Here is a 72089-nt window from a genome sequence, read left to right as displayed (position 1 = left end):
CAAGTTAGATCCCACATCCTCCTATGTAAATGCAGACACTAGAAGCACCTCACCAGAGTTGCTAACAACATGTACAGGAACCTGCAGAGACAAAGAAAGACCTCCAGGGGGCAGAAAATGGTGAGGGCGATGCCTCGCCTAGTCAAAGTGCCATCAGTGAGTGTAGTAGAGTCTGCACAAATACCTGCAGGCAGGAATGTCCCAGAGGACAAAGGGGAGATTAGCAAAGAATCCTCACCCACAGTCAGAAAAAAACAGAACCACCCATCCCCTGAAGTCAAAAGCCTTTGAATGAATCAACAAAGCATTGAAAGAGAGTTCAGCAGAGACCACCCCCCTGCCTCCCACTACTGACTCTCCTGAGGACAAAAATTCCAACTTCGGGCTAATTAAAACCAACCCTCCCCCTTTGCCGACTTCAACAGGAACAAAGGCCAAAAAAAGGGCAGTTTAAAGCAAGACAGCGACCAAGAAAAGACAGGCTGTAATAAGTCTTCGGATTTATGAATGGATGTGAATGACTGAGAGAGAAAATAGCTTTTCCTGTATCTTATATTTTCTCTGTTGACCCTTTTTAATGAAATGCGCATTTCTCAAATCGCATTTCATTCCACTAGGTGTGGTGGTGTCATGCAGGCCCCCAGCTGCCAATAATGAGGCATATTAATTTTGCCATATGAACATTGATCTTAAACTGTTACTGGAGTGAAGAAAGGACTTGTTAAAAAAAATCACCAGACACTAGGCTGGAAAAACATTTTTGCATACGAATAGATAGAGCTGGGAGGGACAAAGGGGCTATTCCCTGCTCCAATTTAACCCACAATGGACTTTGAGCACCAGGTATTGTGTGTAAGAAGAGACATTCCAGGGTCGGCTAAGACAAGAGAATCCACAGACAAAGTCAGACCAGCTAATCACATGACTAACCTGCTTGGTAACCTGGGTTTTTCTGAATAGTGCAAAGAGTTTGAACTGAAAAAATAGATAGTTTGCTCTGGGAATGAGAAGACCTCTCCTGTCTGGTCCCATCTCTTTCTCATCAGCCTCTGGACCCACTGAGGACACATGAACTTCAAGAGAGAAAGGTCTCCTACATCGAGCAAGGTTTAAGAAGAATACTGGGTCCCAGCAAAAAGCAAGACCTACCTACTATCAAGGCCTTTACAGCAAGCTCGAAGAACAGTAACCAAAACCATCATCAGATATTGCCTCAAACTTTTCCACTTTATTTATTCTGCTCTTTTCTGTCTCTATCTGCATGTGTGTATCAAGTATGCATGCTAGTGTGGGCACGTTACATATCCGTAGGCGTTAACCGAATTAGAGTTTAAACCTAAGAAAACCTGTTTGACTAGTTTCTTTGCCTTATAATTTGAACAAGGATTCACCAAGGGGGAGCTAAAAAATGGTGTGTTTAAAATTAAACCCTGTTACGGTAAGACCAGGTGAAGGCTGAAGGGAACCCTAGACCCCTTTCTCACCTGGTCGTAACAGGACGTACTCAAGGTAGTGTACCCACTGAATGTTATGTCGATAATCATTTATCGTGTCATCATGTATACTCTGCAAAGTGTGAGGGAGAAAAGGTTAAGGATTCACCTTGCTGGCTTGAAATAAATGCTGGAGAAAATCTCTAAAATTAAATGGGTGGATGCAAGACACCAACTGTCTGTTTACAAAAAGCAATGCCTATATGTAGAAATTTGTTAGGAGTCCTAGAGAAGGGGTATCTCGCAATGTAATGTTTAGTCCAGAATATGGAGGTTTTTGATTTAATCTGTTTTGAAATTTTGTTTGTACATATAAACTCTGATTTTTATTTAGCGAGCAAGAGGGGGGAATATGTTAATTCTATAATAATTGTGTTTAATTGTACGCAGGTGGGGGCATTAACTTGGGATTCACTTGAGCCCCTATAAATAGTCACCAACTGAAACTGTGGTTGTTGGGTTAGGAAGTGTATGCTTGTAATGTTTAACTCTATAAATAAATACTTGCAAAAGTGTAAAGATTGGCCCTAGTCCTATTGTTCACCAACTGGTTTTCTGGATTATAACACACTGTCTCCACAATAATTACTGAACTTATTTGTGTCTGTGTGGATACTTGTACAGTACTAACAACTTGCCTTTAATTGAGAAAAGCATCCCAAGGCACTTGAAATTGGGGGTCAGAAACAAAATATGAATAGTTGGGGGGCAGGTGGTGGGGGTGGGGGTGGGGGGTTCGTGCCAAAGAAGAAGGGTTAATAAAATTTTTTGAAGATTGGGAGATCTATCAAGAACTCTATCTCAACTCTAACAAAATCTCCTCAGTAATTTGCTGAATTAGTAACCCTACAACCATCATAATAATCATTCACTGTAATAAACATAGCAGTGCAAAAGTTTGGGGCGAGATGGATGAAGGCTCTCCCATTGATGATACAGTGGGATAAGTACCTATTGCAATGGAGGGTGTCGACAAGGATGTAGGGCTAGAAATTGCAATGGTGGAGGAGATGGGACAGGCTACTAAGAATTTTGAAGGTGAGAATTTTGAAGTCAATACACTGAGGAACAGGAAGCCAACAGAGGTTAGCAAGGACAGGGGTGATAGGTGAGCTGGGCTTTGTCTGGAATAGGATATGAGAGGAGAAGTTCCAGATGAGTTAGGGTTATGTTGCTGTGGAAGCCAATAAAGAGAATATTGGAGGAGTCGAGGCTGAAAGTGGCAGAGGCATTACTGTGGGATTCAGTGGCAGTGGGGTGGAGTTAGGGGCGGAATCAGGCAGTGTTTTGGTGGTAGAGGGTCATAGAAGAATATAAATGTTGGTGTATGTACGTATGTAAGTGCACCCAGATTCCAACTGGTATGATTGTCCCAACACCCCATTCTTTTCTGAATGCTCCCTTATCCCAGTATCCTATCCAAGTGCCCTCAAAGCCAAGACCCAAAGTTTCTTCCAGACACCTCCCCACCAACTGAGTGCTCACAAAGTCAAGCTTGCAACATTAACCCCAGTATTCTCTTCCTTGTTATCTACCCCAGTGTCCCATAAGTCAGCCCCTCCTGAGTGCTGTCAAACACCTCAACTGAGGTCTCTAGACCATCCACCATGAGTACTTCCAGGTCACAACCAACTTCAACTTCATCCCAAGGCTCATCACTTCTGCCCCTTGGCTCTAATTTGCAAACCTCAGGCTTTCTTCCATGTCTTCCTAGTGGCATCGCCAGCCCCAGCATCCCCACTTCATCTATAACCCATATGCATTCCAGCATCCCCGACTCATCAAGGCACCTTCGACAGCACCTTCCAAACCTGTGACCTCTACCACCTAAAAGAACAAGGGCAGCAGATGCATGGGAACACCACCACCTGCAGTTTCCCCTCCATGCCATGCACCATCCTGACTTGGAACTATATCGCCATTCCTTCACTGTCGTTGGGTCAAAATTCTGGAATTCCCTCACTAACAGCACTGTCGGTGTACCAACTGCACATGGACTGCAGCAGTTCAAGAAGGCAACTCACCACCACCTTCTCAAGGGCAATTAGGGATGGGCAATAAATGCTGGCATAGCCAGCAACACGCACATCCCATGAAAGAATAAAAAAATTACAGTAGCACCATGGTGAATGCCTGAGCACTTCAATCAGCTAAGAAATAGATACTGAAAGATATGAAGGATGAGTGGAATCAGTGTGGTCAAAGGCCAAAGTGGCTAGGAAGCTGTCTGGACCTCCGCAGTGAGAGATCCAGTGGATTTTAACACTTGTAAGTCCCAGGCAGCTTGCTGCTTTCATTTAAACGAGCTACAATATTGGGTGTGCCTCAGGCCTACCCTTTCCAGAGAAGGGATTGCCCCCTGTGTCCAGTTCGTGCCAGGCAGAGCAATTTCTCGGCGTCCATCTACAAGTGGATCCTTTACTGGAAACAATACCTATTCAGGGATTTGTTTAATTTTCTACAGATATTAGGTCAGTAAAGGCATTATACAGAGATCTTAAAATCTCTACAAGTTAACAATACATCTAGGCTTATTCTATAATTTTATTTCTTGAAACAGTGAACTATGGGTGATTTATCAATCTAACTACCATTAGTCAGAAACTTCCATAACTGACTTGAAGATTACACAGTAGATTTATTTGAACCGAAACTGCCTTTGATGAACCTAATCACATGGCTTCCCACATAGAAATGCATTTCTATCATAGTAGCTATGGAAATAAGGATCCAGTCCTTGAAGTTACCAGTTATTCCACAAAAAGTTGTCTTATTAAGGGCATATGATAGTTCCTAGTGTATCGCAAAAGAGCTGGGTCTTATTTATAAAACTAAATGTAATCTGTAAAGACTGCCAGTTAACAATTCTGTATAACACAATAGTTCAGATTCTAAATACTATAGGACAACAAAATAACCACAACAATTTGTATTTATATAGCCCCTTTAATGTAGCAAAATGTCCCTACATGCTCACAGGAGCGTTATCGAACAAAATTTGACACCAAGCCACTTAAGGCTTGGCCAAAGAGGTAGGTTTTAAGGAGCATCTTAAAAGAGGAAAGAGAAGGAGACAGGTGGAAAGGTTTCGGAGTGGAATTCCAGAGCTTAGGCCTTGGCAGCTCGGGGCATGTCTCCCAATGGTGCAACAATTAAAACTGGGAATGTGCAAGAGGCAAGAATCGGAGGAGCACAGATATCTTCGAGGGTTGTGGCGCTGGAATAGATTACAGTAAGGGGGCGAGACCTGGAGGGCTTTGAAAACAAGAATGTGTATTTTAAAATTGAGATGTTGTTTAACTTAGGAGCATGGGGTATGTGTCAGAATAGTCAAATCTAGAGATTACAAAGGCATGGATGAGAGTTTCAGCAACAGATGAGCTGAGGCAGGGGTGGAGTTGGGCAATGTTACTGAGATGGCACAGGTGATCTTAGCGATGACACGGATAATGTGATCAGAAGCTCATCTTGGAGTCAAATATGAGACCAAGGTTGTGAACAGTCTGGTTCAGCCTCAGACAGTCGCCAGGGAGCAGAATGGAGTCGGTAACCATGGAATAGAGTTTGTGGAGGGTACAAAATATAATAGCTGTAGTCTTCATAATATTTAATAGGACTGTTTTCACTGGAATGACGGAGGTGGAGGGGCAGCATGATAGAGGTTTACAAAGTTATGAGTGGCATGGACAGAGTGGATAGTCAGAAGCTTTTTCCCAGGGTGGAAGAGTCAGTTACTAGGGGACATAGGTTTAAGGTGCGAGGGGCAAAGTTTAGAGGGGATGTGCGAGGCATGTTTTTTACACAGAGGGTGGTGAGGGCCTGGAACTTGCTGCCGGGGGAGGTGGTGGAAGCAGGTACGATAGCGATGTTTAAGAGGCATCTTGACAAATAAGATGGGAATAGAGGGATACGGACCCTGGAAGTGCAGAAGGTTTTAGTTTAGGCAGGCATCAAGATCGGTGCAGGCTTGGAGGGCTGAATGGCCTGTTCCTGTGCTGTATTGTTCTTTGTTCTTTTTTCTTTGTTCTTTGAAATGCCTGCTCATCCAGTACTGGGGGCAATTGGGGAGTGAGCCAGGGTGTCACAAGAACGGTCCCTTTGAAAGGGGAGGGGAAGGGAAGATCTGTTTGGTCATGGCATCATGCTGTAGATTGCAGAAATGATGGAGGATGATCTGTTGAATGTGGAAGTTGGTGGGGTGGAAGGCGAAGACAGGTTCTGGGAGGGAGGGCTGTGAGAATCTTCCAGTACTGGATGTCAGGCAACCAGTCTGACATTTAGAGATAGTGGGGAGATTGAGAAAGCAGGTGGTGATGTGGGTGTCATCAGCATACATGTCAAACTGATACTGCATTTTTGGTGATGTCACCTAGGGGAAACATGTAGATGAGAAATAGGACAGGGGCAAGGATAAAACCTTTGGAGCACCAGAGATAATATTGTGTGAGTGGAAAGAGGAATCATTGCAGGTGATTCTCTGGCTATGATTAGAAAGATAAGAATGGAATGAGGCAAATGCAGTTCCACCAAGCTGGATGACGGTGGAGAGGCTTTGGAGCAGGATGGTATGATCAATTGTTGCAAAGGCTGCTGACAGGTCGAGAAAGATGGGTAGGGATTGTTCATCTTTTTCACAGTCATATAGGGTGCCAACGAAAGATCCTTGGAGGACATCTGCCTGCCTGGTCGGGATTGGGTGAACAGTTGAATGTTGTATGTTTGGTTAGGCTAGCTAGGAGAGATTACTGAGTCTTCCGTAAGTTTTAACAATAACTAGTTTATTACATATTAAAGAACTATATACAGCTTGACTGAAGTATGTTGAATTCCACTGATGCTGCTTCTCCTTCTTCAAGTCTCTCTGTCATGTGATCTCTTATCTCATCATAGTGGGAGTTGTTACTCACACTGGCCCAGACATTAACCCCATCAAACCCTTGTACTACATCTCTCCCAAAGTTTTTGTCCATATTTTTGGTTTTTACATTCATTTTACTTTTACATACTATCCCATCTCCCCCTAAGTCTCTGGCATCAGATTCAATCTGTCAGGAGGCTTCACAACTCTCCCTGATCATGTTGATGTCAGACTCGGAAGATCAGTAATCTTTCTCTGAACTCTTGTTTCTTGTCTTGGATGGCCTTCATTGAGGTTCGTAGTATCCAGTGCTTTATAATTTCAACATCTGGTTCATCCAAATGTATGACTGATAGACATCTTTGATACATAGAAAGAAGATTTCTCCTGTTTCTCCTTATAGAACCTTCTGAAGAATGTACTAAATAAGATCTCTGATTCTCATCTCTCTGGACGATTACTCCTTCTCTGCCTTGGTCTCATATCCATACCTTTTCTCTTTCCATCAACTTGGTAGGTTCCTGGTACGATATCTCCTGTTATAGGTATAAGCTTGTTGTTTTCAATAAGACTTTTCTCTGCCTTGAACTCTCTGATAATCCTGGACTTCTAGCCTTGAAAGTAATTTTTTGGGTAGGATGGGAAGTTGTGTTTTGAGCTTCCGTCCCATCAACAATTCTGATGGTGCTAATCCACAATGCAGTAGATCTGTAGTTCAGGAATGCTGTTTAAAAATCTTCATTCTTATTTAACAGTGCTTTGATAGTTCTGACTCCTCTTTCAGCTTCACCATTGGATTGAGGATATCTAGAGGAACATGTAAGATGTACAAATCCACAGTTTTCCACAAAGTGTGTGAAGTAGTCTTTTGCAAATTGTGGACCGTTATCGGAAACAGCCTGGTCAGGAATGCCATGTGTTGCAAAGATCTTCGTTAAAGCTTGAATGAAAGTCTCAGTAGTTGTTGTGTACAAACGTTTGACTTCGATCCACCTGGAAAAATAATCAATGACAATCAGGTAGGATTTTCCATTAAATACGAATAGATCAATCCCCAGACATTGCCACGGTTTGGTTGGAAATTGAGTCGAGATAAAGGGTTCCCTCTGGTCTAGTGTGTGCACTGCGCATACCCGGCAATTAGAAATCATTTCTTTTATATCTCTTGATATTCCTGGCCACCACATGGACGACTGAGCCCGTACTTCACATTTCTTGATACCGATGTGGCCCTGGTGTACTTTCTCCAAGACGGCTGTCCAGTGTGAGACTGGAATCATCAGCCTCTCGTCATATGCCAGCAAATCATCCACAACAGTAAAGTGCTTTCTGTACTCAAAGAAGATTTTCATCACTGTATCACTGGAACACTGCTTGGCCAACTGTGCGTGCAATATTGGTGGCAACGGATGCATTCCTCATCTTGCATCTGAGCATGATGAATTTCTTGGAGCTTTTTTGAGCTTTCCAGCCATTGTGATGTAGTGAACTGAGAATATGACTCAATCTCATCAATGAAGTTAACATCCTTTTGTATAGGATGGTCAACAGTAGCTGTGGACAATGGATCTGCTTCCACTTTCCTGATAAGATTAAGCTCTTCTACTTAAAAGAGAAAATTCATGATTCTGTAGAACATACAGTGTTTCCAATATCTGCTTTCCCGTGTCCTGGCTTGTTGCCTGTAGCTTTCCCTTGATTTCCAGTTCAATCCCTCCTGGACCGTGTAACTGTGTTTCTGTTGGTTGCAGGCAATGCATTGATAACCACAGTTCGTTGTCTGTTACACTTGCTCCAGTGTCTAGTTTACTGCTGGTGATATATCCATTGACATATATATCTGCAGTCCAGAATGCATGATTAGGGTCATTGATCTCACCAAGGAAGTTTTTTGATTTCTCTTCTAATGGAGGTTGTTCAACTTCATTAATAGCTCTATGCGTGAAGACATTTTCTTTAGAACCTGCAAAAGTCGAGGTTTTAATTTGGCACATCTTCCCAAAATGACCAACTTTCTTGCAGTGAAAGCATTCTGCTTTGTTTGCAGGACACTGTTCGCGCATGTGGGTCTTCTTGGCACCACAGTGCTGGCAGGGTTTCATGGTGTCTTGCACTTTCCCTCCCAAGTGTACCTTCTTTTCTGGTGCTTCTTTTACAGTCCTGTGTTTAAGGAACTGTATGGTCATTGGAGGTTTCTTGAACCAAGGTTTCTCTTCACCTCTCAGAATTGCTCTGCTCTGTTATGGATCTCTGCTTGTCTCGCCAGCTGTATTGCTTTTTCTAGGGTGAGGTCTTTCTTGGACTGCAATAAATCTGATAGGGATTCATCATCCTGGGGGTTACCATTGACCAGAAACTGAACTGGACCAGCCACATAAATATTGTGGCTACAGGAACAGGTCAGAGGCTGGGAATTTTGTGGCGAGTAGCTCACCTCCTGACTCCCCAATGCCTGTCCACTATATATAACGCACAGGTCAGGAGTGTAATGGAATATTCTCCACTTGCCTGGATGGGTGCAGCTCCAACAACACTCAAGAAGCTCGATACCATCCAGGACAAAGCAGCCCACCACCTTCAACATTCACTCCCTTCATCACTGGCGCACTGTGGCAGCAGTGTGTACCATCTACAATATGCACTGCAACAACTCACCAAGGCTCCTTCGACAGCACCTTCCAAACCTGCGATCTCAACTACCTAGAAGGACAAGGGCCAGCAGATGCATTGGAACACCACCACTTGCAAGTTTCCCTTCAAATCACACACCATCCTGACTTGGAACTATATCGCCATTCCTTCACTGTTGCTGGGTCAAAATCCTGGCACTCCCTTCCTAATAGCACTGTAGGTGTACCTATAACCCAGGACTGTAGCGATTCAAGAAGGCAGTTCATCACCACATTCTCAAGGACAATTAGGGATGGACACTAAATGCTGGCCTAGCCAGCAATGTCCACATCCCATGAATGAATTAAAAAAAAATCATCAGTGTCATATTATTTCTGATTTTAGGTCTCCATATTTGCATCCTTCAAATAGCCTGGAAAGGTAATTAATAAAAGCATCTGCTGGTTCATCTGGTTTCTGGATCCTCTGTTGAATTTGGCCCTTTCTAGAATCTTGTTGCTACTCAGGTTGAAATAATTATCAAAGGCTTTTAATACTTCTACAAATTTATTTGATAGCCCAGTAATGCCTTGTCTTGCAATAACATTGCCTGCCATTGCTACCATGGAATAAAGTAATGGGTTGACTTGTTCTGCTTCAGACTTACTGCCTAATTTTGAAGCAATTCTGTACCTCAAAAATCTTTTTCTCTAAAGTGACCAGTTTTGAGTTTGGTTTGGTCCTTCCATGTGTCCAAACCTCTCTGGTAGTGTAAATTTAAGATCCATGGCTTTTCTAAGCTTTCGAGGTAGTTCACTTACTGTTTTAAATTTGCTTTCCAGTATTGGAAGTTTTCGCACGCTGCTCAACTTCACACTGACTCCCGCTGCGGTTACTATCTTTCCCTGGGAAATCTCTCTGCTGGACTAGGTATTTATTTCTTGAACGCAGCTTTTCAGCATTATTGCAACAATCTCTTCACTCCTTTCCACTGGAGTATCGAGTATTTGTAGGTGCTTTTTTTTCTAGTGCTGCCTCACGGTTGCCATGTGTAATGGCGCTGACCTCAGATCCACACTTGCTAGGAATTTGATTTTCCTGGTGCTGCCTGCCCAGTGCACCGTTAAGAACAATTTTCTACCTTTTTTAAGGGTTGCTCACCAGATCCCCGACCGTTGCTTGGTTCTCTGACTCAAAGACTGCGATCGCTGAACTGGGATTTTTTTTCCCCACAGACCACCACACCACTGTGGTGCAGCCTGAATGCCTCTGCAAGCCGACACCTCACCTCTCTGTGCCTCCACTTCACCCATGGTGCAGCTCTGGAGCTCCTCACAGCCTCTTGTCGAATTCAGCTGTTTTGGTGCCACTTTTTTCAGGTGTGACTTTCCAACCTGCTTTAAAGTTAAATTTTCTGGGTGTTGTGTGACAAAACCCACCACTATTCATCATGTTGTATGTTTTGTTAGTCTAGCTAGGAGAGTTCAATTCGGTAAGTTGTACCAATAACTAGTTTATTACATAGTAAAGAACTATGTGTAGCTTTACTGAAGTCTGTTGATCTCTACTGATGCCATGCTGCTCCTCCTTCTTCAAGCCTCTCTCTCATGTGATCTCTTACATCATCATAGTGGGAGCTGTTACTCACATTGTCCCAGACATGAACCCTTTCAAACCCTTAGATTACATTGATTACAATGGTGGTGGGGCGATTCTCACTGCATTCCTGATGCATTCATACCCGTTGCTCATTTTAACTACTGGGTTTTGGACTGCATGGGGTGCCTGCTGCAGGAAGGTTGAAGTCTCAAATATTTTACATGTTGAGGTCTGAAGACATAATTCAGACCCCAACCCAATTTTAATTGCCAATTGCAATGGTTATGCTCAGTGCTGGACCTTCCAGGGAAACCCGGTGGAAAGCAAGATTGTGACCAGCAGAGTCCCAAGCAAGTTTACATTTTTATTTTTATTACAGTTTCTTTGTGGACCAGGAGTTCTTCCGCATAACACTTAGGTCACACTGGGGATCATTTGCTTCAGTCCCCAGTGTGACCACCTGCCATTTTTAATACTGTTCCTGCCATCTGGCCACCTCATCATTCTCAGCAGGCTTGGGCCTCATATTGGCACTCTCATGCGTAGTTCCCACCGACTCCAGTTTCCACAAAACACACTCACGCTCAGAGTAGGGCTTCTATAGTTTGCATAAAGGATGATTTTCCTTCTGGCTTTTACAATGATCCAATTCTTGTTATATTTTCTGGTGAAGGAGACATGATGACCTTAGATTACAGGCTAAATTTTTAGCTCTCGAAGGGGGTGGACATGGAGGCGGGCAAGCTTGGAATATCGCGCTGCTAGTTTGTGTGCCAGTTCCCCAGCTCCATCCTGCCCCAAGGCCATTTTGCTAGAGGTAGGATGGGGGTGGGGGGTGTGGGTGTGGCAGGGCTACCTGCCTGCAAGTGGAGAGTAGCCAATTAAGGTGAGTAAAGGCCGACCGTCGGAAGTCAACTGGGATTTTCCAGTCAACCTCCAGGTTCCCATAGGCCAAGGGGAATAGTGCAGCTACCTGGAGGCAGCCTCCAAGTGGCAGGTTGGGGAATCAGCACTCCAGGCAGGCTTGGAAGCTCTCCCTTCCTGCCTGACTTCAGCTGCAGCCGCTGGCAGCGCTGTGGAGGGGAAACTGCGCACCCTCCTCCCTCCCCCAACAATGGTGGCCTGGCTGCAAAGGTCTTTTTTATTTTAGTATTTTAGATTTAAAAAGGTTGAAGAGAGGGCACATCCATTTTGGGGCACTTTCTCCCTCACTTTTGTAAGGGCATCCCCCTGCTGCTTCCAAGCTGAAGGGTTTCCTATGACCCTCCAGCTTCGAGAGCCTGCCTGCCATCCTTAATTGGATGGGGAGCCTGCCCTTTAGTCACTAATTGGCCAATTCAGAGAAAATCACAGGTGAAAGACTGTTCTCCACACAATGCAAGCTTCTGACCCTCATTTGAGCCTGATGCTGTGGTCCTGAAGACTGAAGGGAAAATCATGTCCTATGTCTTCACAATTATTACTTTCATTATGTGACTCATAACACTGGAAACTACATAGAATCGAAGTGACTATCGCCCTGAATAACAAAGTAAAACTGCTCTTAGAGCTGCGTCTCAGCATTTCACAGTTGGTGACCTAGTTTTGTTCTATTTTTGATAGCATTTTGCTTAACTGTGCCAACTTCCAATCCAAGTAATGATCATACTTAATGCACAGATATATGACACATTTGATAAAAGTTAATATTTACAGATATGAAGAGTTTACATTTTAAATGCAATCCATAGAATGTCACTGTCATAATCCAAAAATTCAACTTAAAATCCTCTATTCTCCATCTCCTCTCTGTACCCTGTTGCAGCCTTACCCATTTTGAAAAGGAATCATCGACATACATTTCTATAGTATTATAGAAGCTTTCAGTAACCAGTAAAGAAGATAACAAACTTAAGCCCAATATTTTTGCACAGCAGCAAGAAATGGAGAAACTAGACAAAGCCATTAAAAAGGCATATATTTCTTTGCTGAATGCACTAGCTCTATGGCTTTCTGAGCACATGGATTATAAAGAATTAAAACCCTTCCCTGCCCCTCAGTATCTGGTAGAAAGTCTGAATGGGCATCAGTGCCTCAGAATGTGTTAAGCCATTCAGTTCAATTTTAAACTAATGTATTTGAACGACTGTCCTTTTGCTGCAATTGCTGTGGCTGCAGCAATATTTCCCCAGGCCTACCTCTGTGTAACCTGTGTGGCCTTGAGTCACACAGTAGGCCCATTTAAAATACTAATCAGGATCCCCTGATTGCAAGTTTTGGACTGAGTTAGATGGAAATTAGGCATCCCCCTAGAATCTATCTTCCTCTGTCCCTGATGTTGTGGCAGCTTAGTGAGAAACAGGGGTGTGCCAGAACACCCATACAAATGGGACTTGGTCTTCAGAATGGAGAAGACCTCTGGGTGCTCCACTGGCCAGCTACCTCGATTCCACTCAGGGATAAAATCCATCCCAATGAATGCAAACCAAAGGTACTTTCCATTTATGCAACAAGTGTGTGACACAAACTGTAGCCTGAAAACGTTTCCATAAACAAACAAAAACAGCTTAATAGGATGCTAAAAGGTTCATAGCATTTGCTATTTCCAAATTTTTACATGAACATATTTACAACAAAACCTCACAAATAGTTTTACATATCATTTACAGCAGAGAAATAGGCCATTCAGCCCAATAAGACCATGCCAGTGATAATGCTCCACACAAACTGTCTCTCACCAACATGCCCTCTAATTTTTTTTGGCGTGTACAGGTAGTTTATTTAAGTGCCCAGCCCCTTTAAACTTTTTGTCTGTCTGTGCACACATGTTAATTTGAAGGGACAGACTTGTGCACGGCCTGCGTGGGACTTTCAGGTTGCTGCATGGCCACATGGCTTACTGGGGAAATTGCCTCCCACCCCACTTCATCTAACCCCATCAACAAGTCCTTCCATTCCTTTCCTTCATATGTTTTTCCTCTAAGTGATTCTATGCTATTCACCTCAACTATTCCTTTAGATAGAGATTCCACATTCTAACCACTCTCTGAATAAACAGACAGCAAGAGATGCAGGGGGCTGTTGTGAGACGACCTCAAGAGCAGACTGCCTTAAGAAGCTGTAAGTGAAAGCCATTGGAGGAAGTAATGTCGTGCCACACATGACCAGAGAGTTGTGGACGTAACCGGGGCGGCACAGTGGCACAGTGGTTAGCACCGCAGCCTCACAGCTCCAGCGACCCGGGTTCAATTCTGGGTACTGCCTGTGTGGAGTTTGCAAGGTCTGCGTGGGTTTCCTTTGGGTGCTCTGGTTTCCTCCCACATGCCAAAGACTTGCAGGTTAATTGGCCATTATAAATTGCCCCTAGTGTAGGTATGTGGGGATGTGTTAGGAATATGGAATTAGTTTATGGTTAGTAAAAATGGGTGGTTGATGATCGGCACAGACTTGGTGGGCCGAAGGGCCTGTTTCAGTGCTGTTTCTGAACCCGAGACACCACACTTGTAGTGTCTCCCACCCGCCCTCCTCCTCTAACCAAAAAAAAAGGACTCGGTGGGGTGTTTATAAGGTAAGGCTTTTTCGATTTCTCTGGTTATATTGTGATTGGTAAAAACTTTTCATTCCTTTTTCATTTAACTAAGTTTAAACTTAAGATTAAAAATGGCAGGAGATCTCAGACCCGTATCATGCTCCTCTTGCTCAATGTGGGAGCTCAGGGACATGGCTGATGACCCTGACTCCTTCACGTGCAGGAAGTGTGTCCAGCTGCAGCTCTTGTTAGACCGCATGACGGCTCTCGAGCTGCGGATGGACTCACTTTGGAGCATGCGCGATGCTGAGGAGGTCGTGGATAGCACGTTTAGTGAATTGGTCACACCGCAGATTAGGATTGCTGAGGGAGAAAGGGAATGGGTGACCAAAAGGCAGAGAAAGAGCAGGAAGGCAGCGCAGGAGTCCCCTGCGGTCATCTCCCTCCAAAACAAGTATACCGTTTTGGATACTGTTGAGGGAGATGGCTCACCAGGGGAAGGCAGCAGTAGCCAGGTCCATGGCACCGTGGCTGGCTCTGCTGTTCAGAAGGGCGGGAAAAAGAGTGGAAGGGCTATAGTCGTAGGGGATTCGATTGTAAGGGGAGTAGATAGGCGGTTCTGTGGTCGAAAACGAGGCTCCCGAATGGTATGTTGCCTCCCAGGTGCACGGGTCAGGGACGTCTCAGATCGGCTGCAGAAAATTCTAAAGGGGGAGGGTGAACAGCCAGTTGTCATTGTGCACATAGGCACTAATGATATAGGTAAAAAACGGGATGAGGTCCTACAAGCAGAGTTTAGGGAGTTAGGAGCCAAGTTAAAAAGTAGGACCTCAGAGGTAGTAATCTCAGGATTACTACCAGTGCCACGTGATAGTCAGAGTAAAAATGAAAGAATAGTCAGGATGAATGCGTGGCTTGAGAGATGGTGCAGGAAGGAGGGGTTCAGATTTTTGGGACATTGGGACCGGTTCTGTGGGAGGTGGGACTATTACAAATTGGACGGTCTACACCTGGGCCGGACTGGAACCAATGTCCTTGGAGGTGCTTTTGCTAACGCTGTTGGGGAGGGTTTAAACTAATGTGGCAGGGGGATGGGAACAAAATGAGGTCAGTGGAGTGTAAGGAGGTAGTAACAAAAGCCTGTAAGGAACTAGATAATGAAGTCAGTGTGACTAAGGGGAAGAGCAGGCAGGGAGCAGATGATGAATATAAAGGGACTGGTGGTCTGAGGTGCATTTGTTTTAATGCAAGAAGTGTAGTAGGTAAGGCAGATGAACTTAGGGCTTGGATTAGTACCTGGGAGTATGATGTTATTGCTATTACTGAGACTTGGTTGAGGGAAGGGCATGATTGGCAACTAAATATCCCAGGATATCGATGCTTCAGGCGGGATAGAGAGGGAGGTAAAAGGGGTGGAGGAGTTGCATTACTGGTCAAAGAGGATATCACAGCTGTGCTGAAGGAGGGCACTATGGAGGACTCGAGCAGTGAGGCAATATGGACAGAACTCAGAAATAGGAAGGGTGCGGTAACAATGTTGGGGCTGTACTACAGGCCTCCCAACAGCGAGCGTGAGATAGAGGTACAAATATGTAAACAGATTATGGAAAGATGTAGGAGCAACAGGGTGGTGGTGATAGGAGATTTTAATTTTCCCAACATTGACTGGGATTCGCTTAGTGTTAGAGGTCCAGATGGAACAGAATTTGTAAGGAGCATCCAGGAGGGTTTTCTAGAGCAGTATGTAAATAGTCCAACTCGGGAAGGGGCCATACTGGACCTGGTGTTGGGGAATGAGCCCGGCCAGGTTGTTGAAGTTTCAGTAGGGGACTACTTTGGGAATAGTGATCACAATTCCGTAAGCTTTAAAATACTCATGGACAAAGACGAGAGTGGTCCTAAAGGAAGAGTGCTAAATTGGGGGAAGGCCAACTATACCAAAATTCGGCAGGAGCTGGGAAATGTAGATTGGGAGCAGCTGTTTGAAGGTAAATCCACATGTGATATGTGGGAGGCTTTTAAAGAGAGGTTGATTAGCGCGCAGGAGAGACATGTTCCTGTGAAAATGAGGGATAGAAATGGCAAGATTAGGGAACCATGGATGACAGGTGAAATTGTGAGACTAGCTAAGAGGAAAAAGGAAGCATACATAAGGTCTAGGCGGCTGATGAAAGACGAAGCTTATCGGGAATGTAGGACCAATCTGAAACGAGGAATTAAGAGGGCTAAAAGGGGTCATGAAATATCTTTAGCAAACAGGGTTAAGGAAAATCCCAAAGCCTTTTATTCATATATAAGGAGAAAGAGGGTAACTAGAGAAAGGATTGGCCCACTCAAGGACAAAGGAGGAAAGTTATGCGTGGAGTCAGAGAAAATGGGTGAGATTCTAAACGAGTACTTTGCATCGGTATTCACCGAGGAGAGGGACATGACGGATGTTGAGGTTAGGAACAGATGTTTGATTACTCTTGGTCAAGTCGGCATAAGGAGGGAGGAAGTGTTGGGTATTCTAAAGGGCATTAAGGTGGACAAGTCCCCAGGTCCGGATGGGATCTATCCCAGGTTACTGAGGGAAGCGAGAGAGGAAATAGCTGGGGCCTTAACAGATATCTTTGCAGCATCCTTAAACACGGGTGAGGTCCCGGAGGACTGGAGAATTGCTAATGTTGTCCCCTTGTTTAAGAAGGGTAGCAGGGATAATCCAGGTAATTATAGACCGGTGAGCCTGACGTCAGTGGTAGGGAAGCTGCTGGAGAAGATACTGAGGGATAGGATCTATTCCCATTTGGAAGAAAATGGGCTCATCAGTGATAGGCAACATGGTTTTGTGCAGGGAAGGTCATGTCTTACCAACTTAATAGAATTCTTTGAGGAAGTGACAAAGTTGATTGATGAGGGAAGGGCTGCAGATGTCATATACATGGACTTCAGTAAGGCGTTTGATAAGGTTCCCCATGGCAGGCTGATGGAGAAAGTGAAGGCGCTTGGGGTCCAAGGTGTACTAGCTAGATGGATAAAGAACTGGCTGGGCAACAGGAGACAGAGAGTAGCAGTAGAAGGGAGTTTCTCAAAATGGAGACGTGTGACCAGTGGTGTTCCACAGGGATCCGTGCTGGGACCACTGTTGTTTGTGATATACATTAATGATTTGGAGGAAAGTATAGGTGGACTGATTAGCAAGTTTGCAGACGACACTAAGATTGGTGGAGTAGCAGATAGTGAAGGGGACTGTCAGAGAATACAGCAGAATATAGATAGATTGGAGAGTTGGGCAGAGAAATGGCAGATGGAGTTCAATCAGGGCAAATGCGAGGTGATGCATTTTGGAAGATCCAATTCAAGAGTGAACTATACAGTAAATGGAAAAGTCCTGGGGAAAATTGATGTCCAGAGAGATTTGGGTGTTCAGGTCCACTGTTCCCTGAAGGTGGCAACGCAGGTAAATAGAGTGGTCAAGAAGGCATACGGCATGCTTTCCTTCATCGGACGGGGTATTGAGTACAAGGGTTGGCAGGTCATGTTACAGTTGTATAGGACTTTGGTTCGGCCACATTTGGAATACTGCGTACAGTTCTGGTCGCCACATTATCAAAAGGATGTGGATGCTTTGGAAAGGGTGCAGAGGAGGTTCACCAGGATGTTGCCTGGTATGGAGGGTGCTAGCTATGAAGAGAGGTTGAGCAGATTAGGATTATTTTCATTAGAAAGACGGAGGTTGAGGGGGGACCTGATTGAGGTGTACAAAATCATGAGAGGTATAGACAGGGTGGATAGCAAGAGGCTTTTTCCCAGAGTGGGGGTTTCAATTACTAGAGGACACGAGTTCAAAGTGAAAGGGGAAAAGTTTAGGGGGGATATGCGTGGAAAGTTCTTTACGCAGAGGGTGGTGGGCACCTGGAACGCATTGCCAGCGGAGGTGGTAGATGCGGGCACGATGGAGTCTTTTAAGATGTATCTAGACAGATACATGAATGGGCAGGAAGAAAAGAGATACAGAACCTTAGAAAATAGGCGACATGTTTAGAGAGGGGATCTGGATCGGCGCAGGCTTGGAGGGCCGAAGGGCCTGTTCCTGTGCTGTAATTATCTTTGTTCTTTGTTCTTTGTTCTAAACTAAACTAAACCTGACAGAGTGAGATGTGCTTAGATCTGGCTTGTGCTGCAACTGTTTGTATATATATGTTCTAGATAAAGTATAATAAAAACCCACATTTTCTTTGGATATTGCTTGTAGTCCTGTGAGTCTTACAATAGTTCACATATCAAAGGAATGAGTATTATTACAGGGGAATGTGAGAAAGAACATTTTTACGCAGCGAGTAGTAATGACCTGGAACTCGCTGCCCATGAGGGTGGTGGGAGTGGTGACAATCAAAGATTTCAAAAGGAAATTGGATGGGTACTTGAAGGAAATAGACTTGAATGGCTACGGGGATCGAGCAGGGGAGTGGGACTGACTGGAAAGCTCTGCAGAGAGCCAGCATGGACTTGATGGGACAAATGACCTTCTTCCATGTCATAAATCACTCTATGACTATGACTAAAGAGGTTTCTCCTGAATTCCCTATTGTATTTACTAGTCACTACATTATATTTATCACACCTAGATCTGGTGTCACCTGCAAGTGGAAACAACATCTCTACATATAACCGATCAAATCCTTTCATATCAGGTCACCCCTCAGCCTTCCCATTTCTAGAAAAAGGAGCCCCAGTCTGTTCAATTTTTCCTGATAGGTATAATCTCTCAATTCTGGAACCAGCCTAGTAATTTTTTTTGCACATTCTCCAGTGCCTCTATGTCCTTTTTATAATATGGGGACCAGAATTGTTCTCAATACTCCAAGTGTGATCTAACCACGGTTATATACAAGTTTATCACAATTTCGCTGCTTTTCAGTTCTATCCCTCTTGAAATGAATCCGAATGCTTTTTTTTTATGGCGTATTAACTTATGTTGCTATTTTGATTTGTGAATCTATACCCTCAGACTCCAATGCTTCTCTAACCTTCTTCAGAGAAAATCACTGTTGCATGTGTATTAAATTTTGCAAACTGCATATGATCAGAATGCATGGATAATATTGGTAATTCCTTTCAACTGTTCTGAGACAGGGATATCCAAATTAAAGCTAGGGCTTTTAAGATAGTCTTGAAGTAAAAACTGCAATGCGGTATCGTGAAAATTTGCTTTAATTGGCAAATTTTATCATATTTTTATGAAATGTGCAGTTATTTGATGTTTTTATTTTGGTTAAAACTTATTCTGGATACTAGAAATTTCAGTTAGAAAAAATAGCAGCAGATTTTTTTTTTCAATAAGCATTTTGAGCAATTTGTATGATTTGTTTCTTTTATGATTAACTATTTTCATAAGTTCTTAGTACTTTCTGATTGAGAGTTCCTAGCCACTTTGGTCATTTTTCATTCATACATTCCCTATTTCTTCAGCTTTGATTTGCTACCATTTTACTTTAAGTCAATCAATAAAATGAAGGCAAAAGTGTGACTGTAATAGAATGTGATCGCCACATGAAGTAAATGTTACACAGCTGGAAGTTGGTGCAGATGATTTTAATATTTAATAGATTTACATTGTTTTTTATTTGTTCAGACAGAGACTGCTATGTTGTTGGAATCTAAAGGAATCAAAAGATATGGGAAAATAAAAGCAAAATACTGCGGATGCTGGAAATCTGAAATAAAAACAAGAAATGCTGGAAATACTCAGCAGGTCTGGCAGCATCTGTGGAAAAAGAAGCAGAGTTAACGTTTTGGGTCAGTGTTCCGAAGAAGGGTCACTGACCCGAAACGTTAACTCTGCTTCTCTTTCCACAGATGCTGCCAGACCTGCTGAGTATTTCCAGCATTTCTTGTTTTTATTACAAAAGATATGGGAATTGGGCAGGGAAGTGGAGTTGAGGTTAATGATCAGCCATGATTTTATTGAATGGTGGAGCAGGCTCAAGGGGTCATGCAGCCTACTCCTGCTCCTATATTTCATGTTCTTATGCCCTACTATAGACTGGCATGGGCTGCCTTATTATTGGGCGAATCATAAATGGAATTGAACCCTGTAGCATCATCAGCAAACAGCTTACTCTTGACATTATGACAGAGGGAAGGTCATTTGATAAAAGTTGTAGCATTGGGGCGGCACAGTAGCGCAGTGGTTAGCACCGCAGCCTCACAGCTCCAGACACCCGGGTTCGATTCTGGGTACTGCCTTTGCGGAGTTTGCAAGTTCTCCCTGGGACCGCGTGGGTTTTCGCCAGGTGCTCTGGTTTCCTGCCAAAGACTTGCAGGTGATAGGTAAATTGGCTTTGTAAATTGCCCCTAGTGTAGGTAGGTGGTAGGGAATATGGGATTACTGTAGGGTTAGTATAAATGGGTGGTTGTTGGTCGGCACAGACTTGGTGGGCCGAAGGACCTGTTTCAGTGCTGTATCTCTAAAAGAAAAAAAAAATATTTATATTGCTTACAATACCAAGGGATCATGAATGCATGCACATGTTGTCAATAGATAACACTGTGTGTAAACAAAAAGGAGGGATGATATGTAATTGCATGACTTATATGCCTCATCAATGTGAATTGGCAAATCTTGAGAGGGGAGGAAGATCATTTTTCACTGTACACATCTGCACAAATTACATTATCATTACACCTAACTGCAAAGATACAAAGACACTCAACTAATGAGAACTGAATCAGCACACAAGGCCTGCTACCTTCAAAGATTTATGAATATGTACCCCCGGTCCCTCTATTCTTGCACCCCCCTCAAAAAGTACCACTAGATTATACTGTCATTCCATATTGTTTATCCCAAAGTGCATCACTTCACACTTCTCTGCATTAAGTTGGATCTGCTGTGTGTCTGCCCTTTTCATCAGAATGTTGCAGTCTTCCTGAAGTCTATTACTCTCATGCTCACTATTTGCTACATTGCCAAATTTTATATCATTCCCATTAGGTCACAGATCAATCATGATGTCATTGAATGGTGGAACAGGTTCTAGGGGCTAAATGGTTGACTCCTGTTTCTAACTTCCTATGTTTTAAACAGGGACATTGAATACAAAAACAAGGAAGTCATGCTGAACCTTTATAAGTCTCTGCTTAGACCTTAGCTGGAGTATTATGTACAATTCTGGGCAGCACATTTTAGGAAGGATGTCAAGATCCTGATAGGGTATAGAGAAGATTTACCAGGATGATGCCAGGAATGAGGGAGTTTAGTTATGCGGACAGGTTGGAGAAGACGATATTGTTCTCCTTAGCACAGAGAAGGTTGAGGATAGACCTAATAGAGGTATTAAAAATTATGAGGGGCTTTGATAGAACAAGTAACTATTTCCTCTGGCAAGTGGGTTGACAACCAGAGGTCATAGATTTAAAATAATCGGCAAAAGAACTAAAGGGGAAATGAGGAGAAATTTCTTCACACAAAGGGTTGTTGAGAACTGGAATACACTGAAAGGGTGTGGCATCAGATTCCATAGAAACTTTTAAAAGGCAATTGGACATGTACTTGCAAAGGACTAATTTGGAGAGTTATCTGGAAAAAGCTGTTGTGTGGGACTAAATTGGACCCCTCTTTCAAGGAGTCAGCTTAGACATGATGGGTTGAATAGCCTTCTACTGTGCTGTAAGATTGTATGATTCTATGGCACAGCTGCTATGATACTCACCACCGTATATCCTAAAAATAAAATCTGCATCATGATACACAAAAATTATACACAAGAATAACCCATAAAAGCCATCAATAAACAACATAACACACCTAATCAGGACTCATGAACATCATGGATTTCAGCTACATAATCACCACAGGTTGATTCCCTACTCTGAGGTTCTGGAGTAAGGGACTGAATATAAATGAACAAGATGTTAAAAATCTACGTCTAAGGAAGTATTTCCAGGAGCAAGCCTACCAAATGTAGCTGCTACATTAGATATTAAACAATCAGCAGAGGACCTGAGAAATAGGAGAGATGTGGACATGTGAGTAAGTCACGCCTCAGGCATTTCATTTGCAGCTGCTGATATCAGCATTGATGTGTCAGCCATGGCTCAGTTCACATCCTTGCTAAAACTTATTCTAACTGCCTCACCAGTTAGCAGATTTCAGCTGCAAAGATAGAAAATCAGCAGTCTTCAGAATGTGAGGAAACTAGCCTTCAGCACTGTTTCTTGAGTGAAAATTCTGCAGCAACTGCATAGCTAAATACTGAAAGATGAAGAAAATAGTGATATCCACTATACAGAGAAAGAGAGATCCATTATACTAAGAAAGAGAGACTGGGAGAGAATTAAACACCAGTGGAGGAAAAACATTGTGGGAGAAAAGTGGCTTAAGAATTAAAAACCTTAAAGAAGAGTATGGAATATATATTAATAGAGAAATAGCCAGCAAGCAATATTGAGAAAACTGAAAAATAAATACCAACACCACATTCCATAGCAAGAGGTTCTGAGATAAAAACAGAAATTGCAGAAAAAACTCAACAAGTCAGGCAGCATCTGTGGAGAGAGAAATTGCATTAATGTTTCAGATCGATGGCCTTTCATCAGAACTAGAAGAAGTTAGAGATGCAACAGGTTTTAAGCAAATACAGAGGCACAGAAAGGGGGAGGGGGAAAATAAATGGGAAAGTCTGAGAACAGGTGGAAGGCAAGAGAGATTAAAAGACAAAAGGAATGATGGTGCAAGACAAAAGGAGATGGTAATGGGACAAGTGAAGAAACAAGAGATTGGTCTAGAGGAGGTGTAAATGGGAATAACAGTAATAGCAGTATCATTATCAACAGCTGCAAAAAATGGAGACAGATGTTATAATCTGAAATTGTTGAACTCAATGTTGAGTCCAGAAGACTGCAGAGTGCTGAATTAAAATATTAGGTGCTGTTCCTTGAGCTTCATTGGAAGAGCGTAGAAGGCCAGGGACAGAGAGGTCAGAGTGGGAGGGGGCAGATATTAAAATGACAGGAGACCAGAAACTTGGGTCATGCTTGTGGACTGAATGGAGGTTTCCGCAAAGCGGACACCAAATTTGTGTATGGTCTCCCCAATGTAGAGGAGCATCATGAGCAGCGAATACAATATACTAAACCGAAGATGGTTGTGGCAGAGGCCCGCCACGGAGCTCGATCCTCCCAACAGTGGCGAGGTTCCTTGGCAGCACCCCCGCCACTGGCAATGGGACCTACATCTACATATTTAAAGCAATGAAATGAATAAGTTTAAATAAACTTATTCTCAATCTTCCAGGCACGCTGCGATCCTCAGTGTGGCAGCTGGCACTCCCACGCCAGCTTTCCCCAGACGGGGAATATATTAAGTGCAAGAGGATAACCGGGAAAAGAGTAGGGCCCATTAGGGACCAAAGTGGCAATCTGTGTGTGGAGCTGGAGGACATAGGTGAGGTGTTAAATGATTACTTTTCATATGTGTTCACTATGGAGAAGGACGATGTAGATGTAGAGATCAGGGAGGGGAATTGTGATATACTGGAACAAATTAGCATTGAAAGGGAATGGTACTAGTGGTTTTAGAGGGCTTAAAAGTGGATAGATGAGATGTATCCCAGGCTGTTATGTGAGGCAAGGGAGGAGATAGCAGTGGCTCTGACGCAAATGTTCACATCCTCTCTGTCTGCAGGAGAGGTGCCAGAGGACTGGAGGACATCAATTATGGTACTATTATTCAAGAAGGGTAGCAGGGATAAACCAGGTAATTACAGGCCGGTGAGTCTAACATCAGTGGTAGGGAAACTATTGGAAAAAATTCTGAGGGACAGAATTAATCTCCACTTGGAGAGGCAGGGATTAATCAACGATAGTCAGCATGGCTTTGTCGGGGGGAAATCGTGTCAAACGAACTTGATTGAAGGGACAGAATTAATCTCCACTTGGAGAGGCAGGGATTAATCAACGATAGTCAGTATGGCTTTGTTGGGGGGAAATCGTGTCAAACGAACTTGATTGAATTGTTCGAGGAGGTACCTAGATGTGTAGATGAGGGTAAAGCAGTTGATGTAGTCTACATGGACTTCAGTAAGGCTTTTGATAAGGTCCCACATGGGAGATTAATTAAGAAGGTAAGAGCCCATGGGATCCATGGCAATTTGGCAAATTGGATCCAAAATTGGCTTAGTGGCAGGAGGCAGAGGATGATGCTTTTGCAATTGGAAGCCTTTGACCAGTGGTGTACCACAGGGATCGGTGCTGGGACCTTACTGTTTGTAGTGTGCATTAATGATTCAGACATGAATATAGGAGTTATGGTCAGTAGGTTCGCAGATGACACGAAAATTGGTGGTGTTGTAAATAGTAAGGAGGAAAGCCTTAGATTACAGGATGATATAGATGGGCTGGTAAGATGGGCAGAACATTGGCAAATGGAATTTAATCCTGACAAGCGTAAGGTGATGCATTTTGGGAGGACTAACAAGGCAAGGGAATATACAATGGGTGGCAGGACCCTAGGGAGTACAGAGGGTCAGAGGGAGCTTGGTGTACTTGTCCATAGATCACTGAAGACAGCAGTGCAGGCAGATAATTGGTTAGGAAGGCATATGGGATTCTTGTGTTTATTAGCTGAGGCATAGAATATAAGAGCAGGGAAGTTATGATTGAGCTACATAAAATGCTAGTTGGGCCATAGCTGGAGTACTGTGTACAGTTCTGGTCGCCACACTATAGGAAGGATGTGATTGCACTGGAGAGGGTGCAGAGGAGATTCACCAGGATGTTTCCTGGGCTGGAGCATTTCAGCTATGAAGAGAGACTGGATAGGCTAGGGTTGTTTTCCTTAGAGCAGAGAAGGCTGAGGAGGGACCTGATTGAGGTAAACAAAATGATGAGGGGCATAGATAAGGTGGATAGGAAGAAACTTTTTCCCTTAGCAGAGGTGTCAATAACCAAGGGCATAGATTTAAGAGAAGGGGCAGGAGGTTTAGCGGGGATTTGAGGAAAAATGTTTTCACCCAGAGGGTGGTTGGAATCTTGAACCCTTGCTACCCCTTGTTATTTCTTATCTCCACCTATATTGATTCTACTTCTGCCTGAAGGGGTGGTAGAGGCAGGAACCCTCACAACATTTAAGAAGTATTTAGATGAGCACTTGAAAAGGCATAGCATACAAGGCTACAGGCCAAGTGCTAGAAAATGGGATTAGAATAGATAGGTGCTTGATGGCTGGCATGGACACAATGGGCCGAAGGGCCTGTTTCTGTGCTGTATAACTCTATGACTCTATAATAATGCATCAGTGAATAAGGTCAAATCAGGGCAAAATGGTAAAACGTTAAGGGACTTTATCTGAATGTATAAAACATGTGTATCAAGATAGATGAATTAATGGCAGAAATAGAGATAAATGGGTTTGATCAAATAGTCATTACAAAACATGGTTGCATGGTGACCGAGGTTGGGAACTAAATGATCCAGGGTACTTGATGTTTTGAAAAGATAGATGAAAATGGAAAAGGAGGATGGGTAGCCTTGGTAAAACATGGGTATACGGACAGTAGTGACGAAGATCTTGACTCGGAAGAGCAGGAAGTAGCATCAATATGGGTGGAGATAAGAAGTAACAAGGGGTAACAAACATTGGTGGGAGTAATTTATAGGCCCCTCGCATAACTATAACCATAACAGTAACTATACTGTTGAACAGAGTATTAATCAAGAAATAAAAGGAGCTTGTAACAAGACAATGCAATAACCATGGAGAACTTTAATCTTCATATAGACTGGACAAATCAAATTGGCAAAAGTCTGGAGGACGAGTTCATGGAATGCATTCAAGACAGTTTCCTCGAACAATATATCATGGAACCAAACAGAAAAGATGTTATTTTAGATCTTGTCTTGTGTAAAGAGACAGGGTAAATTAGCAATCTCATATTAAAGGATCCTCTGGGGCAGAGTGATCATAATATGATAGAATTCCACATTATGTTCGAGAGTGACATACAAAGTTCAAAACTAAAGCATTGAACTTAAATAAAGCCAAGTACATAGATATGAGGAGTGAGTTGGCTAAAATAGATTGGGAAATTAGATTACAATGCAGGATGGTAGATGAGGAATGGCAAACATTTAAAGAAATATTTTATAATTCTCAACGAATATACATTCTGTAGCTAACTACAGAGGTTAACAATAATATTAGATTAAAAAAGAGGCTTATAATATTGCCAAGAAGAGTAGTAAGTCAGAGGATTGGAAGAGTTTTAGATACCAGCAAAGGATGACCAAAAAATTGATAGAGAGAGAAAACAGAATGAGAATAAACTGGCAATGAATAAAAAAACACATTGTAAGAGCATCTACAAAGAAAATAGTGAAAGTAAACATGGGTCCCTTAAAGGCTGAGACAGGAGAAATTATAATTGGGAAAAAGAAATTGGCAGAGATGTTAAACAATTATCTTGCATCACAGTAGAAGATATAATAGCACAGCAGAAATAATGGGGAATCAAGGGTTTAATGAGATTGAGGAACTTAGGATAACTAATATTAATAAAGAACAAGTACTGGAAAAATTAATAGGATTGAAAGCCGACAAATCCCCTGGACTTGACGGCCTATATCCCAGGGTTCTGAGGCAGATGGGTGCAGAGATAATGGATGCAATGATTACTATTTTCCAAAATTCCCTAGATTCTAGAATGGTCCCAGTGGACTGGAAGGTAGCAAATGTAGCACTGCTATTCAAGAAAGGAGGGAGAGAGAAAACAGGGAACAACAGGCCAGTTAGTCTGACATCAGTCATCTGGAAAATGCTGAAACCCATTATTAAGAAAGTGGGAACAGGGAACTTATAAAATAAAATATAATTAGGCAGAGTCACCATGGTTTTAAGAAAGGGAAATCATGTTTGACAAATCTATTAGAATTTTTTGAGGATGTACCCAGCAGGGTAGATAAAAGGGAACTAGTGGATGTTGTATATTTGGATTTTCATAAGGCATTTGGTAAGGTGCCAGAAAAAAGGTTGTTGCACAAGATAAGGACTCATGGGTTGTGGGTAATATATTAGCATCGATAGAGGATTGGTTAAAGGACAGAAAACAGAGAGTAAGAATAAACGGGTCATTTTCAGGTTGGCAGGCTGTATACTAATGGGATGCCGCAAGGATCAGTCTTGGATCCTCAGCGACTTAAGACCTATATTAATTACTTAAATGAAGGCAGCAAGTGTAATGTATCTACTTTTGCTGATGATACAAAGCTAGGTTAGAAGTTAAGCTGTGAGGAGGACACAAAGGGGGAAAAAGTTTGTGTAGCATCACTTCAAGTGGGTGGGCAAGGAGGTGGCAGATTGAGTATAATGTGAGGAAATATGAGGTTATTCACTTTGTTAGGAAGTATAGATAAACAGAATGGCCAGAATTTTACACCCCCCCCCCCCCCACCCACCAGCAGGAGCGGGCTGGAGGCGGGGGTGGGGGTGTCGTAAAATTGAGTGGGAGGCGAAGGGTGCCATTGCTGTTGCCTTCTCACCCCCACTGCAATTTGACGAGGGGTGGCGGCAGTGAGAAATGGCCCGCCCACCCCAGGCCAATGAAGGCCCTTAAGTGGCCAATTAACTGCCATATAAAGGCCTCCTGCCGCTGGTATATTTCCAGCGGTGGGTGGGTGGCTCAGGACCCCCAGGAAGCTGCTCAGTAAAACCTGGCGGCCTCCTTGCGGGCTGGGTGGGCTCTCCTGATCGGGCACCCTGTGCCCCACGGAAGGCTCCCTCACAGCCCAACCACCCCCACTGTACTACATTCTGCATGGCCCCCCCGACAACTGACCATCCCCTACTTGCCTCGCTGGAGCCCAATTGATTGCCCCCAGTGAGGCTCCAGCCACTTAACTTTCTTCTGGGGCTGGTGTTCCTTCTGCTTTTCTGGTTGGCTGCAGTCCCAGCAATGGCCACCGCTCCCGGTGGCACTGCTGGGCCTGAGATCTGCCAGCCCGCTGATTGGCAGACAGCTCTTGGAGGCGGGACTTCCTGCATTTATATAGGCCAGGGAAAATCATAGTGTCTCTCCCAGGCCCGGTGGAGGTGGGCTCGTCCCTGACTTTTTGGCTGGTGGGCGGGGCCTCCTACCCAATGTAAAATTCTGGACAATATTTTTTAAAATGGTGAGTATTATGACCAGGTGAGAAGGGGTCTCGGGGTTCCCTCAGTCTTTGCCTGGTTTAACCGTAACAGGTTTAATTTTAAAACAGTGTTTTTAGCTCTCCCTCAGTGAATCTTTGTTCACTGCTCCAATTGTAAGGCAAAGAAATCAGACAGGTTTCCTTAGGTTTGAACAAGAAAGGTAGAAGTTTATTAATCTTAAACTCTAATCCGGTTAACGACAACAAATATGTGATGTGACCACACTAGCATGCATACGTGATAAACACACATGCAGATAGAGACAGGAAAAGTAGAAGAAATAATTTAGAAAAGTTTGAGGCAATATCTGGTAGTTACAGTCCTTTAAGTTCAATGTGGAATCTTCGGTTGCCGGTAACTCTTGCAATACATTGGGGCCCAGTTCACGCTTCAACTTGTTCTGATGCAGGAGACTTTTCTCTCTTGAGGTTTATGTGTCTTTCGTGGGTCTGGTGGCTTGGGAGAAAGCGAGAGAGAGAAAGGTTTCCTTGTTCCAGCTTCATTTGCACACTGCCTTCTGATCCTTTCTGTGTGGCACAATTCAAAAAACCCCAGGTTGCCCAGCAGGTTAGTCATGTGACTAGCTCCTTATTTGGAACAGTCTCTCCTGCGAGGTTTGTGGACTGTATTACCTTAGCAGTCTCTGGAATGCACTTCCTTACACCTCCATTGTCTGGTGATCAAAATCCATTTTGGTTAATTGGAGCAGGGAATAGTCCTTTGTCTCCACTAGCAGTGTCTCCTAGTATGCAAATGTCCTTCTAGTCCAGTGTCTGGTGATCTTCAAAGGAGTCATTTTTTCACTCCAGCAGCAGTTTAAAAATCAATGTTCATATGACAAAATTAATATGCCTCATTCTTGGCAGGTGGGGGATCTGCATGACTGTGAGAAACTATTAAATATTGATGGTCAGGGCAATTTGGGTGTCCATGTACACTAAACATGGAAAGTTAACATGCAGGTACAGCAATCAATTAGAATTAGGAAGGCAAATGGTATGTTGGCCTTTATTGTAAGTGAGTTGGAGAACAAGAATAAGGAAGTCTTGTTGCAATTGTACAGGGCTTTGGTGAGACCACAACTGGAGTACTGGAGTCTTGGTCTCCTTATCCAAGGAAGGATGCACTTACCTTGGAGGAGGTGCAACGAAGGTTCACTAGATTGATTCCTGGGATGAGAGGTTTGTCCTATGAGGAGAGATTGAGTAGATGTTTAAGCAACTCTTCAATTTTAAGTTTTTCATCCTTGTTTTCAAATCCCTTCATGGCCACATCCCTCCCTATCTCTGTAATCTCCATCAGCCCAACACCCATTCGAGATCTGGGTGCTCCTCTGATTCTGGCTTCTTGCGTATCCTCAGTGTTAATATCTCCATCATTGGCAGCCATGCTTTCAGCTGCCTAGGCTGAAACTCTGGAAATTCCCTCCCGAAGGCTGAAGGGCCTGTTTCAGTGCTGTATCTCTAAATAAATAAATAAAATAAATAAACTCCTTCGCTTTGCTATCTTCTGCCTCCTTTAAGACACTCCTTAAAACCCACTTCCTTGACCAAGGTTTTGGTCAAGTGTCCTAATATCTCACATGGCTCAGTATCAAATTTTGTTTGATAATACTCTTCTGAAGTACCTCGGGAGGTTTCGCTTTGTTAAAGGTGCTATATAAATGCAAGTAGTTGTTGTTGTGAAGGAGAGTCATTGGAGGAGAATGGACTGGTCAGTGTTATTGAAGGCAGCAGAGCAGGAGCCTGAGTTTATTGTTTCATCCAAAAGATGGCCCTTCCAATAATGCAACACTCCCTCAGTACTGCACTGAATTGGCAACAGAGATTATATGCTCAAGTCTCTAGTGGATCACATCTTGAACCCTGATCTTTCTGATTTAGGGATAAGAGTACTACAAGTAAGTGTAGGATTTTGCTTAGCTGTGATGCTGCCCTGTCAAACAGGCTGTCAACATTCACTGCCCAAGCTCAGAAAAGAGCAATGACGACTTGGTCAAGGTAGCATTACCACCTGTGTGCTTTTGAAATTGGATAATCTGTTTTGTGAACAGGTTGCCCTGGAATTTAAAGATGTAAATCAGACCAGAGTTGGAATAGAATATCTGTGTTTTCCACTTAATTCTGTTTATGCTGTGAAGGTATTAAAATTTTCAGTGCATTTTCATCAATTGCAAAGAAAACATCCAAACTCAAGCCACGGTCAGATCTTTGCTTTATCATTATCCTACCCCCTCTTTGATTTTGTACAGGGCAATTAATGAAGTTCTGGAGGGCTGCCTGTGCCTGTGGAATGATATCATACAGCATTCAGGAGGGAAGGAAGGGAAAAATGCTCTCTTACATTGAATACAGTTCTACACAATCTTTTAAATGATTCAAGGACCAATATTTGGTGCCTTGTTCTTCAATTAAATGATAAACCATGTTTCAAGGGTTTATTTTCCATGCAATACTCTCCCTAGTCTATTTCTGACCAGGAAGGCAGGCACCAGCCTACCTTCATGTCCCAGAAATGTAGCTGACAGCAGGGAGCAGAAATAATTTCCTTTCTGAATCTCCCTTTTAACAGAAAGCTGGAATGGCTTATTTGCAGAATATCAGCCATAAAGCAGAGTACTATCACTCTGACATAGGTCAGTATAGTAGATGCACTGTTCCACAGAGAGCTACAGAAACACTGAGTAAATGTAAAAGGACAGAACATTTAATTACAAAATATTATAAAGGTTAGATCTAAAGTGCATTGTGTGACTACAAAAGCAACCTCAGAAGTCACTATTACATATGACTTGCTGGTAAAAAGCAATGCTCTGCTTACTGTATTATATTTTAAAAATATCTTTGAAGTAGATATCCTATATTTACTAAGCTCCAGTCCTGCATCTGTCATCATTCAAAAAGATTCTTAATCAAATATCAAACCAGTTTCTATCCTAGAATAGGACATTAAGCTACTGCTCGATATGCAGCTAGAAACACAACACAACACAGATCTTTTCTTTCAGATACAATGGAGACACTATTGAACTTACCAGCAAGTAGCAAACACCACCTTCCTAATGTTTCAGAGATCAAATCTGACTTGAAATTTTCCAGCAAGCGTAAGCCAAACAAGCAGGGAAAGAATGCCTCTTGGAATGCTACCAGCACAGTTTACTGTTTTGCTTGTCATTTCTTTGTTCTCTTTACACTTGCCTCAGCAGCAACCATGCTGTTAGTGGGTGGGGACTTGTCTGCATTCAACTTCCTGTTATCAGCTCTAAATAATAGCTCTCTCACACCCTTCTTTCACAAAACAGATGCTGGAGAAGTACCATAAGTGCATGTACCATAAAAATACCAGCTTTCTCACAGGCGTATGGTAAATGCCTCCAGGCTCTCTGCACAATCGAGCATTTCAAAATGACGAATGAGCACTGATTGACATTTGAGTGTTTTATTCTCCCCTGCTACTTCACAGCTTTAGTCTTTTAATGAGCTGGAATGGCCTTCTTCATAGGAAACCTGGCACAGCAGACAATTATTACTTTAGAATTGAATTTCTATAGATAGATAGAATTACAGTAGAATGTCACCAACTGCAATTTTTCGGCCTCTTTTATATTGAATATATTGAACCTGAAACTGTTCTAAACATGTCCTCAAATAAAAATATTAGAGACAACCTTGCACATAGTAAACACAGATGATAGCTTAACCAATATAAACAAAAAACAAAAAACTGAAGGTGTTGGAAATCTGAACCAAAAAACAGAAAACATTGAAAACATTTAGTAAGTCATGAAGCAACAGTAGAGCAAACAGATGAGTTAACATTTTGGGTGTGAACCGTTCATCAAAACTGGTAATTTAACCCTTCATTTTCCAAATACTGCATTGCATAATTTGATACCTTTAGTTAGGTACTTTAGGTTTACTGTTGCACAGTTATATTTCTGTAATCGTCTCAGCCTTACAAACCACCCTGCCCTCCTCCACCACACACTCCCTCCCCTTCTCTTTAACCCGCTATTGTGTCTCCAGTTACCTACCAGCATCACAAAAAGATAATTGGGTCATTATCCCATTGCTGTTTGTGGAACCTTGCTACCCGCAAATTGGCTGCTGTGTTTCTTACATTAAAACAGTTACAATACTTCAAAAGCATTTAATTGGTTGCAAATCGCTTTGGGACATCCTGAAATTCTAAAGGTGCTATATAAATGCAAGTCTTTTTCTTTTAGAGCCTCTGCAATTCCATCCCCAAACTGCACTGCTTCTCAACCTTGTCCTATAAGACCCTCCTTAGAATCCACCTCTTTGACTAAGTATTCGATCAACCCTTCTAATCTTGGTTTAATGCCTCATCCAAAAAAGAGCACCTCAAGTGCATTCCCTCAGTACTACACTGGATTTTGTATTCAAGTTTTTAGTGTGGGTCTTGACCCCACAAATCTCTGACTCAGAGGCGAGAGTGCCACCAACTGAGTCATGGCTGATACACCACACTAATTTAAAGGATTTTGTCCCATATTGTAGGACACTACCCCAGGGTATGAAGGGTACAACATAAGATGAGGTAGATCAAAAAGCAGCAACTGTGACATGCCAAGATTGGGTTTTAAAAGCCTGCAGATTGTAGGAGAATGGTAGACAGAGGGATATTACCCTGCTGTTGGCACAGATGAAACCCCCATAGCTCTCACACAAGGATACCTAGCTCTTAATCAGAAAATATGTGCTTTCTTTTCCTCTACTCAGCACTTGCAGCAGTCAGTTTTGTTTTATAAACAAAACAAATGAATCATGTGCTATAAAATACATAAAAATGTCATCTGTATCTTGTCACGTCTGTTAGCATATGAATTGTACTTCAACAATGACTTCCAGTTACTGACAATTTGCAAATATATGCATTTTCTAAAATATGTAATTGAATAAAGGAAAATTAGTGAAAATTGCAATATTTTCATCACTGAGACCACTATAATATTACTACTTTTTAATTTTTCTCAGACTCAATTATCAATTTATAAACCTGACATGAGTAACCATTTAATTCCAAAATTGAAACAAATCTAGATTGCCTCTCCAATGCAGCACATCATGTGGAAAGATTTTTTTTGGGTCACCCATTTGCATAATTATTCACAACTTCAGGTGCAGATTTGAACATGTGCAGGGGGAAGATTCATAATGGATGCAGAAATCCAAGGAAATGGGGACAATTAAGGGGAAATGGCAGAATAGGAAGACAAGAAATATTACAGCCTTTGAAAGGCTCAAAAAGGCATCTTAACCCATTTGCAGGTTTCACCAAGGCTGAAAATGGAGAGGACTAACAAGTAACAAGAATAAAAATCAAGGGAACAGAATCTAATGTTCAATCATGAATCTGTAGATAAGTGACAGAGCCTCACCTGACCCCATTTGATAGCTGAAGTGGAGGTGGTGCTGCACGACTGGGAGGAGGGTGGTCCTGTTTGTTCCTTCATGACACCACCTCTGTTGGTCATGCAGCATAACAGTTAGTCACATATTACGTCTGTACCATTGGGCCTGCCATCACAACCTAGCTTGAGAATTGGTGACTTTACGTGCAGTAATTCTCTGCCAAGGTGAGACAAATGCACCTTCATCTGTAGATTTGAGTGTGGGCATGCTAACACATGGTCACAGCATACTAGTGTTGAAGTCTGGCTTGCCAAACTGATTTTCCTCTTTCCTCTCCACAGGTAATCTCACCGATAGTTTTGAAGGGAAATATAGCAGCAAAACAGTTATCACAATAAGGCTCACGACAGCCTAAGCGGCAGCAGAGAGAAAGAAGATAAAGAAAATTCAGAAAATCAGTGCTGACATTTTTTTTCACTCTGCTCTTTAAATGAGCTTCTGCCAGCATCTGATTGCTTGACACCCCTGGACACCCATTATATATTAACAAGATTAGAAAATAGAGCAGCACTTGTATAATGGCTAGAAACACACCTAGAAAGTGTTTGCATCATATTATAAAGCTCTGTCCTGTCTCAGATAGGAGCTCCCCTCGGCCATCTCCTGTCTCACTGGAATAAAAGCAAAATACTGTGGATGCTGGAAATCTGAAATAAAAACAAGAAATGCTGGAACCACTCAGCAGGTCTGGCAGCATCTGTGGAAAGAGAAGCAGGACCCTGAGCTTCCGGTTGCTTGCCATTTCAATACTCCCCACTGCTCTCATGCTCACATCTCTGTCCTGGGATTGCTGCAGTGTTCCAGTGAACATCAACGCGAGCTCGAGGAACAGCATCTCATCTACCGATTAGGCATACTACAGCCTGCCGGACTGAACATTGAGTTCAATAATTTCAGAGCATGACAGCCCCCCATTTTACTTTCATTTTTAGTTGTTTTTTCTTTTTTCTTTTTTTCTTTTTTACATTTTTTACAACCTTTTTTTTGCATTTATTTCATTTCATCTTAGTTTGTTCAGTTTGCTTACCCACTGTTTTTTTCATGTTTGCACTTGCTGCTGTTCAATATTCAGTCTGTTATCACCTTTTCTGTACTAATGCTTTGTCTTTCAACACACCATTAACATATTGTTTGCCTTTGCTTCATGACCTTTTGGTCAGCTATGTGACCTTGTCCAATCTGCACCTTCTCCTTTGTTATCTCTTGCCCCACCCCCACCTCACTTGCTTATAACCTGTGACATTTTTAATATTTGTTAGTTCCGAAGAAGGGTCACTGACCCGAAACGTTAACTCTGCTTCTCTTTCCACAGATGCTGCCAGACCTGCTGAGTGGTTCCAGCATTTCTTGTTTTTATTCCTGTCTCACTGGAAATGGATGTGATCTGCAAAATGGAAACAGAACTGATATCTTGGATCTCAGCACATTTTTCCAGCATATTACTTCTTGAGAACTGATGCACATAGAGTGTAATTAATGCAAAAATTGACGCCCTCTTCCAATGCTCACTTATAGTATCCCATTGATTATCTTCAAGTGTGTTACTCACTATCAAGTTTAGACTATCTGTGCTGTAATTAACATGATTTAATCCTCTTGAATATTTTTAAATGGAATATGCTCTCTTTTCTCATTGTATAACAGTCTTAAATGCACTTCCTTTTCTTCTGCAGTTCTATTTTAAGTATGGTTGCCAATTAATTATTCCAAAGACTCTACTAGAGTATGACCCGCTTTTCCAAAGTCCTGTTTCTAACCTTAGCTTCCACAGCAATCTCAAATCTAACAATATAATGATCGTTACATCTGAAGTGTTCACTAACCTTCAGGTTACTAACTAGCTCTGCTGTATTACTAAACACAAAATCTTATAAAGCCTCTGCATCATATGCGAGCAAACTATCCTTGACTGCCTATGGGAATTTATTTGTATTAACACCCCTCACTTCAGGTTGTCTATTCAATCTGTAGGATGTTGAAATCCTCCATGATTCAAACAAGAAGATATGGTTGAAGCAATATGGATAGAACTGAGTAATGATGCAGGTGGCAAATTATTGATTAGAAATGGCTACAGATTATCAGGTAAAGCTGAGAAGAGTATCGAAAGTGGAGGGGTGAACTCAAAAAGGAAATTAGGAAAGCAAAGAGTGGGCATGAAAGAATATTGGCAAGCAAAATCAAGGTGAACCCAAAGATACATTAAGAGTAAAAGGATAACTAAGGAAAGAGTTGGGCCCATAAAAGACCAAAAAGGTAACCATGTGTAGGGGCGGAAGATGTTGATATGCTTCTTAATGAATACTTTGTGTCTGTCTTCACAAAATTGGGGGACAATGCAGATATTGTGGTTAAGGAGGAGGATTGTGAAGTATTGAATGTGATAAACATAGGGAGAGTGGAAGTATTAATGGAATAAGCATTCTTGAAAGTGGATAAATCACCAGGGCCAGATGAAATGTACCCAGGCTGTTAAAAGAATACAGGGAGGAAATAGCGGATGCTCTGATCATCATTTTCCAGTCCTCGCTGGATACAGGTGTGGTGCCAGAGGATTGGAGGACTGTTAACACTGTACCTTTGTTTAAAAAGGGAGCGAGGGATGGACCAAATAATTACAGGTCAGTCAGTCTAACCTCAGTAGTAGGCAAATTATTGGAATCAATTCTAAGAGACAGAATAAAGCGTCACTTAGAATGGGACAGATTAATCAAGGATAATCAGCATGGATTTGTGAAGGGAAGATTGTATCTGACTAACTTGATTGAATTTTTTGAAGAAGTAACGAGGAGGATTGATGAGGATAGTGCAATTGATGTGATCTACTTGAATTTTAGCAAGGCTTTTGACAAGGTCCCACATGACAGCTTAAAAAAAAATAAAAGCCAATGGGATTCAGGGAAATGGAGCAAACTGGATATAAAATTGGCTCTGTGGCAGGAAACAAAAGATAATAGTTGAGTGTTTTTGCGACTGGAAGGCTGTTTCTAGTGGCCTTCCGCAGGGCTCAGTAATAGATCCCCTGCTTTTTGTGGTATATATTAACCATTTGGACATAAATGTAGGGGGCATGATCAAGAAGTTTGCCGATGTCACAAAAATTGGCCGTGTGGTTAATAGCAAGGAGGATTTCAATGGACTGATCAGATGGGCAGAAAAGTGGCAAATGGATTTCAACTCTGAGAAGTGTGAGATGATTCATTTGGGAAGGTCAAACAAGGAAAAGGAATGTACAATTAATGGGAAACTATTAAAGTATAGAGGAAGTGAGGGACCTTGGAGTCAATGTCCACAGATCCCTGAAGGTATCAGGACAGGTCAATAAGGTGGTTAAAAAGGCATATGGAATCCTTTCCTTTATTACCTGAGGTATAGAATAAAAGAGCAGGGCGGTTATGCTGGAATTGGATAAATTATTAGTTAGGCCACAACTTGTGTACTGTGTGCAGTTCTGGTCACCTCATCACAGAAAGGATGTAATTGCACTCGAAGGTACAGAGGAGATTTACGGGGATGTTGCTAGGACTGGAAAAAGGCAGCTATGACGAAAGATTGAATAGGCTGGGGTTGTTCTCCTTGGAACAGAGGAGGCTGAGGGGAGATTTGATTGAAATGTACAAAATTGTGAGGGGCCTGGATATAGTGGATGGGAAGGGCCTATTTACCTTAGCAGAGAGGTCAGTGACTGGGGGGCATAGATTTAAAGTGGTGGGCAGAGGGTGGTAGGGATCTGGAACTCACTGCCTTTCAGGATAGTAGAAGCAGAAACTCTCAACTCATTTAAAAGGAGTCTGGATATGCACCGCAAGTGCCATAACCTGCAGGGTTATGGACCAAATGCTGGAAAGTGGAATTAGGCTGGGTGGCTTATTTTTCAGCCAGTGCAGACACGATGGGTCAAGTAGCCACTTTCTGTGCCATGAGCATTCTACGATTCTATGATTCTAAGATGAGCAGGTGCACAGGAACTGTTTGAACTGAGTTTTGCAGCCCTCACTATCTGCTCAAACCGTTCCTGTACACCTACTCGTCTTGGCTGATGGTCTAGTTCTATCCATAGTATTTCAAATCTAACTTCTTCCAGTACTGTATTCTTGCTTTGTATAGCTTCTATATTCCTTATAAATCAAGCAATTCCTCCATCTCTCTTATTCTACCCATTTGACTCCAACCCTTGGCTATACTTAACTGTCAGTCATATTTCTAAAATGCCAATAATATCAATAATGTTGCTAGTTGAAGCTAGTGTTTCATTCCTGATAGTTTTTGTGCTTGGTTAGAAACATTTAAGCCTACCCCTCAAAATATTACAATTATTATTTGATTATTATGCTTTTGTCATCCAATTACATTCATTTTGTTTACAGTTCTCCCCATCTTGCTAATTTAAATGCCCTATTTATCCTCTCTAAGGACATTACAGTCAGTCAGTTTAGATAAAGCCTATCTCATCTGAATAGCTTCTCCATGTAATTATTTTAAATGAGTAAACACCTCCTTTAAAATAACCGAGTGAGGAGTTTTATTAGGGTATGCTAAGCATTATATGATACATTGCTGACAGCAATTCTAACCTTAAATAATTAAGATTGAAAAGGAAAATCATAAAATCATTAATACAATAAAGATAGTATTAAAATTCACGGGTGTTGTAATGGTGAGCAATACTATATTATACAGATGGCTTGATTGTAAATTCTACTGGTAATAATAAGGCTAAAAATCACATAGTACTTTATCATGATCAATGTGAATGATCAGACCATTTCATGTTGCCACATCATTAATCGACCAATAAAAACAATGTCCCCATTGTTCCAATGAAAGTCAATACATTACATGAACCAAATGGAAACACAATGCAAGCAGATGCATCTGCTTCTTTCTGATATAACCCGATCGAAGAAAAGATTGCTTCGAACTCTCATTCACAGGCAACAGGCTCATCTAGACAGAATCACGTGCAAAGAAATACAGTGTACCTGCCATTTTAGAGCTTCAGCTCACACAGATATAGGGTTGAATTTTGTCTGGACCTTGGGGACAGGCACGGATGTGGTTGGGGGTGGGCATAAAATCAGGTTCGGAGACGTCAGACAGGAAGTCTGGCCTAGTAACGTCCCATCTTGATTTTGTCCATGATTGCAAACATGGAGGGTGGAGATCAGATGGTAACGTGGTGGGCAAGCAATTAAGGTATTTAAGAGGCTGAGTGATCGTGATTTTATTTATGGTTAAAAATTTTACAAATGGCACATGGGAGTCACAGGGCTTCAGGGGCTTACCTGCTTCAAGGAGGCGACATGGAGGAGGGAGCTCATTGCTGGCTGCAAGACGGGCCATCAGGAGAGAAACCATCGACTGCCAGGCAGGGTGGGGAAGGGAGAGCATCAGGCATTGTGTGAGGAGTGAGGGTAAAGGTCCCAGAACGGCAAGGGGGACCATTGCAAGGGGAACATAGGGAAATAAGAGCAGGAGTAAGCCATTTGGCCCATCGAGCTTGCTCCGCCATTCAAACAGATCATGGCTGATCATCCACCTCCATGCCATTTTTCCCCACTATCCCCATATCCCTTGATGTCATCAGTATCCAGAAATCGATCAATTTCTGTCTTGAACATGCTCAATGATTGAGCTTCCACAACCCTCAGGGGTAGAGAATTCCACAGATTCACCACCCTCTGAATAAAGAAATTCCACCTCATCTCAGTCTTAAATGGCCTGCCCCTTATTCTGAGACTGTGTCCCCTGATTCTAGACTCAACAGCCAGGGGAAACATCCTATCCATATCTACCCTGTCATGCCCTGTAAGAATTTTATAAGTTTCAATGAGATCATCTCTCATTCTTCGAAATTCTAGAGAATACAGAGCCAGTTTCTTCAATCTCTCCTCGTAAAATAATGCCACCATCCCAGGGACTAGTCTGGTGAACCTTTGTTGTGCTTCCTCTATGGCAAGTATATCTTTCCTTAAATAAGGAGACCAAAACTGTACACAATACTCCAGGTGCAGTCTCACCAAGGTTTTATACAATTGCAGCAAGACATCTTTACTGCTGTACTCAAATCCCCTTGCAATGAAGGCCAATATACCATTTGCCTTCTTAATTACTTGCTGCACCTGCATACTAGCTTTTAGTGACTCATGAACAAGGACACTCAGGTCTCTTTGGACATCAATACTTCCCAACATCTCACCATTTAAGAAATACTCTGCCTTTCTGTTTTTTCTACGAAAGTGGATCACTTCATACTTATTCACATTATATTCCTTCTGCCATGTTCTTGCCTATTCACTTAGCCTGTCCAAATCCCTTGAAGCCTCATTGCATCCTCCTCACAACTTACATTCCCACCTAGTTTTGTGTCATCAGCAAATTTGGAAATATTACATTTGGTCTCCACATCCAAATCATTTATATAGATTGTGAATAGCTGTGGCCCAAGCACTAATCCTTGCAGTACCCCACTAGTAACAGCCTGCCATCCTGAGAATGACCCATTTATTCCTCCTCTCTGTTTTCTGTCTGTTAACCAATTCTCAATCCATTACAGTATATTATCTTCAATCACATATGCTCTAATTTTGTTTACTAACCTCCTGTGTGGAACCTTATCAAAAGCCTTCTGAAAATCCAAATACACCACATTCTCCTTTATCTGTGCTGCAAGTAACAACCTCAAAAAGCTCCAACAGGTTTGTCAAACATGATTTCCCTTTCATCAATCCATGTTGACTCTGCCCAATCATATCATTATTTTCTAAGTGTCCAGTTATCACATCCTTTATAATAGATTCTAACATTTTCCCTCCTACTGATGTCAAACTAATAGGTCTGTAGTTTTCTCCCTGTTTTCTCTCTCCCTCCTTTCTTAAATAGTGGGGTGACATTTGCTACTTTCCAGTCTGCAGGAACCCTTCCAGAACTTACAGAATTTTGAAAGATAACCACCAATGTATCGGAGGGAAACAGGCAAGTGCCACCTTGTTAGAGGTAACAAGTGAGGGGATGGAGGGGGCCCACTGGCAGGGAAGGACTTGTACTTAAGGAGAGCCCACTTTTCATGGGCCACATTCATCCAGGCCTCCGGGACCCCATTGAAGAGAAGGTACAGTGAGGTCACAGGAGGGTGAGCAGCAGCTTCCAGATGGTGGAGAAGGGCACAGAGGGGAAAGACAGATGGCTCATCCACGCAGAAGGAAGTATCCTCCAGAGAGGACTAACGGTTTAGGCTCAACTACCTGCTGATGTCCAAAAGGCTGTGCCAATGGAGACTCCTTCTCTCCAGGGAGGACGTCACTGACCTATGTGCCATTATGCAGGGTGAGCTATGCCCCAAAGCACTTGGTGAAATCCAATGCCAGTGGACCTGAAGGACACTGTGGCGTTGAACATCTATGCCTCTGGATCATTCCAGGGATCCACTGGGGACATATGTGGGATCTCACAGTTAGCGGTCCATCAGCACACCAAGGAGGTCACTAATGCCCTTCTCAGGCGGACTGAAGACTATGTATGCTTCCACATAGATGCCAACAGTCAAACTGAGAGGTCCATTGGGTTTGAGGCCATCGCTGGATTCCCCCAGGCGCAGGGTGTCATAAACTGCATGCGTGGCCGTAAAGGCACTGGAACACCAGCCAATGGCCTTCATCAACAGGAAGGACTTCTATTCCCTCACTGTACAACTAGTCTACGACCACCATAAGCAAATCCTCCAGGTCTGTGCATGCTTCCCGGGAAGTTGCCACAATGCCGACATTTGAGGCAGTCCCAGGTGCCAAAGCTTTTCTGGCCTCCCTCGCACCTTCAGGGATGGATCCTTGGAGACAAGGGCTACCCACTGAGGACATGGCTACTGACATCCCCGCACAGATGCAAGGGAGAGGTCCAACTCCTGCCACAGGACAATGCGAGTAACCATAAAGCAGGCCATTGGCTTGCTGAAGATCAGATTCAGGTGCCTAGATCAGTCTGGTGGAGCCCTTCAGTATAGCCAGTCAAGGGTCTGACGTGTCATTGTGGTCTGCTGTGCACTGTACAACCTGGCACTACAGAGGGGGGAGACATTGAGCAATAAGGAATGTGAGGAGCACGACACCTCCTCGGATGATGAGGATGTGGAGGAGGAAGCTAGTCAAGCATCGCTAGATGATGGACCCAGGGTCAACAGCAGAGATGCCATGAGAGTCATGCAAGGGAGGATCTCAATGCCCTTAGGCATTTGTGTTTCCTTTGATCCTTATTGCCTTATTGTATGTTGACCAATAAAGACTTACCTTTATGCAGCCCTGTTGTCGCATTCTTTCCTTCAGGAAGCATTCGCTAAATGATCAGTTGCGCAATGGTGAGCTGGCAAGGCTCCAGACTGGACCTTTCTCAACATGATGACTCACCAAACTTGTGCACCCTGCTGACCTGAGAAGGTCCTCTGTCCCCCTCTCACCTTTCAACTGCTGCCTTGCACTCATGGTCAAGACAAGGGTATGCTGGGATTTGAAAACAAGGATGAGAATTTTTAAAATCAAGATATTGCTTGACCAGGAGCCAATATAGGTCAGCAAGCACAGGGGCGATAGATGAACAGACTTGGTGCAGCAAGAACAGAGGCAGCAGAGTTTTGGATGACCTCAAGTATATGGAGGATAGGATACGGGGGACAAGCCAGGATTGCATTGGAATAGTCAAGTTTAGAGGTAATGAAGGCATGATTGAGGGTTTCAGCAGCAGATGAGCTGAGACAGGGTGAAGTCAGGTGATGTTACAGAGGAGGAAATTGGCAATCATAATGCTGGAATGAATATGAGATCGGAAACTTATCTCGGGGTAATATGTGACGCCAAGGTGGCGAACAGACTGGTTTACCCTCAGACTGTTGGCAGGTAGAGGGTTAGAGTCAGGAGCTTGGGAACAGAGATTGAAGCAGGGACAGAAAACAATGGCTTCAGTTTTCCCAATATTTCATTGGAGGAAATTACTGCTCATCCAGTACTGGGTGTGGTGCAACAGGAGTCAAGGAGCATGGAGGTGTCCAGCTCCAATTGGCAGCATTGTCCTTGCCTGCTGTGCAGCTCTAGATCCTGTTAAAGGAGGTGGCACAGTTAAGTGACCACCTCCTTGCTGAATCAGAGGTGCCTCAAACATTGCTCCAGGCTGACGTGGAGATAGGAGGAAGGTTCCTTGAAGATCTTGTGGGAAGGCCTTCACCGGACAGCCCTCCTCCTTCTCCCTCTGTACTCAGCTTCCCCTCTCTGCAGCCTGTGCTCCAAATCCCTGTCATGTTGCAGGGCAAATGAGACTGCAACCACAGCCCCATGTCTCTAGCAGGCTTTCTGTTGACAGGGCAGAAAACTCCTCTGACCTCCCCGTCAGGATGGAGCAACATTCCCTTCAAGATAACAGCTCACCAAAACTCCTTGAAGAATGCACCACAGTACTTCCACAAACTTTGTATGAGCAAAAGTAAATGAAAAGTGCCTCACCTGCAAGTTGAATGTCTGGCCCTTTAAATAGTGCTTGAGGGGTCCCTTGTGCAGATGAATGCATGTTTAGCTGGGAGTGATTAAGACACAATGTTAAATGAACCTGTGATATCCAAATTGACAGAAGAATTAGAATTAGAATTAGAACATTACAGCGCAGTACAGGCCCTTCGGCCCTCGATGTTGCGCCGACCTGTGAAACCATCTGACCGACACTATTCCATTTTCATCCATATGTCTATCCAATGACCACTTAAATGCCCTTAAAGTTGGCAAGTCTACTACTGCTGCAGGCAGGGCGTTCCACGCCCCTACTACTCTCTGAGTAAAGAAACTACCTCTAACATCTGTCCTATATCGATCACCCCTCAACTTAAAGCTATGTCCCCTCGTGTTTGCCATCACCATCCGAGGAAAAAGACTCTCACTATCCACCCTATCTAACCCTCTGATTATCTTATATGTCTCTATTAAGTCACCTCTCCTCCTCCTTCTCTCCAACGAAAACAACCTCAAGTCCCTCAGCCTTTCCTCGTAAGACCTTCCCTCCATACCAGGCAACATCCTAGTAAATCTCCTCTGCACCCTTTCCAAAGCTTCCACATCCTTCCTATAATGCGGTGACCAGAACTGCACGCAATACTCCAGGTGCGGTCTCACCAGAGTTTTGTACAGCTGCAGCATGACCTCGTGGCTCCGAAACTCGATCCCCCTACTAATAAAAGCTAACACATCATATGCCTTCTTAACAGCCCTATTAACCTGGGTAGCAACTTTCAGGGATTTATGTACCTGGACACCAAGATCTCTCTGTTCATCTACACTACCAAGAATCTTCCCATTAGCCCAGTACTCTGCATTCCTGTTACTCCTTCCAAAGTGAATCACCTCACACTTTTCCGCATTAAACTCCATTTGCCATCTCTCAGCCCAGCTCTGCAGCCTATCTATGTCCCTCTGTACCCTACAACATCCTTCGGCACTATCCACAACTCCACCGACCTTAGTGTCATCCGCAAATTTACTAACCCACCCTTTACACCCTCTTCCAGGTCATTTATAAAAATGACAAACAGCAGTGGCCCCAAAACAGATCCTTGCGGTACACCACTAGTAACTAAACTCCAGGATGAACATTTGCCATCAACCACCACCCTCTGTCTTCTTTCAGCTAGCCAATTTCTGATCCAAAGCTCTAAATCACATTCAACCCCATACTTCCGTATTTTCTGCAATAGCCTACCGTGGGGAACCTTATCAAACGCCTTACTGAAATCCATATACACCACATCCACTGCTTTACCCTCATCCACCTGTTTGGTCACCTTCTCGAAAAACTCAATAAGGTTTGTGAGGCACGACCTACCCTTCACAAAACCGTGCTGACTATCTCAAATGAACTTATTCTTTTCAAGATGATTATAAATCCTGTCTCTTATAACCTTTTCCAACATTTTACCCACAACCGAAGTAAGGCTCACAGGTCCATAATTACCAGGGCTGTCTCTACTCCCCTTCTTGAACAAGGGGACAACATTTGCTATCCTCCAGTCTTCCGGCACTATTCCTGTCAACAATGACGACATAAAGATCAAGGACAAAGGCTCTGCAATCTCCTCCCTAGCTTCCCAGAGAATCCTAGGATAAATCCCATCTGGCCCAGGGGACTTATCTATTTTCACACTTTCCAAAATTGCTAATACCTCCTCCTTGTGAACCTCAATCCCATCTAGCCTAATAGCCTGAATCTCAGTATTCTCCTCGACAACATTTTCTTTCTCTACTGTAAATACTGACGAAAAATATTCATTTAACGCTTCCCCTATCTCCTCTGATTCCACACACAACTTCCCACTACTATCCTTGATTGGCCCTAATCTAACTCTAGTCTTTCTTTTATTCCTGATATACCTATAGAAAGCCTTAGGGTTTTCCCTGATCCTATCCGCCAATGACTTCTCGTGTCCTCTCCTTGCTCTTCTTAGCTCTCCCTTTAGATCCTTCCTGGTGAGCTTGTAACTCTCAAGCGCCCTAACTGAGCCTCGACGTCTCATCCTAACATAAGCCTTCTTCTTCCTCTTGACAAGCGCTTCAACTTCTTTAGTAAACCACGGCTCCCTCGCTCAACAACTTCCTCCCTGCCTGACAGGTACATACTTATCAAGGACACTCAGTAGCTGCTCCTTGAATAAGCTCCACATTTCGATTGTTCCCATCCCCTGCAGTTTCCTTCCCCATCCTACGCATCCTAAATCTTGCCTAATCGCATCATAATTTCCTTTCCCCCAGCTATAATTCTTGCCCTGCGGTATATACCTGTCCCTCCCCATCGCTAAGGTAAACCTAACCGAATTGTGATCACTATCACCAAAGTGCTCACCTACATCTAAATCTGACACCTGGCCGGGTTCATTACCCAGTACCAAATCCAATGTAGCATCGCCCTTGGTTGGCCTGTCTACATACTGTGTCAGAAAACCCTCCTGCACACACTGGACAAAAACTGACCCATCTAAAGTACTCGAACTATAGTATTTCCAGTCAATATTTAGAAAGTTAAAGTCCCCCATAACAACTACCCTGTTACTCTCGCCCCTGTCGAGAATCATCTTCGCTATCCTTTCCTCTACATCTCTGGAACTATTCGGAGGTCTATAGAAGACTCCCAACAGGGTGACCTCACCTCTCCTGTTTCTAACCTCGGCCCATACTACCTCAGTAGACGAGTCCTCAAACGTCCTTTCTGTCGCTGTAATACTCTCCTTGATTAACAATGCCACACCCCCCCCCCCTCTTTTACCATCTTCTCTGTTCTTGCTGAAACATCTAAATCCTGGAACCTGCAACATCCATTCCTGCCCCTGCTCTACCCATGTCTCCGAAATGGCCACTACATCGAGATCCCAGGTACCAACCCATGCTGCAAGCTCACCCACCTTATTCCGGATGCTCCTGGCGTTGAAGTAGACACACTTTAAACCAGGTTCTTGCTTGCCAGTGCCCTCTTGCGTCCTTGTAACCTTATCCCTGACCTCACTACTCTCAACATCCTGTACATTGGAACTACAATTTAGGTTCCCATTCCCCTGCTGAATTAGTTTAAACCCCCCCGAAGAGCACTAGCAAATCTCCCCCCCAGGATATTGGTACCCCTCTGGTTCAGGTGATATATAAATGCAAGTCATTCTTTTTAAAGACTACCATACCATTTGCTATCCTAATTGTTTGCTGTATTTGCACTTAATGTGATTCATGCACAAGGACACCGAGATCCATCTAAATACCAACATTTTATCTATCACTATTTTTAAAATATTCTACTTTCCTACTTTTTCTACCAAACTGGATAACTACACATTTCCAGTTATTTTCCATCTGCCATGTTCTTGCCCACCCACTGATACTGTCTAAATCCTTTTGCAGCCAATTTGCATGCCACTCACAACCCACTTTCCCAACTTGGATACATTACACTCGATCTCTCATCTAAGTCATTGATATAGATTGTAAATAGCTGAGGCCCAAGCACTGATCCTTGAAATATCCAACCTGTGACCTTCTGCCAACTTGAAAATGACCACGTAGATGGAACTAGTCTAATTTCAAGTACTCTGTGTCTGGTTTGCTTCCCAAATGGAACTGTAAGGGCATCACTGACAACAGGAATGACCTGTTTGAAAAAATCTTATCTACATGATTAGCACTTGTGAAATCCTGGCTGAAACTACTGAGCACAAGCAAATCATAATGGTCACCACTGTAGAGTATTTGGTCCTTGCAGCACTGACCCATCAAAAGTCCTGGGCGCCAGTGAAGCAATTGTGTCAATGTTGAAGCATCACTAAACAAGAGTAATTCAAACACTAGATCCTGTATCAAGAAAACTGCCACACCTCCATAAAGATCAAGACCAATTCCCTTCCTCCATCAAGATCAAGACCAACTTCCTTCTCCACATCCTCATTCCCACAACTGAGATCATTTTTAAAGTAAAAAACAAAAAATGCTGGAAGCATCTGTGGAGAGAAAAACACAGTTAACGTTTCAGCTCCACACAGGCCAAAATGTGAACTCTGTTTCTCTCTCCACAGCTGCTGCCAGACCTGCTGAGTATTTCCAGCCTATTCTATTTTAGTTTCAGATTTCCAGCATCTGCAGTATTTTGCTTTTGTACCATTTTTAAAGTGTTTCATTAGACATCTCCATCAGTCTCTCCTCTCCCACAAACATAACCAAATAAAACCTTGGTGCTTCGCAGTAAGCAAAACTTTAGAGCAAGCGTTTCACAATTTCCATCCAAATAAGTAACATTTTGATCTCCCTGCTCACAAAACTAAGCAGAAATTTGTCCTTTGAACAAAGTAGAATCCAAATTCATAGAACCTCCATCACAGTGACAAACATTCTGGACACTTCTGACTCTCCCCCCTACCACAAACTAAATAAAATGTTAATTTAAAAAAGTCTATTGGCTTTGCATACCTCTTCCAGAGATTCCTGCCAATCCTGTTGGATGACCGTTCTCCCATCTAGAAAACACCATAAAAATCACTTTCATCGTCCTTCAACTCACTTGGTCAATTGTCCTCCATCCCACTCACTCAGCTGCCCACAAATGCGGCAGCTTGTCCTCAACCCTTTCGGGACACCCACTGACACATTGCCCATTCAGCCTCCTGCCTTTATTCCTTGTTCTCCCAGCCTGCTGAACTGATGGGCCTACATGATTTTGTGTTACCACATGGCCAGCTGACTGTCTATGTGCTTCCTCCATGTCTTCCCATGATGTTCGCAAGCACAAAGTGCCTGTTCGACCAGTCAACCTCTCCCCTTCATCCCATATCCTGCTGGACCTATGGGCCGGAATTTTACTTTTGTCAGATGGGAGCTGTCCACCAACTGAAAAGTCGGTGGCGATCCCGCCTCCGCCTGGCCTGGGGATCTGGACTGCATTTTACGGTCCCCAGGCCTTTAATTGGTCTGAGGCGGGACTTCCATCTCATTGAGGCAGGAAGTCCTGCCCAATGGAGCTGCCAGCCAATCAGTGGGCCAGTAGCGCTTAGTCCCAGCAGTGCCAGCGGCAGCGGTAGCCACTGGTGGGACTGTAACCCAGCTTCAAGAAGAAGAGGAAGAACGCCCTGGAAAATTAAAGTTTTGGGGCCTCGCCGAGGGTGATCAGTTGGGCCGGCAAGCCTTAGGAGTTATTGCAAGATGCATTTTCATTGCCTTAGAAACAGCCATTTGGAGACTGCGATTCAAAGGGTGCATTCTCGATACCATGGAAACAGCCACTGGGAATGAGCCTGACGCGATACATTTGTTTCAATTCAGTTTGAACTGGATTTTAATGGAGACAGTTTGTCCTAACAGAACACACAGACACAGCCAGAAAACATAGACAGCTGTGGTGTCAGCACTGAAAAAGAGCTCTCAACCATTTAAACTGAGCGAAATAGGATTTTTGTCTGTTTAATTATTATCTCTTGAAATTCTAAAAGGTCAAGCCAAGACAGAGATCTCTGGTAATTTAAATTGAAGAAAGAGAAGTTAGACTGTGACAATCTTTTATCCCTCAAAAACTCTAAAGTCAGATTGATTCTGTTGAAAGTGTATGCAAGTCGTTAATTGTTGAAATTTGCCGGACTTCGAACAACATTCTGCGGGGACCTTGAACAACATTGGACTGTAAATTTGCAAGGACCTTAATTTTTCTATTTTTAAATGTTCATAATGTTTAAGAATTTAGTTATTTTAATTAAAGAGTTAATTTGTTGATTTAAAGACACCTGGTTTGGTTAGCTCCATTCGGGTGTTAATAGACGGTACAATTTGGCTGGGCCTTTCTTTAATTTGGAAAGTTTTAAATGATATGTTAGGCAATCTGTGGAGCAACGGGATTGAATTATCATGCATCTCTCCCACCACAATTAGAATCGTATATTTTGATTAGGGGGCTTTGACTGGAGCGGTCGGTCGTAACACCATGGTCTTCCATGACACATGAATTCTCCACTCCCCAACCCAGTAGAAAGCTGACTGCACGGCCATGAACCCTCTCTGAATGTCCCAAACACATTTGCTAAGACAAAGCACATGAACATCAAGGATCCACTGACATTTAACCGTTAATCACCTGGTGAAACTAATCACGCCCAACATCCGTTCCCAACTTAGTCTAGATTCCTGTTTGGTTTCCCCAGCTCAGTAACATTCCAGTCTTTGTCTGTCTCCTCTGACATGGAGCATCAGTTAAATCATCACATGTCACCCTAGCCTCCCTTCCCCTTGTCGTTCTCTTTTCTCTTTCATGATACCTGTATTTCTGTATATCACTCTCTGAAAGCCAAACCAACTGGACTGGTGGCTTCAAACTTGTTGATATACTTCTGCATAGCACTATAGGTTCTGGTCCTGCAATGTCAGGGCTGTTTAGCTGTTAAAAGTCCAACCCCCAATAACAGCTCAGCAGCACTGTGTTGAATGTCAGTTTTGTGCTGAGAGCAATAAATAGAACAAAATAAAAGTAGATTTTATAGCACAAACATTCTGTTTAAACAAAGGAAAGAGACTGAGCATCACACATATCTCTTATACAGTTTACTGGTCAACTGATGTAGCAATGAGCACTACTCAGCTGCTGAACAATGTTTGCTGGCACTTTGAAACTGTCAGAATACGACAATCCTACAACCCACATGTCATCATGGAATTGATATCTTCTAACAATTATAGTTTAGATTTAAGATGAGAAAGCCCATCCCTTGTGTTTTAAACTGTGATATAAAGATGTTCATTAACAGTAAATCTGAGGTGATATAGAGATTGAGTAGTGCAGAAATCTTTCAATTCTGGGACCTGGAGTCAAATCCTGCCCAATCTGTCCTCTATATCAACTATAGAATCTGACATAAAATAATCTTTGATTATGTCAACAGAGTCTTCTAAAGATAAAAGCTGCCCATAACACAGCACACATGAACACTAAATTGTCAACAACAATAAAACTTGCATTTATATTATATCCTTATTGTAGAAAAATATCCGACATGATAGAGGCATTAGGAAAAACAGACGTCAAGCCAGACACAGAGATGAGGAGGGCTGACCAAAAGCTTGGTCTAAGATGTAGGGTTTAAGAAGGACCAAAAAAGGGGAGAGAGAGACAGAGAGAGAGAGAGAGATGGAGAAATTCAGAGAGTGGGATCTAGGCTGCTGAAGATATGGCTAATAATGGAAGAACAAGGGGTGGGGGGTGTGTTATAGACAAGAGGCTGGAATCAGAGGAATGGAAAGTTTAGGCAAGTTCATAGGGCTGGAGCAGGTTACAGAGATCGGGAGGGGGATGGCTGTGGATGGATTTAAACACAAGGGTGAGAATTTCAACATCAATCAAAAGGACCATGAGAATAGGAGGTGGGGAAAACTAAAAAATTCACATTTTTTTTTGGAGCAGTAGGCAGTCCTGTTCTGATGGATGGAGCAAAGACATGTTAGGCAAGTAGAGAAAGTTTTAATCTACATCAAATGCAAGAGTACTTGACTCAGAGACTAGGTGGGCAATTTTAAACCCCTCAGGACAGGTCTGACTGGGTCAGGGATTGGGGGGTGGAGGAGTGTTGGTGTCGATAAATTGTTAAAAATGGGAAACACGACATCAACTCACCATGTACGTTCCTACTTCTAGTTTAATCAGGACAGGGCTGGGGTCAACTGAGTAACCTACTCAAGAGGCGATTCGGTAATTTTAATAATTAAATGATTCTTAGTGTCTCAGAATTTGTCAGCAATTTAGATTTAATGTCTGCGCAATCTCTCCTGCCCACCCCCAGCATTCTGCCCCCACCCCTGCATTTTCTACTGCGCTCCAAGCTTCCAGCCCACCCTCCCCCCATGACACATAGGGCTGGATTTTAGCAGCCCCTTGATGCTGTGGATGGTGATGGGGAGGCCTGCCGTATATTACCAACGGCAGCGAGGCCTCGGCAGGGCCTTCATTTGATTTATCAACTTCATGTAAATTAAATGATAATGAACTTACCTGGTCACAGTGGCCATCCCAGGGCGATATTACCAGCAACGGCTACAACTCGCGCGCCTTCGGAACTCTATACGGAGTTCCAAGGCGAGACACTGGTGGAGAGGGGGGAGGAGTGCAAATTTAAGTGGGGGGGGGGGTGCGAAGCAGGGAAAAGACTTTTGATTGGTGGGGAGGATGGTGGGAAGGGGCCAAGGTTTAAAGTAGCAAAGGTTGGGAGGCAGAAAGGTCGGGAGCAGACCAAAACATTTTTGAGAGGGGAAATGTCCAATTGATCCATCGGTTCTTCTTTGGGGGGGAGGGCTGTGTGAGGGCAGTGAGAATATTATTAGGTGTTTTACTTACATTTGCACCATCCTTTATCTTTAAAAATGTAAATGTCATGTAAGGGCTTGAAGCCCTTTAAAAATGGTGCCGGTGCCTGCGCGGTGGCGCCAGACGCCGTTGCTGGGGACAGGGCAGCTGCCCCCGCTACATCATTGGGGGCGGCCGCTCCGCCCCCTTCATTTAAATGAGCCTCCGTGCGTAATATCACGGGGACTCAGCGGCAGCATTTCAGCGTCAGAAGGCCGCCGACTTCACAGCGCACTGCCGTGAAGAGCAGCACGCTGATAAAATTCAGTGCATAATCTTCTCGATTGCTGAGGAACCACCCAAATGATCCCAGACTGCATCCTTCACCCACGTACTTTCTCACCTGTTAGCCTGGCAGCCTTCAATCTGGTCTCTGTAATGCCAGCATTTCTGGGTTTCCTGGCTCTGACAGGTGCCTCCGCTCCCTCCCTGCAAGTATCAAGAACTGAATGTTTAATATAAATATTGTTACATCTCCCTGCATTGATATTCCTCACTATGATAAGCTAAACAATTTCCTACAGAAAACTGATACCAATGTATTAAATAAGAATTATAAAACCAATGGATGGCATGGGATTCAGTTGTGATGCCTTCCATTGTTAAGTAACTGGCTAACACTCACTGTCTGGAACCAGACATGAAAATAGGCACTTTGGCAAGGTACTGAAGGACTTCCAGAGCCTGTGGAACCATAGCCCAGCAACAGTCAGTACCTTTACGAGAGGGGGAGAAGAAAACTGGAAGAAAAGTTAGCATTACTCAATGAAAGAAAAAAAAAAGTTTTTTTCAATTAAACTGCACTGCAGGAGACCTATTTTGGTCTACAGAATTCACTTCACATTGAACTGGGCTAAACCCAGATGTACCCACTTTCTGAGATAGTATAAATAAAGTACTCATTAAAAAAAAAGTTCCTTTTTATTGGAAGTACTTATTTCTACAAAGGTGCAGTAACATTGCCAGACAGACCTGTCATCATGGAATGTTGTCCAGATTCAAGTCACCAATCATTTCCAGTAGACTTCAAGATTAAGTATACAATGTTGAAAGCAGTGATTATAGTAACAATAATATTGCTGTAACAAATTCTGTGCTCCAAAATATTTGTTATTACAGTACTTCATTTCAAAGGCTCTTATGGGCCACAAAAGACAGCTGGAAAATTAAATTAAAAAAAACACAAATTTATAAATCCTTAGATTTTATATTCCGTTTGCAGAATAATTTGTTCTTTCTTATTTAAGATTCATTAAAGGCCATGATTATTTGAAACTTCTATTTAATTCAGTTTATACAATTACAAAAAGCTATGTAATTAAAGGAGTTTCTGTGCAATTGTAAACCTTTTAAACTCTTAATAAGCTCAGATGCCTAGAGCTCTGCTAACAGCTGTCTTGTGTGAGCTGTTCTGTGTAGGTGGACTGCAACAGAATTCGAACCTGCTGTTAGATTGCCATTAATGGAGTGCTAGGACAGCCGGTGGCAACCTCAGCATATACTTGCACGGTTTACTAATAGGTTTTCTTGATGACCAGCCTTAATGAATCCAACAAGTTTTCTCTGGGGTTGCCAATGGCTATGTGGGACCTTCACACCTGGAACTCGAATCCCAAATATCTGAGTAAATGCAAACCTAGAAAAGAATCAGCATGGATATTGGGATAATCTAGCTTGGAAGATTTTACAGTAATAAGCTTAAAATTAATCTTAATACATTGTCAAACTATATTCAAGTGTCCCCAAGTGATAAAGCACACTAACAAAATTCAATAATAGATCTTTCTGTTCACATGTAGAAAATCACTGCAATTCCTTCATCCTGTCATTTCATGCATCTGCAAAATGAAAATAAGAACAAAAGACTTGCTTTCGTACAACATCTTATCATGTATCAGAAACATTTCAAAGCATTTCATATACAATTAATTATTTTAAGTAAAATGACTTGTTTTGTAGGCAAACATGGCTGCATACAGGAAGACCCATAGACAGTAATGCATTAAATAACAAGTTAATCAGATTCTTTTCCAGTGGTGCTGGTTGTGGAAGAAATATTGGCCAAGACGTAGAGACCATCCTTCCCAATAATGCCATGGAGTCTTAACATCCACCTGAATAACCAGAACACATAGGCAGGACCTTGGTTTAACATCTCTGGCCCTGTGTCTCCTAACAGAATCTCTAATGTGATGGGTTTTTGCCTTAAACGATAGCTCTCTGGAGAGAGAGGGGAGATCAAGCCAACAGTTTCAGATAGCAGTCCAGTCAGATGCTATGCAAGAGATCCATCCAAACAAGGAAGAAGCCCTGCTACTAATTCTATTCTTCAACCTGCTGCAGCAGAGAACTTAAAGTGACCTTCAGTCTGAAGTCTTAACCACCAGAAATCTATAACACCTCAACAAGTTCAAGAATACAAACACCCAGGCCTGCACCTTTAAAAGAGACCTGTCCTCCTGTGAAGAATCAACACCTACCTCACTTTGAACTACACCCTACCCTTTTCTCTCTCTCTATCTATTCTTGCTTGTGTGTGTGTGTGAATGTGTGTGTGAGTGAGGTTGTGACCATTTCAGGAATTGTGTAAAAATGATTTTTTTTAACCTGTGAGTAAATGTATTATTTGTCTGTTTATTTGACCCTAAAAACATTCAGGGACTAACTCGCCATTTCTAACAAAACATGATTGCAGTCAGTTGGGAGGTGAACAGTGGGAACCACCCATACCCTTTGCCACCTGTCCGTAACATCTTCTTCCAATTCCATGAAAAGTAGAATTTGTCTTTGAAAATATTAGGCATTGGCTCTGTGCACCATAAGTGAACTAATGATTCCTACTTAACAGCTTTACTATTTAGAAACATTAACAAAGATGAACAACTTTAATTGTTCTTGATTTGATTCTTTTTCAATAAATTGTTTTTTTTCTAACATTTAGTAATTTGGGTAACTGCTAAATGCAGCATTAATGACATTGTGGTAGGCATTACATTTGTTTTCACATTCAATGTTAGATCCAATAGTTGGCTAAAACTTTCTACAGTAGAGGTGATGCTGACTCAACCCACAAAAAAAGGTGTGAATTAAGTTATTACAATGTGTATTTTGAGTAGAAACCTTCAGGTCCCACTATCAAAGTTTTTTAAAGCCATTTGAAAATTTACTCCAATGGGGTTTCCCATTGCTGAGTATTAAAAGTCCTGCCTAGTGTGGTAATGCGTCTTACAGACTAGGAATGTCCTTGGCATGAAGGTCAGACTGTGCTGAGTTAGCTAATTAGGGTAGTGCTACATTCAGGACATTATAATTGATGTCAATTGTACAAAGCAGTGGAGAAATTATCTTCACAGCACTGATCATCAGTCAGTACGTGTAAATGTCAGGTAAGGATATGATTACAAACAAAAATAGAAAATGCTGGAATCCCCTGCAGAGCATTCAATATCTGTAGAGAGAACAGATGTTAATGTTTTGGGTGCAGGCCCTTCCGGTTTTTATTTCAGATTTTCAGCATTTACTGTATTTTGCTTTTTACAAGGATAGATTATGTTTGGACATCAGAATGTTCTGATGAAAAGTCACAGACCTGAAATGTTAATTCTGTTTCTCTCTCCACAGATGCTGCCTGATCTGCTGAGTAATCCTGGCACTCTCTGCCATTACAATGAGCCCCACTAACCCTGGCTAAGAGGAGGGGCAAAGTCTGCACGCATTCCTGCTTCAAATCACTACCCAGTCAACCTTGCCATACAATACATCTGTGTGGGCTTTGGGTGAGGAATGGATTAGGCATAGTTGTGATACTTCATGTGGTTCATTAACTTTTTGATACCCCACTGTCTAAACTCACACATGTATAATGGCCAATTAGGTGAGATACTACTGGGCAGCTGGCCTAGTGGAACTGCATCACGATATGGCCATCTGAAGAGGTGTGGAGAAAACTTTGTAGTGAAAATAAACTACAGTATTGAGAAGATAATTTTCAGATAATAAATGAATTGAAGCTTTTTGGATAAAACCAGTTTGAAGATGCCAATTGCAATAAAATCCCTGTCTTCAGTCATTTTACTGAATTTGTCATCGGAATTATGAAAACCTGCACAGTTGGTGTCAATGCAAAGTGGTCAGCTTTGCTATGGCTTCTTTTGTGATAAAACCAGCAAAAATACCAATTTGCTCCATTTCTGCATGTATGATTGACCTCTAGTTTGAGAAGAAGAACAATTGTTCCATCTTGTGATCAGAATGATTGGATTGGTTTCAGCAGAGAGGTAAACTGTGGAGATAAGTTTATTTACAAATAATATTTTTAATCATTACCTCCTCCTGGCTTTAAAAGATTCCTAAAAATTAATTTCTTTGCCCTTGTATTCAGTCTTCTCCACCCATCCCCTCCCCTCAAAAATATTTTTGGCATTCACTTAGTAAAGCATCCTGAGGTATTCGTTTAGATGAAGAACCCTACATAAGTATAATATGTTTATTGTTGTGCATAAAAATACAGAAAACAAAACCATAAAATGGACGGATTCCCAATGGCTGTGCTGGTTATGGGACAGCGTAGTTGAGCTATTTAGACACTAAGTTCTCAGGTTTTAATGCCCAGTCTATGATGAGTTGCTAGTTGTAGTGGTGCCACTACAAATGGTCTCAGTGCACCTTGGCCGGGAAAAGGAAAATTGGCCAGGTATATGTTCAGGTACAGAAACACTATTCAGGAACCCTTGCTGCAATTGTTCATATGTTGGATGTCAGAGAAAGACCAGGTGCAGAAAAACAGAGAAAAATAGAGCCATTATACACAGCATAATTACACATTTAGAAAGTTTCTGTAAGATTAAAAGTTAGTATCTTATGAGAGCACACAACTTAGATTAAAAATGCCAACCAAAATCCATTGAAAAACAATGTGGATTTTTGCTGCACATTAGTGAATGCCATTTGGCCCTATGACCTTTAGTGCACTAGAGCTAGCCTAGGCAAAAAGGGCAAATCAGCAAAGATTTAAACATTCTGTCAACACTGTTCATCACTCCAAGTTTGGAAATGGGTGCCAAGGAAGCCCCTTCATCTCTCTCCCTACCCTCAAACCCATGGTGATGTCTAAACAACCAACAGCCAGCACTTCCATGTGTTTACTCTTAGCTGTAACTTTATCAGAGACAATTTAAGTTATTTAATTGATTTTTCAGGATCTTATTTTTAAAGAAAAAAACCCATACTGTGAGTTGCTGACTAATTAGAAAGTGAACATGAAGGGTTTACATGACCAGACTAGGCTGATGCAGCACTTATAGCTCTCACTTTCGCAGCATGAGTGGTGTCCTCCATTGAGAGATTGGCAGTTCTCCTGGAGAGCCACATCCAGCAGAGCACTCAGTGTCTGCAGGAGATTCATGCAGACCTGCATACCCTTGCCTTGACCATGAATTCAAGGCAGCAATGGCAAAGCGAGAGGGAGTTCGAGACATCTGGAGTCACCACCAAGTCCTCTACTCCTCAGATCAGCAGGGAGGTACAAGTGTGCCTTGCAAGGGAGGAGCAGCTGCCTCCCGCTGCTGGGGGCTCCTCTCAGGTTGCTCCTGGTACGGGCAGCAGTTCCTCAGACCCTCTGCCAGTGATGCCAGATCCTCCTTCATCCCTGACGACAGAGGATGGTACACCTTCTTCCCCTCCGGGCCTCAGGCGTCCATAGGACAACCAAAATCATCCCTCACCAAGGGGCAGCGAGGTCTGCCTCCACTTCAGCTGACAGCGGTAGCACCATGTAGGAGTACACGCAAAAGGATAAAGAGCACCTAGGAGCACTTGGGATTTATGAATGAATGTCTAATGTAAATAGAAAGGCTCGTGTTTGTTGTGAGGGATAATAAAGATAAGCTTCTATCTCACAAGATCACCTTCCTCTTATTTATGGCCTGTAGGGCTTCATTTTAATTCAAGGGGCTCAAGGCAAGGGATCGTGCTGTGAGGGGTCAAGTCTTCAGCCTTGCCAGCTGAGTGCTATGCACCTGGGCGCTGGATGATGGCTTACTAAAGGAAGGAAGGTGACAACAGGGCTATTTAAAGGGAAAGCTTTACTGGTCAACCTACAACTGGATCAAAGGAAACGCGAATATCTGAGGGCATCGTGAGCCTCCCTTGCACGTATCTCATTGCGTCTTTCCTGTTGTCCTTGGGGTCCTTCATATGGCAAGGCTTGGTCAGCTTCATTCTCCGCATCCTCATTGTCTGAGGAGGCATTGGGCTCCTTGATATCCTCATTATTCAATGCCTCCCTGCCGTAGCGCCAGGTTGGGCAGTGCATAGCAGACCACCATGATACATTAGATCCTCACCAGGGCATACTGAAGGGCTCCACTGGACTGTGGTAGGCGTTGTACCTCTCTTCTGTATCTATACGTGGGATCCTCACAGGCATCTGTAACCATGTCCTCAGTGGATAGCCCTTGTCTCCAAGGGTCCATCGCTGAAGGCGCTTTGGTGGTCGGAAAATCTCTGGCACCTGGAACTGCCTCAGAATGTAAGCATCGTGGTAACTTCCCAGGAAGCTTGCACAGCCCTGCAGGTTCCATTTACGATGGTCGCAGACTAGTTGTACATTGAGGGAGTTGGAGCCCTTCCTGTTGATGAAGGTTTGGACCTCCCTCCCGCTCTACAGGAACTCCTCCTCACTGGGTCCCCAAAGCCTGGATGAATGAGGCTCATGATAGGTGACCTCTCCTTCCCTGTCAGCGGCTCCCCTCCTTCCCCCCACTTGTCACCTCTGACGAGGTATGGCTTCCTCGCAGTGCTGGCACCTGGGTCCCCACTTTAGTCGATTATGATGCCTGCCCTTCTCCACCCTGCCTGGGAATTAATGTTGCCTCTCCCAATGGCCTCTGTTTGCAGCCAGCACTGAGCTCCTGCCTCGATGCTGTCTCCCTCAACCAGGCCAAACTCTGAAGACCCGTGATGCCCAAAGCGCCATTAATAAAGTTTATAACTGAGAGTAAAAACTCTCAATAGGCTTCTTAGCAACCTTAATTGCCTGCCTGCACGCTGATGACAGCTCTCTGCCCTCTATGTCTGCCACCATCGATGAACTTGGGATGGGAAGTCTCCTGTCCCATTTTTTGCTACCCCCCCACCACCCCACTCCATTCCCATTTCCAAGGGCCAAATAAAATTCAGCCCATCAAAACCAGGCCTTCTCATAGCTCACTCAAGGATTAAGATATAGTACAGTAGACCTGAATTATTATAGATTTGATGTTCATGAAGCCTTGTTGAATTAAACAATTTGCAAACATTGGAAATCTAATGAACCACCCATTCTTTGAATGTTGAGGGAAGGGAATAAACAAAAGTGGTTATAAAGGTTAACGTATCATACCGTATGTAAATCAATCTTAGCAAAATCTACATATTTTAATGAGATACTTAATTTTATTTCATCATTATGTTGATAGAGGTTATTTGAAATGGAAGCAAGCTATTTAAAGTTGAATACAGACTTTAAAAGCAGCATCATTTGCTGAGTGCTTTGTATCTTCATTCTGTGAAACAGAATGCACAGAATAAGCCTTAACAAAAAATGAAAAGATCGTCATGAATACTAAAGAAAAAGATCACTCATTCTGAATTTTTTATGTTCTTGAGAATTGTTTGTCCTTCTCATCCACCTGGCTGACCATCTGAATCCTTCTTATATTTTCATTTGCTGTAGAAGGAAAATAATAAAGAAAGTAGTAGATATCCCTGTGGTGTATCCCCTGGATGGAAAACAATATAGCAAGTAACAGACAGCCCTGAGGTGTATGCAATGATTTGTAAAGCTAGCTCTCCATGGCAAACAACTGCACCCTGAATGGCGCTTTTACTAGCACCTGGTCCGCATGACGAATCCAGCTCTTACTGGTGGCTCCATGTGCTACGCCTTGCCTTGGCTAATATATGAAACCCCTAGTGAGAATATTTAAGAAATAATGCTCCAAAATCATAGACAAGGCCGTCGACTATGTGGCTGCTGCATGGATCCCAATACTCAGGCTGAGAATGCCTTCGGGTTTGGAGCCATTGCTGGATTCCCCCAGGTGCAGGGGGTCATCGACTGCACTCATGTGGCCATCAAGGCTCTGGAACACCAGCCAGCGGCCATCATTTACAGGAAGGGCTTCCACTCCCTCAATGTACAACTGGTCTACGACCACTGTGAATGGATTCTGTAGTAGAGCATAGCTACCTGACCCGAACCCGAGGGGACCCAACGACATGTGTCGGTTTAGGTCGGGTCGCTCTTCCAGGTCCGGCATTCGGGCTCAGGTTGGGTCAGGCCTGATCGGACACAGTGACAGCTGGGAAACACTTCACACTAGTCTGCAGTGAGTGATTCCATCCAACGTAGAGCAAAGCCTCTTCAATAAAGTTGGCTATATTCTGGTGGTCGGGTTGGGTCGGGTCGGTCGTGGGAAAAAATGAATTGACTCGGGCTGGGTTGGGCTCAGGTTGGATATGGTTCTGTCGGGCTCGGATCGGGTTTCATTTGCAGACCCGAGCAGGCCTTTATTCTGTAGGTCTGTGCACACTTCCCAGGAAGTGATGGAGTCATAGAGTTATTTACGGCACAGAAGAAGGCCATTCGGCCAATCAAGTCCATGCCGACTCTCCATAGAGCTATTCAGTCAGTCCCACTCCCCGATGGATCCTCGTAGCCCTGCAAGTCTATTTCCATCAAATGGACATCCAATTTCCTTTTAAAGTCATTGATTGTCTCCGCTTCCACCACCCGTGTGGGCAGCGAGTTCCAGGTCATTATCACCTGCTGCATAAAAAAGTTCTTCCTCATATTCCCCCTGCATCTCTTGCCCAGAACCTTCAATCTGTGCCCCCTATTACTTGTACCATTAGTTAATTGGAACAGGCTATACTTGTCTAACTTAACTAAGTTTGTCATAATCTTGTACACTTGTATTAAATCTCCCCTCAATCTCTTTTGTTCTAAGGAGAATAACTCCAGCTTTTCCAACCTAACCTTGAAACTAAAATCCCCCATCCCTGGAATCATTCTGGTGAATCTCTTCTGCATCCTCTCAAGGACCCTTACATCATTCCTAAAGAGTGGTGACCAGAACTGGACAGAATACTCCAGTTGGGGCCTAACCAGAGCTTTATAAAGATTCACATAAGTTCCCTGCTTTTATACTTAATGCCTCTGTTTATGAAACCCAAGATCCCATATGCATTACTAACCATTCTTTCAATATGTCCTGCCACCTTCAAAAATCGATGCATATGTAACACTAGGTCCATCTGTTCCTGCACACTCTTTAGAACTGTGCTATTAAGTATATATTGCCTTTCCATATTTCTTCTGCCAAAATACATCACCCCACACTTGTGCTACAACCAAGGCGGGAGTAATGTACTGTTAATTCAGTCCCACAACTCCACAGGTCACAGCATATCAAGAAAGTTTTCCACCTACCAAAGAATAGCCAAATTAGACACTTTATTTGTCCCCCAGAATAAAGTACACCAAACCAGGTTTCTTTAAACAACAACATTAACTATTTATTAGAAAATAAATAAGTCTTAACTACGAATGAGGTAAATCTATATATATGAAAAATTCCTTATTTCCTTAACCCTAATGCACATACACATACATTAAAAAAAGGGTTAACTGGGGAAAAGGATTTTTGGTTTACAGCTGTTTCTTAGGAATTAAAAGGGAAAAATAAAATGATTGAGTTTATCACATTCTGGTAGGATGTGTTTGGCACGGTGAGGTGTCCCAGAGTTGGATAGTCGGATGCTACTCGAAGTCTCTCCAGGCGAGGTTGATGAACAGTCTGTGATGGGTAGGTGTTCACGGCAATTTAACTGCAGCAGGTGTCACATAGGTCTTCTATCACGGGTGTAGCAACAGGTCTGCTTAGGTCAGCAGCATTCTAGCAGTCGAAGAATTTTTCAGATTTCAGGATTTTTTAGAACACGGGAGGCAACAGGAACCACACTAGAGGCAGGGATTCTTCAGAGACCGGAGGCAACAGGAATGTGCCACCTTTCAAATACAGGGTTTCTTCTCAAGAGATGCAGGATTCCTTTACAGAGAGAGGTAATACTTTTCTGGGTCTTTCTCTCTTGCTCCAGGCAGGTCAAAGCAAAGATTTCAATGCCTGCTCTTTGTCCAACTCACTGGCTTTTTAAAGGGTCCAAAATAAAAAAAACCTTCTTGAACAGGGCCACATGTCCAGACATTGAGTCTCCCTTGTCATTCAAAAAAGTTGCTCTGAGGAAGGTCAAACCCCTGTGGTTTCCTTGAAATTGCTTGCTTTCCTGTCCTTGTACAAGTTCAACTTCCTTTCAAAGCACCCATAAAGTTCAGCTTTTGTTATGGACTTCCTTTCAAAACATTGCAACATTTTCAACTGTCTTAAATGTCCACTGAACATCCTATATTTCAGTTTTTTAAACATACAGAATTCTAAGATTTTAATGCAAAAACAAAACCTTGTAACACTTGTCAATATTAAATTCCACCTGCTACCTTTCTGCCCATTCTGCTAGCCTATCTATGTCCTGTTGTAGGCAGTTCATATCATCCTCACTGTTTTCCATGCCTCCATGTTTGGTGCCATCAGCAAATCTTGAGATTCTACTCTGTAATCCAAGATCCAAGTCATTTATATATAGCAAAAAAAACAATGGTCCCAGCACTGACCCATGGGGAACACCACTGTCTACCATCCTCCAATCTGAAAAGCAACTATTTACTATGACTTGCTGTTGTCATGATGCCTACATTTTGAAGCAGTCCCAGTGCTTTTCAGGTATCCATCCCGCTTTCAGAGATGGAACCTTGGAGATAAGGGCTACCTTCTCCGGACAAAGCTACTGATGCCTGTGAGGAGTCCACACACGGGAGGGAGCTTTATGCCCCCCCTGCCTGTTCAGTTTTGGAGATGGGGAGAGTGCATAATCAGGCAGGATGGTGGCGGGGGAGGGGGGTTGTGGGGAGGGGTCCCCACCACCTTCCCTCTTCCACCCCAATTAAGTCCAGGGCAGGAAGGCCTGTGAATGGCCTTCCCGTCCTGCTGCCAATTGAGGCCCTTAAGTGGGCAATTAATGGGAGGTGCTGTCGCCACATGAGGAGCATGCCAAGCAAACCCGTGCAGGTTGCTTGCCAGCTCCGGGGACATTCCCTTGTTAAAAGGCACTTACTGCCTGAAGGAGGGACATGGCAACGGGAAGAGGGGGCCTGTTGAGAGCCACCCACCTGCCCTTGCTGCCGACCCCCTACACCCACTTTTCCCATGAGCCCCACCCCACGAAATCCCTCCTGCTGAGACTTACCTGTGTCCTCAGGTGAGTCCAGCACCAGCAGGAGCCACTGCCGCTGTGGTGGTGTTGCCCAGTTAAAGAGCTGCCGGCTTCTGATTGGCTGACAGGTGTCAGCAGGTGGAACTTCCATCACTGGGATCCTTGATCGTGGGGAAGGCCCACAGCTGTCCACAAGTGCTTAACTGGCATTCCCAGAGGAGGTGAAGTGGGGTTCTTGCTGGTATGTTTGCCAATGGACGAGATCTCTGTCGCCCAGATAATATCCTGGCAACTGCTGCAGAGGAGAGATATGACGTCTGCCATGGGGGAATATGTGCTGCCATTGAGAAGGCCATTGATCTGCTCAAGATGAGATTCACGTGCCTAGATCAGTCCAGTGGAGCCCTTCCGTATGTCCCAGTGAGGGTCTCGCGTATTGCCGAGGTCTGCTCTGCAATGCACACCTGGCCCTGCAGAGGGAGCAGCTGATGAGCAACAAGGAGAGCGAGGAGCAGACTGACTCCTTGGACGATAAGGATGTGGAGGGGGAAGACGGGAAAGCCAGACCCGATGAAGGACCCCAGGGACAACAGGAGAGTGGCCATGAGAGACGAGCAAGGAAGGCTCGCAATGTCCTTATACATGCTCAATTCCTTTGATTCTTACTTCCAGTTATAGCTTGACAAATAAAGAACTACCTTTATGCAGCCAAATTGTCACCTTCCTTCCTTAAGGATGCAGTGGCTTATTGAACATTCATGCAGAACGGAGCTGGTTAGGCTCCAGAGTTGAATCCTTGCAGTACGTTGTATCACCTCCAGCATCTTCATAGAGGCTGGGTTGTAGTGAAGACCCAAAGACTTGATGGAAGAGAAATGAACGTAGTCTATGATTAACAGAAACGATTGATTAATATTCACAATAAAGCCTGACTTTTGCATGTGTAAGACACATTTACCCATGATAACCCAGCGATTGAATGTACACTTCTTTATTCTCTTGAGTGAACTCTTATGAGGTGCTCCCATTGCGCTGTCAGCTGAGGTGGAGGCAGACTGCTGACCTTGCTGCCCCTTGGCTAGGGGTGACCTTGGTGGTCATCCCTTGGATGCCTTAGGTCAGGAGGGCCCCGGTATACTGAGGGCCCCCTGCACAGAAGCAGTACCACCCTCTGTCGGCAGGGATGAAGGAGCATCTGGTGAAACTGGAGTAGCTTCTCACACTAGGAGCACCCAGAGAGGAGCTCCCAGCTGAGCGACGTAGCCACTCCTCCTCACTAGTAAGGCTCCTGCTGACCTGAGAGTCCATAGGACCTCGTGGTGACTGCAGGTCCCCTGTCCCACTCCCACCTTGCCACTGCTGCCTTGCACCCATGGTCAAGCTGAGGGTATGCAAACACTGAGTGCTGTGCTGGATGTGGCTCTCCATTAGAGCCACCAATCTCTCAATGGAGGACGCCACTCGTGCATTATTCAGAGACAATGCTGAGTTCAAAGCTTGGCTGGACTCCTCCTTCGTCCACACCTGGGCAAGCATTGCCTCTGGCATCTCTGCTAGATGTTGCCGGATCTCTCACTGCAGCTGCAGCATTTCCCATGATGCTGCTGACACCAGAGGCACATCATGAGCCTATGGCTCAGCGTGGGCCTGATCTCCCACAGTCTCAATGGCCTGGGCTGTCACAGCCTCCGTCAGTTGCTCGGGCACGTGCACACTGTGCTCACAAAGTTGTGTGCCCAGATCTAAACTCGAGTGCATGTATCTGCGCTGGTGGAGGGTGCAGGATTATGAGGTGACGATGAGGTGGCAGACACCCCGTGGTCTCGGAGGCTGTCTGATTGGCACCACTTGACCTGCAGGAGAGAACAGAGACATGTAAGGGTCAAGGCTCTGCCCTACCTCCTTGTGCAAGTGGGAGCCAGACTCCTTCATGCTATTTGACAGTGGCAACAAGCTGTCTGGCAGGCCTGCCAATGCACCAAGCATCTCAGTATGCATGACCATCAGCGTGCTCCTGTAGGTCCCCCTATTCGTCTGACTCATCTAAGTCTCTGTGTCCGCGCCCTCCAGTGAGATGGAAGATAAACTGTCCTTTCCCCATGACCTAGCTGCAGTTCACTCACGGCCAGTTGCTCACCACGTGCGGATACCGACGCTATACTACACTCTAAGGTACACGCAGTGCCAGTATCTGAGTTGGCGACTATGAGTGTCAAATCAAGTGATGGTGATTCTTCATCTGAGGTCTGTAGCTGTCATCTTTCCTCCTGCAGGCCAGGTGGCAATTCTTGGTGTCTGAAAGCAGAAATGAAGAAGGGGATGGTTGGGGGTGAGGGAAGGGGATGGTGGAAAGCAAGAAGTCCATGATTACACCATCTGCCACTTTCACTTCATGCCAGATAGCAAGATGAGAGTGAGGTTGGAATAAGGCAGGAACATGCTGTCATCCTGAATGTTTTCAGTGACACCAGATGCAATGAACTCTGTCACTGTCGTCCCCATAATGCAGAGAACCATCTCCTCTCGAGGATTCAGGTGATGCAGGTCACCTAGCAGCTCTTCTCTGCTCCATTCTATTGTATGCCATCTTGTCCTGCAAGATAAAGGAAAGAATGTCAGTTGCAATGTGTTTGGGTGATATGCCTATCATAGCTGAATAGATGAAAATATATAAAAATAGGGAGAGGTGGGTGTGAGGCTGGCAACACTGCTCAGGATGTGTGAGGGTGAGGTGAGGTGGAGCACCGCAGTGTTAGGCCTGAGTCCTGATTGTTAGAGATTGCCGTTGGGTGAGTGATGGGGTGTGGTCCATTGAGCAGTGTGAGAGGTTGGTGATGCGTTGGGTAGGAGAGTTCATGTGAAGATGCATTCACTGACCTTGACCATCACTGTGGGGTAATTGAACTTCTTATGGTGCTGCTATCAGGACCTTGGGCCAGTATCCGAGAAGTGATCTCCATGGCCACCTCCTCTCATTCCCTCCTTGGGGTCTGCCTTGAGGACCTCCTGGTCCCCTGTGGAAATATTGTTCTCTCCTCCTCTCTGTTATATTTTGTACCCCATGAATGAAGAAATCAGACTCATGATTTCTGTGTGTGTGTAGGCATTATTCAACTAGCTGCCTGGATCTGTCTTGGAACCACGCCCCCTCAGGGTTGACTGACAGCATAGTGAGCAGTCTTACAAACACAGCACAGAGCAATCAATCATTCAGTAATCAAACACAACATATTTTCCCATTGTAGACTAAGGAGCTTATTTTGAATTAAGTCTCCATAAGCATCAAACAGGTACATATTGATATAATAATAAAAACAAAATACTGCGGATGATGGAAATCTGAAATAAAAACAACAAATGCTGGAACCACTCAGCAGGTCTGGCAGCATCTGTGGAAAGAGAAGCAGAGTTAACGTTTCGGGTCAGTGACCCTTCATCAGAACTGACAAATATTAGAAAAATCACAGGTTATAAGCAAGTGAGGTGGTGGTGGGGCAAGAGATAACAAAGGAGGTCTAGATTGGACCAGGCCACATAGCTGACCAAAAGGCCACGGAGCAAAGGCAAACAATATGTTAATGGTGTGTTGAAAGACAAAGCATTAGTACAGATTAGGTACATATTGACATTCCTTATAGTCTGTTTCTCTAAGTACACAAATAATCTTCGAGATGTGGAGATCTCTTATAATGGTGCTGAGATCGACAAAGATGTGGTTATGGTTCAGCACAATCATCTTGATGAGGTAAATGATGAACATCACGATCAATAATCAGAAAAGGAAACGTATCCATGTAGTCATGATCGTCGAAATCTCCAGGCCTGCCCTCAATCAAGCGTCTCGCGTTCCACTTGGTATTGTCATCCAAGAGATAAGCATTGGTAGTGAGCACCTGCTTGATCCGTTTAGGTCGCGATGGAGATGACACAAACTTGTGGTTGCTATTTGGACGTTTGATGCGAACTCAATCTCCGACTGTGAATCGTGGTTTCCTTGTTCACTTATCAGAATATGCTTTTATTTTGCCTTGTCACTTCACAATTTCTTCTGCTTTCACTCTGACATTCATGTTAGATAGCAGTGACTGGCTGAAGCAGCGTGCCAATGTTGCGACCAATCATAAGTTCAGCCAGTGTCTTTCTGGTCAGAGAGTGTGGATGGATCGATATGTGTGAAGTCGGATATGAATGGATTGTTCAAACGTTTTCCCCTCGGACATGCTAGCTCTCAAACTGTCCTTGATGACCCTGTTGAAAGATACAACGCCACCATTCGATTGCGGATTGTATCACGATGTCAGATGGTGATGAATTCCGTAGCTTGCTAGGAACTCTGACTGGAAACAAACTGTGGTCCATTGTCTCTAGTGATAGTCTCTGGCAAATCCCAATTTGTAAACAACTTCTCTCAATGTCAATGACCAAAGTGGTGGTTATGAAATTTGTTGTAATGATTTCTACAAGCAAAAAACATTGATTGCTAGGGGCTGCATACACTTCTCCAAAAAATATCTACTTGGAGTTGTTGCCATGGTTTTGTTGGCCATGAGGTCAGCTGGAGAGGTGTGGGACACAGTTTAGCAAATTTTTCACTGAGGGTACATACTATGCAGTTTCTGATTAACTCTTCTACGCAGTGATCTATTGCTAGCCAACAGACTGCTTCACAGGATCATTGTTTCATTTTAAGGATACCGGTTGTTCTTCATAGGCAAGATAGAGTCATAGAGTTATACAACACAGAAACAGGCCCTTCGGTCCACCTGTCTGCACCGGTGATCAAGCACCTATCTATTCTAATCCCATTTTCCAGCACTTGGCCCGTAGCCTTGTATGCTATGGCGTTTCAAGTGCTCATCTAAATATTTCTTAAATACTGTGAGGGTTCCTGCCTCTACCACCCCGTCAGGCAGTGTGTTCTAGATTCCAATCACTCTCTGGGTGAAAATTTTTTTCCTCAAATCCTCTCGAAACCTCCTGCCCTTTACCTTAAATCTATGTCCCCTGGTTATTGACACCTCCGCTAAGGGAAAAAGTTTCTTCCTATCTACCCTATTTATGCCCCTCGTAATTTTGTATACCTCAATCAGGTCCCCCCTCAGCCTTCTCTGCTCTAAGGAAAATAACCCTAGCCTATCCAGTCTCTCTTCATAGCTGAAATGCTCCAGCCCAGGCAACCTCCTGGTGAATCTCCTCTGCACCCTCTCCAGTGCAATCACATCCTTCCTATAATGTGGTGACCAGAACTGTACACAGGACTCCAGCTGTGGCCTAACTAGTATTTTATACAGCTCCATCATAACCTCCTGTTGCTGTAGCGCTTTCGGGATAACAACTTAAGTTCCATGTGCAATACAGTTGTCATCAAACAATATTAGCTCATTGAGTACTCTGTAGTATGGGATGAATTCTTCCTCTATTTTACGAGGCTAGTCAGTTTTTAGGTACTGGCTTACTTTGTGCAGTACACTGTCTGCTGCTGACTCTGCCTTCAACTCCTCTTGTGTCACAAGATACGTGTTGTGTGCAAAATCACGCGACTACATAGTCTTTGATGTTGCAAGTCTCTTCGCTATCACTTAAGCTGTCTGTGATAGTAGTGTGGTGGAGCATGTCAGCTACTCGGTTGCATGAACCTGTGAGATACTCAACCTCGAAGTTGCACTGATGAAGCCGATCAGACCATCGGTAGATGCATAGAGGTTGATAACCAGATGGCTAACAATGTAGTCAGCGCTTGGTGATAGGTGCAGAGGGTGAACTTCCTACCATCAAGATATATGTACCAATGCTCACAAGCTACTGCTTCCCGCTCTCCAATGGAGTATTGGTGTTCAGTTTCCAACAACGGATGTGACGTGCACACGATCAGTCGTTTGCTTCCTGCAATGTACTGTGAAAGTACAATTCCTACCGCATTTCCTGACGCGTCTGTTGTGACATACATTTCCACATGTGGGTTGGAATGCACAAGGACTGGCGGAGAGGCTATCTTCGCCTTTAACGTGTAAAATGCTGTTTGCTGTGTGATTGTCCATTCCCATTGTGTATCTTTGTTCGGTAGCTTTCAAAGAAGCTCGGCAATCCCCGCATACTGGGGCACAAATTTGTGACAAAAGTTGGTAATGCCAAGGAACGATGTCAACTCTTTCACATAGACAGGGTCAGAAGTACATGAATGACTTTGACGTTGTCATCTGTAGGTTTTACTGCACCTGCTGTCACTTTGTACTCAAGCAAGTCAATCACGGATGCCGCAAATGTTCATATGTCCTTGTTGAGTATCAAATTGTGTTGTGTGAATCGAGCAAGCATCATGGATAACAGCAGATCATGTTCTGCTTTTTCCCTTCTATGGACGACAATGTTGCCGAGAAGGCTAAGCTGCCCCTCGATGTCTGACAAGACCAAGGGGACAATCTTCTGTAATGCGCTAGGTGCTGAACTTTCCATAGGGTATTCTGCAGTACTGAAACACACAGTTGTGTGTAACAAAGGCTGTAAAATGTCAGCTTCGCTCTGTTAGTGGTATCTGAAGATAGCTCTGCCGCATGTCGAGCTTCGTGAAGACTGTGGAGTCATGAAATGATAGATAATTCTTGGATTGTAGGGAAAGGATACTTGGCTGGAACAATTGCTTCGCTGACCAACTTGAGGTCAATGCATAGTCTAAGTTCTCCATTTCTGCATCGCACAATGACTAGGTTTGATAACCATGAAAATGAGTTGATTTGCTCAGTGATACCATCTGTTTCCAGTCGTTTCAGCTCCTGTAACACATCGGCGTGGATTGCAAATGGCAACTGTCTCAAATTTTGTGAAATTGATGCGCCAACGCGAGGAACATGACAGTACCTCTTAATCGCCCCAAATCTGGTGACTAAGGAAGGATACTGTTGTGTAAATTTTGTATCATCAATCACATTAATGTGTGCTCTGGTGGGGTCTGCAAGTTTGAAACCAAGTTTATTAAATAGGTCTACCCCGATAAGGCTTCTGCCTTTGGCCACATGGAACGTGAACTTCTCCAGGTTGACATTTTTGTAGCACACTGGAACTGTGATCATTCCGAAGACCGGGATAATCAAGTCATCTTAAGCTTGAAGAGCATCTGTTGCAGGGGTGAGAGAAAGTTGTGAAAAATAATGACCATAGGGGTCTGCGCTCAATATGAATATTTTGTACCCGCATCAATGAGGAGCAACACTGAAGTGCCCATGATCGCGACTGTGAAATCCTTGAAGTCACCCCTGTACATGGGACAGGGCGCTTTCCTGTTCACGATAGTGTACGCATACCATACTTTGCTCTCAAGAATAGTTTCCTCCACATGTTGAACTGATGAAGTCATCTTCTTTGATGACATGCACATCTTTGCAAAGTGATTCATCTTTGAGTATGAATTGCACTTTTTCCCTCATGCCTGGCATGGTGTTTTGCATCCATTGGTGCCCCCACAATTTGGTTCATAGTTGAGGGTGTCTGACTGTGATAGGGCAAGTGTTGATGAGCCTTCTGAGGTCTCTTTGTCCATAACCCTTGCACTTGAGCTGATTGGACAAGGTGGGTCTGTGACCCTCAACCTCAGGGTGTATTTTTGTGTAACATCTTCAAATCTAACATGGCAGATTCAATCTGGATGGCCAACATCGTGGCCTTTTCCAAAGTCAAACTGTCATCCTCCAGGAGTAGACGTTCCCTAACTCGTGGGATTGAAGTTTTTCAGTTAGTTGGTCATGAATTAGTTCAGTAGTCAGTGTGTCAAATTTGCATTTAGTAGCCAACTGACACAATGCTGACTCATATTGTTTTATGGGCTCACCCTTTCCCTGACATCTCTGGGGGAAACACGTATTGTTCAATCATCACAGTCAGAAACGGGAGAATTTATAATGGGGAACAAAGAAATGGCAGACCAATTAAATACATACTTTGGTTCTGTCTTCACAAAGGAGGACACAAATTACCTCCCAGAAATGTTGGGGAACATAGGGTCTAGTGAGAAGGAGGAACTGTATGAAATCAGTATTAGTAGGGAAATGGTGTTAGGGAAATTAATGGGATTGAAGGCCGATAAATCCCCAGGGCCTGATAATCTATATCCCAGAGTTCTTAAGGAAGTGGCCCTAGAAATAGTAGATGCATTGCTGGCCATTTTTCAAAATTCTATAGACTCTGGAATAGTTCCAATGGATTGGAGGGTAGCCATTGTAACCCCACTATTTAAAAAAGGAGGTAGAGCGAAACAGGGAATTATGGACCGGTTAGCCTGATATCAGTAGTGGGGAAAATGCTAGAGTCCATTATAAATGGTGTAATAGCAGAGCACGTGGAAAACAATGACAGAATCGGACTAAGTCAACATGGATTTACGAAAGGGAAATCATGCTTGACAAATCTACTGGAATTTTTTGAGGATGTAACTAGTAGAATAGGTAAGGGAGAACCAGTGGATGTGGTGTATTTGGACTTTCAGAAGGCTTTCGATAAGAGATTAGCGTACAAAATTAAAGCTAATGGGATTGGGGGTAAGGTACTGACATGGATAGAGAACTGGTTGGCAGACAGGGAACAAAGAGTAGGAATAAACGGGTCTTTTTCCAAATGGCAGACAGTGACTAGTGGGGTATCGCAGGGATCAGTGCTAGCACCCCAGCTATTCACAGTATATATTAATAATATAGATGAGGGAATTAAATAAAGTTTGCAGACAACACAAAGCTAGGTGGGAGCGTGAGCTGTGAGGAGGATGCAGAGAAGCTCCAGTGTGATTTGGACAGGTTGAGTGAGTGGGCAAATACATGGCAGATGCAGTATAATATGGATAAATATGAGGTTATCCACTTTGGTGGCAAAAACAGAAAGGCAGAAAGGCGATAGATTGGGAAAGGGGGAGGTGCACCAAGACCTGGGTGTCCTTGTGCACCAGTCGCTGAAAGTAAGCATGCAGGTGCAATAGGCAGTTAAGAAGGCAAATGGTATGTTGGCCTTCAGAGCGAGAGGATTCGAGTACAGGAGCAAGGATGTCTTGCTGCAATTATACCAGGCTTAGGTGAGACCACATCTCGTGTATTTTGTGCAGTTTTGGTCTCCTTATCTGAGGAAGGATGTTCTTGCTATGGAGGGAGTGCAGCGAAGGTTAACTAGACTGACTCCTGGGATGGCAGGACTGACGTATGAAGAGAGATTGGGTCGATTAGGCTTGTATTTGCTAGAGTTTAGAAGAATGAGAGGG

This window comes from Heterodontus francisci, chromosome 6, assembly GCF_036365525.1.
Source record: "Heterodontus francisci isolate sHetFra1 chromosome 6, sHetFra1.hap1, whole genome shotgun sequence".
In the NCBI taxonomy this organism is placed as follows: Eukaryota; Metazoa; Chordata; class Chondrichthyes; order Heterodontiformes; family Heterodontidae; genus Heterodontus; species Heterodontus francisci.
Note: the sequence above shows the minus strand (reverse complement) of the source record.